Source organism: Ochotona princeps, chromosome 1 (assembly GCF_030435755.1).
Source record: "Ochotona princeps isolate mOchPri1 chromosome 1, mOchPri1.hap1, whole genome shotgun sequence".
Classification (NCBI taxonomy): Eukaryota; Metazoa; Chordata; class Mammalia; order Lagomorpha; family Ochotonidae; genus Ochotona; species Ochotona princeps.
Genome location: NC_080832.1, coordinates 26586704 through 26658792, shown reverse-complemented (window position 1 = coordinate 26658792; position 72089 = coordinate 26586704). Strand labels below are relative to the sequence as shown.

The window sequence follows — 72089 nt, the reverse complement described above, 5'->3', positions numbered from 1 at the left end:
GAATGAATGAGCTGTTACTACAAAGGACCACACATCCTTTCATGGTCAAACAGGCTCTGATCAAATACTGTCACTGGGTGACTTAACAAATGTTGCTTTCTAACAGTTTTGGAGTCTGCGAAGTCAGAGTTCAAATGGATCCAACACAGCATGTGGTGAGGGCCCTCCCCTTGCTCCACAGACTCCAGCTTCTCATTTGTCTCATATGATCAAGAGAAAATCATCTCTCTGGCATCTCCTCCTAGAAAAGCATGAGTCCTAGTGACCCAAGCCTGATCCTCGTGGCCTGGTGTCTCCCTAAAGCCCTCCCTCCTAACTCGACCACATTAGGATTTGTGATTTCAACCTAGGAGTTTTGGGCCCACAAACATTCAGTCTGTTAATAGCCAGATAAAAGAAAACTGACATGAAATATACATTACTCTGTCTAAAGTAATGAAAATGGTTCTTCTGTAATATATGTAAATGATTGCCAGTAGAAAGGATTATTATAGTTTCTGGTTTCATTGACCTGTAGGACATTAATCAAATGTGTAGCTAAATTAGTTTTCTTTCTTAAAATGACTGAAAGTATTTCCATTTCCCTTGTAATTGTTTGAAATTTTACCTTTTTTTGACTTCCTCAATCATGAATTGAATTTTAAATACATGCCCCCTTAAAGACACACACACATATCCCATAATGGGAGATGATTAACACCCACCAGAATGGCCAAAGTTAAAAATGTTGATATTGGCTTAATGAGTCAAGCTGCTGTCTAAGGATGCTTGTTAAAGATCTGACTACTCCCCTTGTGACCCAGCTCTCTGCAATGTGCCTGGAAAAGTAGCAGAAGAAGCCATAAGCGTTTGAACCCTAGTAACCAAGTGGGAGACTTAAAAGAAACTCTAGGCTCCTAGCTTTGACCTGACACAGTCCTGGCTATTGTAGCCATCTGAGAAGTGAGCCAGCAGATGGAGTCCACCCTGACTACAATATTAAATCTACATTAGAAGGAGGCAGCAATGCTCGCTTCGGCAGCACATACGCTACATTGGAAAGAAGGAGGCAGCAAACATGGAGATCAGTGAAGTGACTGCAAGGAGCCCCAGATGAGAAATCTTAGGATAAAGCAGTTGTGTTTAGTGGTAAAACCAATAGAATCTATTGATGGTTTGGATATACAATGCGATAGGAAGGGAGAAGGCAGCCATGTCCCCAACATTTCAGGCCAAGGCAGTTTTCAGAGAGGAACTGCAGTTGAGTGTAGGACACACTCAAGGAGCCCCGATGTCCTACTGAATGCTGTCTGTCTCTTTTGGACTGGAATTGCGGGTGTCTTAGATGCTGATTTCATCTGATAGACTTAGGCCTGTAGCTTCCTTTTCAAAGTCCAAATACCATGGGCCTCAGAATGTGAAGCAGAAACCTTAAAGGATTTATTGAAATGTTATGATTATATTTTATTGCACAACCAAGAACGTGACAACTCTCATTTTTCACAGAAATTTTATTATGTGAGCATGCCTATATGATTGTTGAAACATAAATGCAAGAGAAACAAGCAGAGTAAAACTAGGTACTATATAATGATTCTTAGGAGACAACTAAAGAATCAAACTTCTTACAGAATTTTATACATGTAAGTATTATTGGACACATATAATCCCTCTCCTCCCCGATCTCACTGCTATTAATTTACTCTCCTATCCTAAAAACAAAAAAGGAATAAGCAAAAATAAAAACTGAAAAGTATAATCAAAGACAGAGCTAAAAGCCATTGCTTTCTATCTTTAAATCTACAGTCACACCAAGGTTTTCTGACCACACGGAGGAGCAGTGAAAGTGATTCCCTAATCCTTGCTCTGCCTCTTATTTTCCTCCCTCACACATTTCTCGACAATTTTGAATCCATTTATTAATGCAAGTAAATATAATCAGATGTATAACTATATTCTCACATTTGAAGTGATTTACACGAAAGATTACACATACACAAATATTCTCCTATATTTATGTTTTTCTGAGAAAGACAACTTTAAGCACGGATAACAATCTTAAATACAGAAGACAACCTTAAACACAGGAAGAAGGCAGCTTTCTGTTTATGACACTGAGCGGTGGGCCACCAAGTCTTTACTCACAAGACAGAAGGCATTCAGGGAATCTCGGTGAGGCTAATCATCTCCCAAAGTGACCATACTCTCTGCTGCTGAAAAGATTGCACTCAATTTTAAGAAAAGAGCTGAATTCTCCCAAGGTAGGATCAAAGACAAAAACAGTTAAATAAAGGAAAATTACACTGGATAGGTTTCCTTCAAAATTTAGATGTGACTGTTGATAATAATATTAATCCAGTATTAATCCAGAGAGCCTAAGAAAGTTTTTTTTTTCAAATAGTATTTTTTTTTATTTTTAGAGATTCATTCAGTCCTGTTGGAAAGGCAGATTTACAGTGAGAAAGAGAGACAGAGAGAATGATCTTCTGTCTGCTGGTTCACTCCCTAAGTGGCCACAACAGCCAGAGCTGAGCTGACACAAAGCCAGGAGCCAGGAGACTTCCCCAGGTTGCCCATATGGGTGCAGGGTCCCAAGGCTTTGGGCTGTCCTCGACTGCTTTCCCAGACCACAAGCAGGGAGCTGAATGGGAATCAGAGCAGCCAGAACATGAACTGGCCCCCACATGGAAACCCTACGCTTTGCAAGGTGAGGATTTAGCCACTGAGCCATCTTGCTGGGTCCTCAGATACTTTTATTTGCATGAAACAGAATCTAAAACAGTTTTGGTGGATTAAATAGAAATATTTTATTATAGATATAAAGTTATATTTAAAATAGAAAAGCAAGAAAAATACTTGCTTCAGAATCCCGTTACTTAAATGCTGTTTTTTAAAAATACATTTTAGTATCTTATTAAATGCTACTGTTGCTTGATTCTGCAATTTCTATTTTGTTGTCTCAGACGAATGGAGATTGTTTTTAGGAATGTTAGGTTCACAAATGAAGGTTTATATATCCAAGAATGCTGCCTATTCTTTTTTTTATTATTGTAAGTTTTATCTATTTTACTTAAAAATTAAGAGCTACAGAGAGAGAGAGAGAGAGAGAGAGAGAGAGAGAGAGAGAGAGAGAGAGAAAGAGAGGGATCTTCCATCCTATGGTTCATTCCCCAGATGGTCTCAGTGGCCAGAGCTGGGCTGATCCAAAGCTGGAATCTAGAAGCTATTTCTGCGTCTCCCACTCAGGAGCAGGAGCCCATGGACATGGGCCATTCTCCACTGTTTTCCAAGGCTATAAGCAGGGAGCTGGATCAGAAGTGGAGCTACCAGGATTCAACCCAGCACTCACAATGGGATGCTGGTGCCATAGGCAGAGGACTAGCCAACAATGCTAATGTGCTGGCTTCTTCCTGACACAGCTAATCCTTTAGCTTCTAATTTTCAGGTCAGGGTGTGGGGGGTACTGGTTCTCAAATATATTTTACAAACTAAAAATTAAAAAAAAAGAATGGATAAGCAAAAAAGTCCCTCAAGCAAAACAGAAAATGCTGTAAGAAAACATGAAAGCAACCTAAGATCTTCGAGCACAAGTGGTGCTGTTCCCAGAGGAGACCTTTGGATTCTCATGTGGCAGGGCACTGCAGGCCGCTTCACAGGATGCCCACACATCTCTTTTTGCTTCTGTGACTTTGTCTATCTAATATGGGCTGATAGGTTTCAGCCACTACACAGAAGCTAGAGCGTGGTGTGAGAGTTGTGATTTCAATTACTCTTTGAGCTCCTTCATAAACCTTTTGTTCCTAGAGAGCAAAACAAAATCAGAAGATGAATGTTTTCAATAAAGTCACCAATTCTCTATCAGTATTGAAATTTGTAAAGTTATGCTGTCTTAGTAGCAGAGGGGCCATCCTCTGTCCCCAGGATCCTGGGCCAATGCAGGTGCCCACGTACCACCTGACTACTCCCTGAAGGGTGTCGACTGAACCAAGCTCTTTGACAAGAATCGAAACTATACAGTCAGACAAAAGGAGCAGATTTGCCGAAATAAGTGTCGATGTGCAATGTGTGTCCCAAGAGGCACGGAGCAGGATCCCTTAGTTCTGTCTAGTTCCCCTTTTCTGGTCACTGCACAGTTGGTGGCACTGTCACTTCCGGCTGCCCCTGAGATTGTGGGTTTTCTCCTGGTAGATGTCTCCCTTTCCCAGCTTTTTTTTTTTTTTTTTTTTTGCCTCTAAGTGTGTTTGAGTGGGGTTTCTGTTCCTTGTCACCAAAAGCACCCTGTCTTGGAAGGACATGGAAAAAGGAACCATTAACCACAGACCCCCAGCCAAGGAAGTGACAGTAGATTAGGGTATCCTGGACACACCGGTTTAAATATTCACGACTGTGACTCAAAAGCTTCTTTAGTATAAAGTATGTAAAGTCTATCAAGTGGTATTATGTCAGTTCAACTGAATTAAATAGCTACTGCAAATTTTAGGTATGCAAAGAAGACCAAATGCAGACAAGCTGAGTGACTGAAGGGGCACATTCACACACAACATGCATGCACACCTCTATATATGCATACACACATCCATATGCATGCAAATGTATACACAAACGCACTTATACATCTATACATACACACTTGTATAACTATATAAACATAAATACATCTTCACCTATAGACATGGACAAGTCTACACACATACATCTACTAACAGAGACACATGTACATCAGTGTATATACACATGTGTACCTTCATGATCATGCACCCACATGCACACACTCACAAACACATACATATTCTGATGATGCCAGCAACTACTTATCATGGTGAAAGTGAGAAAACAATTTTAAAAGATAAGGAGAAGTGAGAGGACATATACTACGGCCAAAATGTAAAGAAATAGAAGAAAAATACCTTTTAGCTATCTGAACTTACCTTTTTAAGCAAATTATTAATTATAAAAATGCGATATATTAGTTGATAGTGATTTTCCACTGATGTACCACTTTGGTCTTTCAAAGGGAAATTTGGAGCTTGGAGAATCACCAACAAAGATCCATTAATTCGGGTTATATTCACCACTGGAGGATCAATTTTTGCTGGAGAAAGAATACAAAATTTTGACAGATTGTTTAAGGATGTATTATCGTGCACAGACACACTATGCCTAATGATGGACCCTGACTAAATCAGAGATCTGGCAAAGCTCATAATGAAGAGACACTGGCAATTCCTGTGGCACAAGTTTCTGGGACGTTCCTTTAGGATCTGTTCTGTTTGCCGAAGACAGATGCTGCCTGATTTAGCTTTAAAATACTGACAGTCTCTGTGATTATTCTGGAAATTGCAGTATATGAAGTTATTTGCCAGGGGAAAATCTTAGAAAAAGACCAATACTATGTTCTTCAAGACATGAAATTTCACAGCAGTTTGAAACTCATTAGAAGACTTGACACTACAGCATTAATTTAGTAGATTTATGTCATGTAGTATTAACAACTGGAAGATTCAGAGCAGAGTTTGTGGCTGAGGAGTTTTGTTTCAAAACCATCAACCATTACTAACCTGGAAAGAGGACTACACAGTCGCTTAAATTGTTTTTTAAGGGGTTTTTAATTTAAGGGATGGAAGGACACAAATAAATATACCACACATACAGAGAGAAAATTAGAGGGAGGGACAGAAATAGCATGTTGGTCTGCTGATTTTCTTTCCAAAGCCTCAAATGGCCAAAATTTAGGTTTTTATTAGAGTCAGGAACTGAGAACACGACTAAAGTCTCCACCACTTGAGTCATCATCACCACCGCCAAGCATCTGCATTGGCAGGAAACTACTCAAGAGCTGGTGCCAGGAATCAAGCCCAGGTGCTCCAACATAATATCTAGTTTTCGCAGACACTAGACTGTACACTTGCCCTATGAGTTGTTCTAATTATTCCCATATTGCTAAGTATGGATTTCACCATTGCTTTCTTATATTCACTGTAATTTTTGTTTGTAGATTCATGTCTTATAATTCTTCAAAATTAGCTATTTTCTCTCTGTCTGTTCCTCCCACACACCTAGAAGAATCCTTCAAAATGTTTGTAGAAAAAGCAGAATTAAAAAATAAGCCACATAGACTATCCTAAAATCTGCTAAGTTCAGTAAAATTATGCTTCAACACTATGAACTGCTAAATACTAAAATGAAAATAGACACAAGACAGCTGAATAGTATCCTATAGCCATTTTAAGGTGTATAGAAGCTGGTTGAAATTGAAATGCCAATGCAGTAGTCACAGGATGTGGTTAAGAACTTGCATTTTCTAACATATTGGTTACTTAATACCATGTCAATTAACTCCATAATGTTTTAAATTGTTGTTGATGTTATGTTGGGGTTTTTAATTGGTCGGGACGATATTCTGCCAGCTCTGCTTTCAGACCAGAGATGATCTCCCCAAGAAGCCGTTGAATTTATCTGGACAATAAGATGCTGTACTCTATGCTTGGTATATGCTTGCAATGAAAGAATCTTGACTGAATTTGAACTGTAATACTGCAACAAGGTGGAGGAACCCACCATGGGGGGAGGGGGGCGGGGAGGGGTTAGGGGAATCCCAGAGCCTATTAAACAGTGTCACAAAATGAAATGTAATTAATTAAAAATAATTAGCTACAGCTTGGAGGCATCCACATCCTATAGGGGTGCTGGTTTGAGTCCTGGCTGCTCTGTTGCTAATCCAGCTCCCTATGAATTTGCCTGAGAAAGCAGCAGAAGCTGGCCTATATACTTGCCTCCCATGTAGAGGACCTGGATGAGGCTTTTGTCTCTTGCCTTTGGCCTGGTACAATCCTGCTTAACTGGGGGCATTTAAGGAATGAACCAACAGATGGAAAAATCTCTCTCTCACTGTCCCTCTGTAATTTTTCTTTCTAAATAAATAACTAAATTTCAAACATATTTTTAAAAATGTATGAATATGAGAGGGTCTTTAAAAGGTTCATGGAAAATGCATATTATTAGAGATCTATGTACCTGTATAGATTCATAGTTTTGTTTTTGAATTTCAACTCATTACTTATTAAAATTTATTTTTTCATTTTCCATGTGTGTGAACTTCTCTTATCAGACCTGTCTTCTAGCTCAGCAGTTTACTTTCATTTCTGTCTAATCTGATCTGTACCATATTGAATATTTTTGTTGTTTGACCCATAGCTAATCTGTCCTCTGTTTAGTTTTGTTCCAGGAAATACAGCCACAGTGATCTTTTCAATACATAAGTCTGGGCATAAGGGCCTGTGATGAAAATGACTGGAGGTAGTTATACTACTTGCACAGAGTATTCTTGTGCTTGGCCTGTCTTTCTGGGCCGACTTCACTTCACGCTGCCTCCTGCCTGTTCTCACTACACCCACTCTCTGGTGCTTGTTCGGCTTCCTCTTGCCCAGGCAGCCTTGAGCCTTGTCTCCCCTTTATGTGGAACGCTCTATTCTACCCTTGGTTTGGTCAGCTCCAGAATCACTTCCCTAGGGATGCTTTTCTTGACCTCCCTGATTGGTTCTGTCCTTGCCTAGGTTCTCAAAGCCTTGTGCATTTCCTCTGTGTTCCTCATAGAAAGATATTGTTTTATCCCTGTTTGTGAATTTTGTTAATATTTGCCTTTCTCATTCAACAGAAACAGGCATTTTTACATCTGTTGTGATGGCTGTATTTCTTCTGAAATCTAGCACGATGTCTGAAACATGGTTAATGCCTTATTAGCACTTGATAAATGAAAAAGGGGCAAAATGTTTCTGTAATCTGACTGCAGTGCATCCCATTACAAAATTGGCTGTGGACATTTAGCCTTATAGTTAGCATGCTGTTAAGACTGTTCATTTCTATGTTGGATTATTTGGAGTTGATTGCCAGCTCTAGCTCTTGACTCCAGGTTCTTGATAACAAAAACCCAGGAAAGTAGCAGGGAATGTCTCAAATGATCAGGTTCTGCCACCTGCATGGGAGACCTGGACTGAGTTTACAGCTTCCTGTTTGGCCTGGCTCAGCCCTGGTTTGTTGAATCAAGTTGAAGAGTGGACCAACAGATAGGAGCTCGCTATTTGTCTCTTTTTCAAATTAACAATTAAAAATAAGAAAAGACAAGGGAAGATGAGAACACAAAAGAAAAGGCAGGAAAATAAGGGAAAATAAAAGGAAAGAAAAGAAGGGAAAAAGAAAAGAAAAGGAGACCTATCCAAAACTCTACAAATGTATTTTTAATTCAAAAAGTTCTGAATTCAGTAATGTTAGAAACTTTATCAAGCATTTTAAGTGATTGGGTCCTGCTTTGCTTTGTTTTTAAACCTTGATTTGTGTCCCAGTGTACCAGGAATCATAACTTCTTAACCAAAAATAACATCTTACTGCTTAGAAAAAGGACCCACGGCAGCCAACACGCAATGTTGGCTTATTAGCTTGAGTCACAGACTCTGGGAACATGCTGTCCTAATTGTGTTTTTCTAAACAGGATTTTCAGAAAACCTCAGGAGAGGTTGTAGGAGACTGTAAAGCTAGAGGGGAAGGAGACAGATGAAGGCTAGGGTTCCTAATGTTGACTGTTAAATAGGCAGCGTTTCTATTTTTCTTTATTACGAGGTCCTGGTATAAAAACGATTATCAACATGGTCCAAGGCTTTAAGTGAAGTTAGCCATACAGAAAAAGCAAACCACTCTAACCTAATTCTTAACTGTCTTAACTTGTTTTTACAATTATTTATTCATGTATTTTAAAACCCAGATTGGGGGCGGGGAGAATACTCTCATCTCTCGATTCACTCGTCATACTTTGCCACAGCTGGAGCTGAGTCAGACTGAAGTCAGGATTCCATAATTCAATCCAGATGTCTCACAAGGGAGGCAGAACCAAACCAGTTAAGCCATGCTGCTGCCTCGCAGGATATGCATTGGAACAAAGCTGGAATTGAGACCAGGTACTCTACCTTGTGGCAATGTTACTGCAGATGACATCTTAACTGTAGTTCAAATTCTGCTCTCACTATTCCAATGCAAACAGAACAAATCATCTTAGCCACTGTTTTTGGCTATCCTTATCCAACTAACCTAATGGGCAAGAGGAGGCTTTGTTTGATGAATAAGTTTTAACTTGATCCCATTTCAAGCCTTCATGTAACAAACCACTCTGGAAATCCTCTTCATATGTGAATACCAGCTCAGTCATACAACCTTCTGCTAATTGGAAAGCCAGAGACAAAAAGGGAGTTTTCTGAATCCCATTACATTTAGCATTGTGTATATGAGCCAATTTAATTGGATCTAATTGGGAGTGCATCAGTTAGAAGAGGTATATGGATGAACCCCTAGTTTTAAGATACAGAATGTGACTATTTCTGTGTCTATCCGAATATACCCACTGAAAATGGTATCTTTTTAAAAAAAAAATCTAGGTGAGAGTGGGCATTGTGGCATGGTAGGTTAATTTGGAGTGCCAATTTGGGTCCTAGATACCCTGCTAATGCATAATGCACCTGGGGAGTCTGCCAACGTTGGTCTAAGTACGTGAGTTCCTGCTATCTGCATGGGAGATCTGAATGGAGCGCCCCGTTGCCAACCTTTTTTGACTCACCCTTGAATGTTATAGGTATTTGGAGAGTAAACCAATAGATAAAAGCCAGTTTCTCTCTCTCTCTCTCTCTCTCGTCTTTCTTTCCTCTCTTCCTCTCTCTCTTATTATTTTGCCTTTCAAGTAAGTAAATAAATCTTAAAAAAAAAAAAAAACCTAAATGAATATGGAGTTGCAAGGGACTGAGAAGATCCAAAACAAACTTGAAAAAGCAATAAAGTAGGAGGTATCACAGCTCCCAGTTTCAAATCTTACTATCAAAAAAATATAAAATGGCATCAAGAGACTGTTCTACTGGCCCAATGATAAATATTGGCACAAAAGATAGATAACTATAGTATAGAATGGAGTCTCGAGGTTAACTGCACTTCTAAGGCAAACTGATTTTCAACACAATTTCCACACTCAGTGGCAACATATTATTAGTCTTGATGCCAGAAAAACTGGATAACCACACATGGCAGGGGTGGAGGGTAAGAGAGACGCGAAGGCATGGAACTCTTACTTCAACCTTACAACCTGAACTTAAAATGGATTGAAGATTGAAACATAAGAGCTAAAACTACAAAACACTTAGAAGAAATAATATAAGCCTGTACAAGGAAGTACAGCGTAAATCTTGGACATGTCACCAAAAACACAAACAACAACATACATGAACTGAGCTTCATCAAAGTTAAAAACTTTTGTGCTTTAAATAGCCTCATCCAAAAAATGAAAAGACTTCTCACTAAAAGGAGAAAATAATTGAAAATTATCAGGTAGATTAGGGACCAATATCCATAATGCATGAGGAATTCTCACACCTCAAAATAAAAAGATAAATAATCCCACTTTAAAAAAAGGCACATGGCAGGTATTTGATCTAATGATTAAGACATAGGTTAGATGTTTGCATATTATTTGTGAGAGCCCCGAGGTGTTCCTGGTTTAAACTTCCAACGGTGATGATAAAGTGTTTTATTTCTTTTTCTGATACCCAGGTCAATGACCTCTATTGAATTGATACCCAGGTCAATGACCTCTATTGGTTTGGAGCAGTGCAATCCAACCATTGAAGGTATCTGGGTAGTGGTTCGGATGAAAACCATCTCTCCCTCTCCTTCCCTTTTCTCTGTCTCTCTTTCTCTCTCATTTACTTCCCCCATTCCCTGCTTCAATGCCTCTCTCTCTCTCTCTCTCTCTCTCTCTCTCTCTCTCTAATCTATCTATATCTATTTTTATTTTCCTCTGTCTACTTTCTCTCCACCTCTGACATTTTTAACATTACTTTTTAAAAGCTCTATTTATTTTTATCAAAAAGGCAGATTTACAGAGAGAAGTAGAGACAGAGAAAGATATTTTGTCTGTTGGTTTACTCCCCAAGTAGCTGAAATGCCCAGGGTTAAGCTGATCTGAAGCCAGGATCAAGGAAATTCTTCTGGGCCTCCCACGTGGGTATAACATCCCAGGACTGTGGGCCACCCTCTCCTGCTTTCTCCAGTCCACAAGCAGGGAGCTGGAAGGGAAGTGAAGCAGTGGGGACAAAACCCATATGGGGTCTGGGCTCATGCAAAGTGAGGATTTAATTATTGAGCCATTGTGCTCGTCCACCTCTCAAAATTTTTAAAAACATATGAAAGGTAGATTTTCAGAGAGAAGGAGAGACAGGAAGAGAAGGATCTACCATGTATTGCCACTCTCCAAGTGGTTACAATGTCCCAAGTTGGGCTGACCTGATCTGAAGCCAGGAGTTTCTTCCAGGTTTCCCGCATGGATGCAGGAGCCCAGTGACTTGGGTCATCCTCCACTGCTTTCCCAGATATATCAGCAAGGAGCTGGATGGGAAGTGGATCAGCAGAGATACGAAGCAGAGCTTATATGGGATGCCAGCACTTGAAGGTGGAAGATTAGCCAGCTAAGCTACCATGTCAGCCCCTCAAATTACTTTAAAAGACAGGCATAGACTCTGAGTAAAGAATTATCTAAGGATATACCAATGGCAAATAAACAAATAAGATGGTGCTCTATATGATTAATAGACTAATGCAAATCAAAGCCATAAGAACTACTATTTAATAATAAAAATAATTAATAAATGTTACAAAAAAGTGGAAAAATCAGAATTCTTATCCACTGCTGGAAAGAACGTAAAATGCAATAGACACTTTGAAAACTACTGAGTGTCCCCTAACTATTTAAATTAAATATAATGTTATCATGAGACCTAGAAAATCCACCTGTAGGTGTATACCCAATAGAAACACATTCCTACACAAAACTTGTGCAGAAACATTTATTGAAATTATTCATAATAATCCAAAAACAGAAATGACAAAAATACCCATCAACTAAGGAATGGATAAATAAAATTTGCTGTGCTAGTATAATGGAATATTATTTAACCATAAAAGGTAACAAAGTGTTGATTTACTCTGTAACAGTGAATTTTAAAAATGGCACTAAGTGAAAACAATTAAAGGGTCATATATTTTATAATTCTGTTCATGTGAAATGTCCAGAAGAGGGAACTCTATAGTGATAGAAAGTAGAGTAGTGGTTTTTAGGACTAGGGAGCTGAGGTACTGAAGTAATAGAAAAGCAGTAGTTTTAGGGCTAATGGTTTCTCCTTGAGGTGACAAAAAATGTTCTAAAATGGACTCTGATGATATGCATACATATCTGTGAATATACTGAAATCACTGAATTGTGCAGATATGGGTGAATTTTAAGGTGTGTAAAAGCTCATGTTCTCCATGCCCTTACTTATCCTGTGGATTTATAAGCAAAATCATCATGTGGAAGAGCTGGAATCTGTATAGAGCCTCAACAATATGAAATTGCTCTCACCCACACCATGGTTAGACTGCTACTGCTTCCCAGTAACAGAGGTCAGCACTTCACCCCCACTACTACAGTGTCATCCTCCAGGGGCTCTCATCAGCAACTTAGTTGTAATTAGATTTTTGTTGTTGTTCCTTTCCAATAGGAAAGTGAGGGGAAAATCACTGGAGTAGACACTCATCAGGTTTCAGATTTTCAATCATTGTTTCAATGCTTTCATTAGAAGATGACCTTCAAGTACACAAACCCAGATAAAGGTAGTGAATGTCTTATTCATGAACATGGTACCCCATGCCATATTACTTATAGCAAATAAAGTAAGGTAATCCGGTAGAAATTAAGCAAGGTGTCATTTTTATAGGAATGTTCAGGCTTTTCAAATATCTCATCCCTGAGAAACCTATGGCTTTATTTGAAAGTAAAATGGATAATTGAAAACTCAGTTTGACAGGCAACACATTATGGAGGTGGTATGTGAACAGAAATGTGTTTTAAGACTATGAACAATACATGTTGCTGTTTCTTGGACAGACAGAGCTCACTGGTGTAGGACACAAGTACTGAAAGTGAGGGTAAGAAATTCTCACTATCATATCCAGTGAACAACTCAAGGAATATTTTGTTTTCTCAGTGCTTGAACTTAAGTGCTTCTGATTAAAAAAAAAAAAAGGCCATTTCAAAACATTGGAAATTGAAGATGCCTCCTGACCATTTGGAGCTCTTTATTCCATTGAACCATTGAGGGGAAAATGAAGTTGTAGTGATGGTTTCTGACTATCCTGGGGAAATAAAATTGTTGCAACTACAACAAGGATCAGCTAGAAAGATGCTTTGTGTCCTCTGGTGTATTTCTTACAACTTCTGCATTCAGTCACCAAAATTGGTATCAGATTATATCAAAACAACACAGGGAAAGCCAAAAGGACTCAAGTTGCTTGTGGATAAGGAACTCAAGGACTGGCCGAAAGGAGAGTGAATGCTGAGTAATGTGGGAAGAAGTGTCAGATAACTTACCACAGCTTCATGATAGCGGCAATGATGAAGACTGCGATAAATGCATATCTTTCTTTCCTAGTCTGTTAGGTACATCCTTACATTTATACTTTATTTTTCTCTATTTTTTATACAAGGCTTATTGGCCATAGTCAATCTTATCATTTATATCTTAGATGACATTTTTCTACAATTCTAAGCTAGAATATGAATAAACATTCAGAAATTGACATAGAGAAAGCACTTTTGGTCTCCCTCTGGAGGAAGCTATTAGAAGCCTTAATTTCCTCAGTAGAACATTCTTTTTAGCATAGGTTTCTTGGGGGAAATTCATTCTCCTGTTTGAAAAGGGATTAGGTATTGCAGCCTCTTTTCGGCTGTCTGAAAATGCTTGGTAGAGGGAAGGCCCTGCAAGAAGATGCAGTCATATTTGAATCCTAACCCAGGTAGTGCTGGCCAACAGAGGATAATAATAGAAGCAAACTCCTTAGAGCAGTTGTGGGAGGCAAATGAGATGCTGGGTGGACCTCAGCCAGCACAGAGCCTGGTGACCAGCCACACTGGGGCGGGGCTGTCATGGGTAAGAAGAGCAAAGGCAAGATAAATCTGTGGCACTCACTTTCCCACAAGGGCATGAAGCGTGGCGAATTGCTCCAATCTGACAACTTTCCGGGCCAGACTGTGCTCACCCTCCCGTAATAAAGCTCCTGTAGGTCCGAGGTCTCATTGGTCAGGTCACAAGAGAGTTCTTGGATGCCCCAACAATCCTCCTTGTTTTTCCATCCATATTGTCCATATCTGTAGGAAGCAAAAGGCAAAGATCTGACTTTAATTCCTCCAGCCTATTGGGTTTCTAACTTTTTCATTTTGTCTTCGTTAGGTTGAAGCCTACTTTCTAAATCTCATATCAGTACTACTGGGCAAGTCCAGGCTGCTCTTAACTATCTTTAAATGCACTCCTTTCTGTTAACCCAAGCACTGTCTTGCTTAAAAAAAAACACTCAACCCTGACATCTTCTGCATCCCTCACTTAAGGATTTTTATACTTTACTGCCTGTGACTTCCATTGGTTAGTACTTGCTTTCCAAGTCCTTAGTGTTTTTGAGGGTTCATCTCCTTGTGGTTTTTCCCTACTCCTCATGGGTTTGGTGTTGAGTAACAGGGCTGATGCTGAGAGGTTGCTACTGCTTTGCTTTCCCAACACACAGGTTTGGTCCTGTCATTGAAAACTGAGTGGAAGTTGTAGTGAGGAGTCAACAGCAAGCAAGTAAATAGAGTTTGGGAGACAGGAAGGATGGTGAGTTGAAGAGGCAAGACAGGTTGACTCAGCCTGTGGTCAGGAGATGGTGTAACAGCTCAAAGGTAAATTAATGGCTTCACTTCCTCACTAGTATGCCAATCATGGTACATGCAATCAGGCGATGGTTTGGACACAGGAGGAACTTGAAGCCAAATGGGAAGATTTCCCCAAATCTTTATGTGGAAAAACTTGAAATCTCACTTTCTAGCCATATAATGGGAAGGCTGATGATATCTGTGTTATGTAACCTATGTGATTACTGCAGTTCCTTTGTATCAAAAACTGAATAGAATATGAAAACAAATAATATAGAAAAAAATGTAATTGGGCCTGGTACAATGACTCAGTGGCTAAATCCTTCGCTTGCATATGCTGGATCCCATATCAGTACTGGTTCATGCTTAGGCTGCTCCACTTTCCATCCAGCTCCCTGCTTATGGGTTGGGAAAGCTGGAGAGGATGGCCCAAAGCCTTGGGACCCTGCACCCACATGGGAGACCTGGAAGAAGCGCCTGGCTCCTGGCTTCGGATCAGCTGAGCTCTGGCCGTGGTGGCCCACTTGGGGAGCGAACCAGTGGTTGCAAGATCTTTCTCTCTTTCTCTCCTTTTCTCTGGAAATTGGCCCTTCCAATAAAAAAAAATAAATCTTTAAAAACTGAGTAGAATATGGAAACAAATAGTTTAGAATATAATTGAAGACATAAATGCATTTTTAAAATTTCTAGTTTAACACACATCTTTATCCGATGTTTTGAAAATCTAAATAAAAGACACAAAAAGTATCTCATGTTGCATATGTATCTAAAAAAACCCTCTGAGTATGGAAAAATATTATCATTTTAAATCAGGAGTGCCTATTTCCAGGCATTAATCCAGAAAAGTCATCGATCCTATCTGTTTTGGCAAGTGCCCAGCAGCAGTAAGTAGCCTGCAGATCACAAGAGAGGAGAGAACCGTGGCATGTTTGTTTGCGTCCAAACTTGTCCAAGGCTTCATTCAATCCTGAGAAGAATTTTCAAATAGCAAACCTACTCCGAACAATAACTTCAATGAAAAGTGTACTGTGCACACTCACTTCTATATTTGCCACTGCACTGTGCTACATTATCAATAGTTCTTTCTTAGCTGGGTATGGTTCTAGGCCAAACAAGTTGTTTCCAGCATTTATTCAGCAAAATTGGGTGGTGCCCTCTTACCTATGTGGAATATATTCCAAGATCTTCTGTAGATGCATGAAACCTGGGTTAGCATTTAATCCTGCACTTTTTCCTAAGTATACATACCTAAGAGAGTTTGTAAGTTAGGCAATAACTGATAACATAATAGCACAATCATAACAATAGATTATGATAAATGTCTTGTCAATGTGTTTTCTCACTCTCTCAAAATCATATTTTGCTCACTGTTCTTTGTACCTGTGACATTGCATGTGCAATGGGAATATGTATATAAGATGTGATGAAATTAGATGTAGCTGTGGTGACTCAGTGTTGGGATACTGTGGAAGAGTTACTTGCACACAAGTGCTGCTGTATTGCAGCAGTGCAGTTGATAACAATACGGTTGCTCAGTGAGGGACAAGTAACAACTCACATAGTGTAAACTATTCAGAACAGAGGGATGATTTACATTTTGGGCAGGTAGGAACAGAACCATGTGGGACTTCATCATGCTACTCAGTGTTCTGAGTAATTTCAAATTTAGGAATCGCTTATTTTTGGAAATATCTACTGAACATGTTTAGACCATGGGTAAGTGCAAGCTGCTGTGTGGAGGGCCCACTGTATGCTAGGTACTATTGTAGAGCCTAAGTTGGGTGTGTGAGAGTTCAGTGGTTAGCCCTTAGGCAGGAAGTGGCTACCAGCCCCACTGATTGCAAACAGGCTTGCATTTGGAATCCCTGGGAAGTTTTCAGGCGAGACAAGTCACTTCTATTCCTGCCTTTGCTTGTTTTCAGCACCTCTGAAATAGAAAAATGCTCATATCCTTGTCCTCTTGCACATTAGAACATGTTACTCCATAGCTTTGTCTGCTGTGGAAACATGCTCAGCTTACGTACATTTTGTACTGCACAAAGTAGACACTGCTGTTGTCAGGACAAGCGCTCCCAGGCTGCCAGTGTAGAATGTTGTGGAAATTTTGGGACTGAAATTGGACATTCTGAGGTTTCTGAGGTTTGTGGACTGGCTGAGATTCTAAAATAAGAAGAGAAGGGAAGACATGGAACATTACTGTGGGCACCATTGTTATCAATACGAGTTTTCATTGTAGCAGTTGTTCTCAGCACAGGTAGTGGTGGTGGAGTCTCCAATTCAACATTTTGAATGTTGCATGCAATGACTTTAGTGCATGGTAAAGTTTCAGAACAACATGTGCCACGCTATGTGCCAGGAGAGGGAAGAACCGAACCTGGCATGCCTGGCTTGCGCTTTCTTCCTTGAATCATGTAGCACATAAGAATTGACTCTCAGGGATTCATGAATCTCATGGAGGTAAGAGACCTAAGGCAACATTTTCTTCTTGAGTCCAAGGTTTCTGACAAAGGATGAGAAATTGGGCAGAGGTAGAAACTAGGAAGCAAATTCTGTTTTCTCCCATAACCTCATCATTATCTGTCATGCCCTGTCCTTACTTTGGCTCCAGGGTTGGTCTGCTTTCTTGCTCCTCCATGCCAGGAAGAATGCCTTCCTAGGAGCTCTGCGTTGACCTTCCCTTTGTGTGGAGTAGGCTTCCCTGAGTTTTCACATAGCTCCTTTCTCCCCTTCTTTTAAGTCTTTACTCAATTATCATCCTTGTCAACATGGAAGAAAATACTCCCATGCCCTTGATCTTAGCTCTGAAATGTCAAGATTCGTTATTTTCTAATGATTGGGTCCCATTTCCACAGGTTGTTATTACCATTCTTACCTCCAAAACAGTATAAATATTGCTATCTGGATTTGGTTTGTTCTTATTTTTTACATTTTTGGACTTCTTTCAGGGCATCCAAGGGTTATGTGTCCTGTCCATCAAATGAGAAAGTTCTATTGTTTAGGTGAATTTTATTCACCAACAGCACTATCCAATCAATCACAGATAACACATTAAATTTCTGGAAGCTCAGGATACGATAAGGCACAATTCCCGGAGCAAATACCCTTTATCTCTTCTGTCTATGGACTCCTTCTCTCTTTTGTGTAATAACATTGCTACCTCCACCTAGAGTAATGGCAACTCACTCTGCAGCAGGTACTGGGGGTTTCCTCTGCATTATCTTATTGAATTTATTCAGCTCTCCTATGAGAAAGAGGCATTGTGGTTTCCTTCTGAGAGACTAAAAGTCTAAGCCTTGGAGAGATGTTGGAGAAAATGATGGACATGACTTTGAATCTAGGCTGTCAGATTGCAGAACGTAGTTCTTAACTATCATGTGTGACCAATTGCAGCCCCTGAAGAGAGGAACTAATGGGAGATACAGAACAAGGTGGAGATTGAGAATTTCCTTTCTCCTCCCCCTGTTAACCTCCTTTAGTTGATGTTCATTGAATATTGATCAAATATGAATAGTAATATGACAGACAGTGTGCTCAAAGCTTTACAACTGATATAAATCCCAAACCGTCAAATAAGGTAGCTATGTTTACTACTGCATTTGACAGAAGAGGCAACTGGGAATTATAGAAGTTGTATATCTTGCTCAAGATTACAGGCATGGTAAGATGCAGAGTCAGAGTTGAGAATTCCTGTCATATTCTGCTCGGTGCATCTTTGTGGACACACAGGACCAAAGGCATGGTCTATCTGAATCCACATGTTGCTGCAGGTTGGAAGTCTGACATTTGCTGGGCATCTAGAGTCCTGGGAAGTCGCAGGGGGCTCTTAGCCTGAGAGGCATCCATCTTTAACTTGGGACTGTGACAGCCTGCTTAGAAGTGTGTTGTTGCTAAAACAAGCTCTACATGATTGAAAAGTTCTCCCAGGATATCAGGAACAAATTCTTTTATGTTCATTTTGGTCCCTCAATTGTGTGAGGCATTGCTCTAAGCCCTGGACTTCTATTAACTCCTCTTCACAATGACCCATAATCCCCAGCCTATAGACTAGTAAGTGGAGGCATGAGAGTGTAAAGACAATTGCCCAGATTTCCTAGACAGTAAGTGGCATAATTGAAATGCAGACTCTGACAGCCTGGTTTGTATTTAAGTACCAGTAAACATGATGTTAAAGTGTGCCTTAAAGGCAAACACAGTGCTACAGAGAGTAGTGGGTGCACATCTGCCCAGCTCACATGAAGATTCTCGTACTCATAGGAGTATCTCCTTCCTAGGAGGCTCCCATTAAGGGGATGCAGAGCTATGCAGGCTGCAGGTAGAAACTGACCCCATGCCTGCTCTGATTCTTTACAGACCAAAGAAACTTGAAGATTTTACCAATCCCAGAAAAGCACCAGATTCACTTAGAACAGTCCCTTGGCCTGACACAAATGACAATATTGAGTGTCATTAAAAAGTCATTAAGCACTTACCTGCTACACCAGTCAGGAACAAGTGGATGAGGACACCCAGGGAGCACTGCTTAGGCATCATGGTTCCAAGTGTGACTGTCTAGTCTGGAAGCCAAGATTTTCTTCAAAGTGAAGATGGTTCAGAAGAGGAAACTGAAAAATCCACAGCCCTCTCCTGGGTTCTTCGCCTTTGGTTAAGTGGTTCCTTGAAGCAAATTTGTTACTTCATTCAAAGAAGGAACTTCATGGAAAACAGAATTAAAGATATTAATTCAGGTGCAAAAAAATGTTTTTAAATAAAACGATGACAACAAACTAATTTTTTAGTTTGTGGTTATTGTGGCACCATGAGTTAGGCCACTGACTGTGATGCTGGCACATTGTTTTTGGAAATTGGGAAGTTGATTCTATCCCAGATGCTCTGCTTCTGATCCAGCACCTTATTAATGTGCCTGGGAAGGCAGCAGAAGGTGGTCCAAGCACCTGAGTCTCTGCCACCCACGTGGGAGACTCAGGTGGAATTTCAGGCTCCTGACTTCAGCCTGGCACAGACCTGTATATTACACACTTTAAGGAGTGAACCAGAGGATAGATTTGTTTCTGCCTCTGTCTCTCCCTATCTCTCTGTTACTGTGCCTTTCCAAAAACAAAAACAAACATAAAAAGAGAAAGAAAGAAAAAGGAACTCAAGTATAGTTTTTTTTCATAGTTTACAGAAATTTTGAAGATCCGTATTTTAGGAGTATTACAAAAGTATAAGAACCACTCCCAAAAGTGTTTGCTGCAGTCACTGCTATTTGGAAGCTTGTTATCGCTTGGGCTGTGTTAGCTGTGGGAAAGCAAAATGACTGTGCAACTTGCAAGCAGGTGAGTGGATGAAACAACTCAGGAAACTTTAGGGTAATTTGGCCCAGTAGGCGGAGAGGCTGCAGGTGATTAAGACAGGGTGATTTGGAGTGTCATGCTTGGCAGCTCCAGTTTTGAGAACACCTGGCAGCAGTTCAAAGCATGTGGAGCTTCTTGTTTCGCCTTCCTTTCCAGCATTTTTGGTAGCTCATCAATGAACACCCCCAGCAGTGTCTCATATCCTCTGGTATCCCCTGACTCTGCACAGAACTCCCCTCTCCATGGTGCCTTGGGCTCCACCTGATGCTTCTTCCTTCTTCATTCCCACTGCCTCTCTCCAGCAATTGAATTTTGAGCCTGTCAAGTGAAACAATGGTTTACAAGGAGGAATGTGAGAGAGAATCATTGTAGGCTGTGGGAGATCTTTTCTCAATTGAATCAGGCCATCTCTTCTTGGCCTGGGTTTTATTATGTCTTTTTTTTCTTTTGCTATTTTTGTAAACTTACAGTTTTAGGAACAGGCAAATCATACTTTAAAGCATTAGAAATATATATATGTGTGTGTATATATATATATATATATATATATGTTAAAAGAGACATTTAGGTCAGAATAAGAAGTGCTTTCTGACCCCATTTTTTTTCTTGTATAGCCTCTTCTAGGTTCTTGGTGAGAAAATCCCTTTAGTGAGAAAGAGCAGTGGCTGCTGATTTCGCCTATCCATCTGTCCATCCATCCAACATCATTTAACTAACATTTGTCACCCTTATCATAAACCAGATGTTGTTCTCAGTGGCAAAGACTTAGCAGCAAGACAGATAGACATTTCTTCTGCCTTTCTGGAACTTACTTCTAAGAGGACAAAGAGATAAAGTGCCATGGCACTGTTATAACCTGTCCATCTTTTTCATATTTAAAAAATATTTATTCATTTATTTGAAAGAGTTACAGAGAGGAACAGAGAGAAATCTCACAACTGCTCACTCCTCAGATGGCTATAATGGCCGGCCTTGGGCCAGGCTGGAGCCAGGCTCCTTAAGGGTCTCCCATGTAGGAGGCAGGGGCCCAAGTACTTAACTCATCCTCCACTAGCTTTCCACGCCATTAGCAGAGAATTGGATTGGAAGTTGAATAGCCAGGATATAAACTGGTGCTGGTGTTGCTGGTGGGCAGTTTAAACCATTGCAGTACCATGGTGGTAAACTCTTTCTTTAAAAAAGTGATTTAGGGCCTGGAGCGGTGGCCTACAGCTAAAGTCCTCACCTTGAACACACCGGGATCTCATATGAGCGTCAGTTCTAATACTCCGCTTCCCATCCAGCACCCTGCTTGTGACCTGGGAAAGCAGTCAAGGCCGGCTCAAAGCCTTGGGACCCTGCACCCATGTGGGAGACCTGGAAGAAGTTCTTGGCTCCTGGTTTCAGATTGGTGCAGCTCCAGCCATTGTAGTCACTTGGGGAGTGAATCAGCGGATGGAAGATCTTCCTCTCTGTCTCTCCTCTTCTCTGTATATCTGCCTTTCCAACAAAAATAAAACAAATCTTTTTTAAAGACGATTTATAATTGTTTAGGAAATTTCAGAAAATAATTAATTAGAAATTTCAGAAAGTAAAATTGAGATATCTGCTGGGTTACTAGTGTTTTAGAACAAATCATGTGAAATTGGGGAGAAACGAGAAGAGTATCCATTATTTAAAGGCTGAACACTATAAAGATGTCCGTTTTGTGTTATTTTAAATTTCAGAAACCTCACTGGTCCTGACACCATGCAGTGAGCTCTTAAATTGTGTAATAGCATAACCCAGGTAAAAGCCAGCACCTCTAAAAATGCCTTGAGGCAGATGCAAGCGTAAGACAGAATTTTATTTTACCACTAATTTGGAAGCAGAGGAATTTGTGCCTAACTATCTCTAATGAACTGCCATGTGGCTCGGAAAAAGGAAATTCCAGTTGATGAAGGACTCTGTCATGATCCAGTCATGTACCGCTGACCTCAGCCTCATTCTCTTCTACCCTCTCCGATCCTCCTTCCCCCAACCCTGAGTTCACCTGCACCCTGACAGTGGCTGCCTCCAATGGGTCGGTCGGCTCACCACCTGACTAATCCCCAGGCAAATTTGGCTCCAGCCAACCAAGAATTTATCTAAGTAAGCAGTTATCATTTTTAGGTGTAATTTGGGATTTTTGTTTTGATTTTTATGGTTTTAGTACATATTGGAGAAGTACAGATGAAGTGGTATAATGCCTGGGATGTGCTTTAAAAAACACCAGCAGTTCAGGAAGCCGGTAAGTGGCCATAGCTGACAATTGTTGAAACAGGAATTGGTTACCTGCAGGCCAATTGCATATATTTAATTTTTCATGACATAAGACAAAAGATGTTGAAAGCTTTCTCTAGGAGCAAGCTTCGGGTGCAGTGGGAGAGACCTGCCTAGGACACCTACATTCCATGTCAGAGTGCCTCGGTTTGAGTCTCAGCTCTGCTTCCAGGGCCAGCTTCCTGCTAGTGCACATCCTGGAAGCAACAGGTGATGGTTCAAGTCCTCGAATCCCTGCCAGCTGTGCGGGAGATGCTGCTGAAATCCTCGAATCCCTGCCAGCTGTGCGGGAGAGATGCTGCTCCTCCTAGGTTGTTGGGCATTTGGAGAGTCAGCTGTGGACAGGTACTCATACTCAGGAATGCTCTCTTTATTTCGTGTGTGTGTGTGTGTGTGTATGATCCTCTGTCTCACCATTTTTTTTTTCAAACAGAAAAATAAAAAGTTTTTCTGGGGTTGGTGTTGTGGTATAATACTGACATCCCATATGAGTACCTGTCTGAGTCCTGGCTACTCCACTGCTAACTCACTTTCCTGTTACACACCTAAGAAAACAGCAGAGGAAGGTTCAAGTCCTTGGACCCTGAACTCATGTGGGAGACCCAGAAGAAGCTCGTGGCTTTGGCTTGGCCCACTCCTGGCCATGGTAGCCGCTCAGGGAGTGAATCAGTGGATGCAAGATCTCTCTCTCCCCAACTCTGCCTTTCAATTAAATAAAATAAATTAAAAAAATTTTTTTTGAAAGCTTGATCTACAAGAGGCCGTTTAAAAAAAACTCCCTTTGATCATTACAACATCTTTTTAGGGGTAATAATACTCATATGATGTAACAATTATGATGTCCTGGTTTCTTTACATGTATTGTTGTGGCAAGCCTTTTAAATGAGTAGTGCTTGGTGTCCTTAACTGATAATAGCAAGAGACTGTGGCACAGACTTGACCAAACATTTATATCCAGTGGTGACAAAGTGAGTTGTGGCATCAGAGTCTGAGGGATATTATAAATGTCACATTACTCTTTGACTTATTTTTAAAGAAGGTTTATTCATCTGAAAGGTAGTGTGACAGAGAAAAAGTAGGGAGAGGAGGGAAAGGAAGGGGAGGAAAGAAAATCCTCTATCCCTGGTCCATTTTATAATTGGCCTTCATTAGTTGGGGCTTGTCTGGCCTGAAGCCAGGAACCCAGAACTCCATCCGGATCTTTTCCAGGGTATCAGGGGTTCCAGCACTTGGGCCATCTTCTGCTGCTTTCTCAGGTGCACTCACTAGTTGGGAGCTGATTCAAACTGGCACTCTGATATGGGATGCTGATGTCACATGGGGCCACTTTAACCACCAGCACCATAACGCAGACTCCTTCATGTTAAAGGATTCATCAAGGGACAGAATGATGTCAAAGAACACTAGGCTGATCACTCCTCTGATTATGTTCTCAAGCAAACGCTCCCTGGGCATCTTCTGGGCACCAGTACTATGCTTGATGCAGAGATGAGTGAGCGAGCAGAGCCAGCCCTCTGGGAGTCAATGTCCATTCCTTCAGCTGACCCTCAGAAGCAAAAGGCCCAGTAACCTGTGTTCTCCTTCAGAGATGTGTTTACAGTCTGCAATTCAGCATCAGAGAAATGATCTTTATCTGAAGGAGGAGTCTGAAACAGGCAATCCCCCCATTCCACGGTTTACTGAGCAGCTGAGCATCTTCTACAGCTTCACCACAGGGTGATGTGGGGCGCTAGCAGTGGGGACACTGGTTGGGATGCCAGGTATCAGAGAGCCCAGAGTTTAATTCCTAACTCTGCCCTCCGATTCCAGCTTCTTGCTAATGTAGATCCTGTGAGATAGCAGTGCTGGGTCAAACAGTTGGGTTCTTATCTCCCACACAAGAGAACAGGATTGAGTTCTGAGCTGCCAGTTTAGCTCTGAGCAGCCCTTGCCCTGGCAGGCATTTGAGAGATCCATCTGTGTATGGGAGCTCCCTCTCTGTGTCTCCCTGCCAAGTGCATTAAACTCTTTTTTCCCAAGTTTCATCATGAATGATAATTTGAGCACCACCCATCTCTCCCTAAGACATACGTATAGCAATAATATAGGTAATAATATAGCAAAAATATACTGGGAAACAGCATGTTCTTGTTTTCCAAAATTTATTTTATTTTTTACTAGAAAACTAGATATACAGAGAGGAGGAGAGGCAGAGAAGATCTTCTGTCCATTGATTCACTCCCCACATGGCCACAACGGCAGGAGCTGAGCCTATCCGAAGCCAGGAGCCCGGAGCATCCTCTCTGTCTCTCACATGGGTGCAGTGTCCTAAGACCTTGGGCTGTTCTCGACTGTTTTCCTAGGCGACAAGTAGGGAGCTGGATGGGAAGTGGGACCACTAGGATTAGAACTGGCACCCATATGGGATCCTGGCACATGCAAGGCAAGGACTTTAGCTGCTAGGTTACCACACCAGGTTTCCCACCCCAGGCTGGAGGCAGGCCTGGCTGGATAGGCAGTGGCACGTACTGGCATGAGTGTGGGCTAGATAGTAGGGTTGGTCAGGCTGAGCTAGGCTCCAGTACCCATTGATGTGCACTAGAGCCAAATGGAAGGCAAGAGGACTGGACCAGTCTGCTGCACACAGGCATGAGCCGGAACTGGGGCTGGTAGCAGGCCTGGTGGGGGTTACTAGGGGTTGCTCTTACTTGGCTGCAGTCCCCACTGGTGTGCATGATAGCAGAGGGTGTGATGAGCAGGGATGGCCTGGACCACAACATCCATTGGTTTGTGTATGAGATGAGGCTGGGAATAGAACTGACCAGACAACTGCAATCACCAGGATGTGTGTGTAGGCTGATGTGTGAGTGATAGACTGAGTTGGACCTCTCACTGATTGGCATATACAAAAGTCAGATCTGGATTTACCTCTAGTGAGGTTTCTTTGGGGACTCCCCAACTGAACCCACTGGACTCAGAACTCCAACCACAGGAAAATCACAGTATCTGGTCTGACCCTGAAGTGCATATGTCAGAATTGGGTCTTCATGGTGTTTGAAGCCTATGCAGTGGATGGCTTGCCAGATGCACACGGGGAACATGACAGCCAGTTCATTGAGACCTGCAGAGAATTTCTAGTACCATGTAGGACAGAAAAAACTGGACAGCTCTCCTGGCCAAGCCTTGACAGCAAGTATCTGGGCTAATGTTGACTCTCAGGTAGACTATATCGCCTAACAGATCTTGAAAAGATTTCCACAATCTTTTAGCAATGGCATCAACAGCATCTCAGGACTATCAAAACCACTTAGGCAGTACCCATGGGGCATGCTCCACATCGGGGATCCTGGGATGACATCAGGTGGGCTTCCCTAGTATTAATAATACATTTGGGCTGCTGGAAGTGGTTCTCTCCCCTTCTCTTCCCACTTCCCCCAGATACAGAAAGAAAAGACGAGATTGGAGGCAGTTGTCTCTTCCACTGTTTCCCCATTTGTCAGCCCTCCCCACCCTAGCTGGTGGTCTGCATGGGCATACATCTCTCTTAACTATGTAAACATCATCAAAAATAAAACAAATTTGTTATCAAAATATTTATTTTTATTAGAAATGCAGATTAGATTTGTGGAGAGAAGGAGAGACAGAAAAATTTTCCATCTGCCAGTTCATTCCCCAAGTGGTCACAATGGCTGGAGCTGAGCTGATCCAAAGCCAGGAGCCTAGAGCTTCTTCAGGGTCTCCTATGCAGATGCAGGGTCCCAAGGCTTTGACCTATCTTCTACTGCTTTGCCAGACCACAAGCAGGGAGCTGGATGGGAAGTGGAGCAGCTGGGATATGAACTGGTGCTCATGTGGGAACCTGGTGATTTCAAGGTGAGGATCCAGCCATTGAGCCATGTCGCCAGGCCCAGCAAGCTTTTTTCTATTTGCTGGTTCCTCAATAACCTCACTGGGAAATATGTTGACCTTTAAATTGTTCCGCATTCTGAAAATAATTGCATACAGTTCAAAATAGTTTGTGGGCTTGTATTCAGAAAAAGGGAACTTGGTTATTCAAACACAGTCACAGTGATTAATCTGATCAGAAGTAACTTTCGTTAATACTTTGGGCTGTGAACAATAATATATTTTTAAAAATCTCAATTCACTCATTTAATTAACTTTTCATGCCATTTATTTAAATTTTCTGTTACAAAGGATGCTGTTGATTTACCTCTGCCTGCGCTTGACCAAGTACTCTGACTAGATTGAAACCCTTGCTAGTGTTACCAGTTGTGCCATGAATGAGCTTATTCACGTGTTCAGGAAAGAGCTTCACAGGAAAACTAGAATCCAACTAGATTTCACCTTCTCTGCTACAATCACTTGAGTCCTTGTTGTGGCCATGGCTTGCTGACCTATCTCCCATACCTCTGTCCTGGCCTCTCCATCAGACACATGATCCTTTCAAACATCACATTGGAGCCTTTCAAAACAATTATTCATTCTCATTTATTAGAAAGAGAGAAACCAGAGGGAGAGATCTTCCATCCTCTGATTTACTCCCCATATAGCAGCAACAGTCAGCACCCAGGCCTCCCATGTGGATTTTACTTCTGAGTCACCATCGTTGCCTCCTAGGATGTATTTTAGCAGGAAGCAGAGGAAAGGCTCAACCTCCGGCACAACCACATGAATTGTAGGTGTCCCAAGTGCTGTCTTACTACTGCACCAAATACCACCCTAAATCTACCTAGTCTTTTGCCCAGTTCCCTCCAATAGCCATTTAGAAGGAAAGTGAACAATTCTTACAGTCTCCTGTGTGCTCCTATATAATCTGTCACTTCTGAATTCTCTGAGAACTCTTCTGCTAAGTGGTGGTACCTCAGCCTGGATGGCCTTTATCCTGTTTCGGAACATTCCAGGAGTATATGCCCAGCCCTAGAAGAGCTCCCTGGGTGGGATGGCAAAGCTCTTTCTGAGAATCTAGACTGCCTATCTCCCCATCCCTGCTTAGATGTCATCTTCTCAGTGTGTTCCTCCATGGCACCCAACGGCAGTGTTTTTCACCACTAGCCCTCTCTCCCCGTCTACTGGATTCTTCCCTGTCACCTTTCTGTCACTTGTCCGTCTTTTGTTTTCTCCTTCACTAGAACAGAAGCTCTGGAGGGTCAAGCACATGGTGTGTTCTGTTCGATGCTTCATCCTGGCCCTTGGGAGGACACAGCACTATGGCACATAGGAAGTACTTAGCACACAGTGAGAAGGGATGTGATATCCACACTTGGTCAGAATAACAAGAGGGAAGCTTCAAGAACAGGATATGCTTCTTTACTTTTGATGACCTGGAGGGCAAGTTGTAGGATCCTAGTAGTTCAGTCAGATATTCATCAGTACCATTGACTTTTGCAACATGGGGTAGTGACAGAGTCCACGTTCTTCCACTGGACGAGTACATTCAGGGCCTGGGAATGATCTACTTCTTCAGGGCTGGCAAGGGGTGTGGCTAGTAAGGGCCACACAGCCCTGGGGTTTGTTTAGTAAATTTCCAGTTTTGATTCTTTAGAGGCAATTGTTCCATATAGATATTCTACATCATCTTGGATCAGTTTCTGTAAATTACACTTTGTTTAGAAGAGTATTCATTTTGTTTGTGCTTTTACATCCTTTTACATAGAATCAAGCAGATATTCCCTCACAGCTGGTGCATTCTCCTGTTATAATGGCTTCCCTTTTAGAATTTACTATTTTCAGTAATAATATTTTCTCCTTTATCTTCTGATTTTATTCTTAAGCAACTAGCTAGTTAGTAATCCTTAAATTTTTTTCCAAGGTACCAGAATTTGGAATTAGTTCTGTATATTTTAACTTGCTCATCTCTTGTTTTTATCTTTTAAAATTTTGCCTTCTCAAGATTGGCAACAATTGTTGCCAATTGTTGTTGAACAATTGTTCAACAATCTGTTGAATATCAAAACCACTTGAGCAGGACCCTCAGAGCATGCCCCACATTTGGGACCCTGGGATGGGTTGGAGGCTGCATGGGGCTTCTCCCTTTATCTCTCCCCTTACCCCAGATACAGGAAAAAAAAAAGAGAGCGACAGAATGTGGATACAATGGTCCTACCACTTTTCCTGACCCTTAGTGCCCTATTCAACTACGTAAAATTTATAAAAACAGTAACTTAAAAATTTTTGCCTTCTAATTTCCTTCTATTAAGGTACCAGATTATTTTTAAAATAAAAATTCCTTGAGTTTGATTTTTACCTCATAGGTTTTAGTTTTATATTTAATATGAATTTTTATTCCAGGAATTGATGCTCCACCATGAACTCTGATATGATATTGTTACCATTTTTTTTTCCTTTAGCTGGTCTGCATTGGAGATTTCTCTGTGGGGACTCTATCTTTTAAGGATAATATTAAAAGCTGGATTTCCACTTGAAAGGGCTGCTTAATTTGAATTTAACCATTGATTTTTCATGATTTTTGGAGGAGAAAAAAATCAAAACAAGACAAGACAAAAAGATGTAGACTTTTGAACCGTGCTCACTTTGGAAATCCCCTCTTAATTTGTTTGGCTTCAGGGACTGGGAGATGTCATTGAAGCACAATGATACAAAAGAACAACAACATATAACTGTGTAGTGTTCATCATTCAACAACAGGTGCTGACCTGCTAGACATCATTTTCAAATTCTCATGAACCACAGAGTAAACCAATTTTGCCAATCAAAATAGTAAGCTTTTGCTTTTTGTCATCTTCCTATAGTATTATGAGGAACTTATAGGCATAAGTAACTTATTAGATTGTGTCTCCAGTAGTACTTAAGGTCATTTCTGGGTGTAACTGTTAGATTGTCCAAGTTAAATAAAGCATGACACACCTTCATTTTGTTCAAAGACATGTGGGAGGAAATCAGACACATTAGATCACAGTGGGAAAAAATGGACTTAGTTGGGCAAGATGTGGCCCACAATCAAATCCCTCACCATACAAGTGTCTGATCAGCAGTCCTTTACAAAGGGGTCCTCATCTTGTACTGAGAGGTATGTGAGATGCTGCATGTCATCCCCTTCAAATGTTTCCACAAACCTACAGTACTCACTGAATTCACTTGATTCCTGGGGTCTTCTCCCAAATGGAGACTGCACTATAGCAATTCAGAGGGTCCCCACCTTCTTCCCCTTCACATTGTGTTCCTGCTTTTGGACTGGCTTAGCCCCATCAATTGCAGGCATTTGAGGGGTGACTAGAAGATGCAAGGTCTCTTTGTCTGTTTCTCTATCTCTCTTTAAAATAAATAAAATAAAAATAATAAAATAAAATGAAGTAAGTTGATTAACATACTGGTGTCCTACGTTAGAGTACTTGGGTTTGACTGACGTCTACCTCCACACTTGACTCCAGCTACCTGTTAGTACAGACCCTGAGAGGCAGTAGTGCTGACTGGAGTAGCTCAATTCCCGCCATACACACAGGGGACTTGGATTGAGTGCCTGGCTTGCAGTTTTGGCCTTGGCTAGCCCTCGCCATCACATGCATCTAGGGAGTGAAGCTGATAATTGGATCTCTCTGCCTCTCCTTTCTCTCAAAAAATTTAAAAAGCTTATAAGATAGTATCCTCATTTGCATTAAAACCATAGATTGTGCATCTCAGGATTCTGCAGTTACTGTCCACTCATTTGGAAATTTCTTCCCAACTTCCTCTGCCTGCACCTATCACTCAATTTCTGTCAAAATGCCCTTGCCCGGGGGGCTGACATGACCCCAGTCTTTGGGAGGTTCACACCTTCTGCCAATCACATGGTCTGTTCAGGTTGAGCCTGGCGTTTCTTCCCCCGAATCCCATCAGTTGGTTTGTAATGGAGAATCCAGTGCTTTCTGCTGTTGTTTCATTTCCATATCTGTGGCAGCTTATTGTTTTTAAAGTACTAGTCATAGGCCGGGTGCCATAAGATGATCTTGTAATCACACTGTAGGCCGAACATTCCCATTAGTCTTGCTTCATAGTAAACTCAAGCAGAGATTTCACAATCGTACTCAAGTGACTTGTTAAAGTAACAGACTGGACTCTAACTCAATTGTTCTGACTTTAGATCTCTTATTTATTAACCACTACCCTATACATGTTCAGGACCAGGGACCACTATGACATGATTGGCTCATATTCAGTACATACTGAATAAATATGTACACACTGTCTTGGAGCATATCATCATTTGAAATTGATCCATCTTTGTGGGTTGGGATTTTCAGTCCCCAGCCCAGGGTGGGTTATTAAGTCTCACATTCATTCTACCCATGTCTATATCCTACTGGTCTTGGCCTCTTGAGACAAGTGCAAATGAACTTGCCACTCAGTATAGATTCCCTCTCCTTCCTAGAACTTCTAGTTTGAAGTCTCCTAATCATGTTCCTTAGTTTGAGAAAAAATGGCTTTGCACTGACTTGCCATGTAACAAGGTAGAAACTATTCTCCATTTCCAGGCTTTAGCTCTCTCACTTATAAAGATGGGTTGGAACAAAAGAAAAATCATGGGTTGGGGTAGGTATTTTGCTTAGCATTCAAGATGCCACTTAAGCTGCTTGCATCACCTAAGTGCCTGAGTTTAAGTCCCTGCTCTGCTCCTGATTCTGGCTTCGTGTTAGGGTGCATATTTAGAGACAGCTGGGGATAGATCATGTATTGGGGTAACTGCCACCCATGTGGGAAACCTGGATTGTGCTCACAGATGCTAGCTTTGGCTTGGTCGGGTCCAAGCTGTTTCGAACATTTGGGAAGTGAACCAGCTAATATAAGAGCTTTCTCTCTTTTACTCTGTCTCTTTCCTACACTATCAAAAACGTTTAACATGGGGTTGTGAGGGAGGAGGGCATCAGTGAGGGGACAAATGGAAAGCTCTCATCATGGCAGTTAGCACAGCAAATGTTGGTTGTTATCTTCTTGATTCTATATTATAGAGATTTTTAGACAATGTCAAAGCATCTTTCAAATCTAATCATCTCCATTTCAAAAAGTCCTCAACGCAATTTCCATAATCCTTTTTCTCTCTCATTGGCATAAATGGTCATCAGGTGCCCAACTCTGATTTTGTCTTTCCTTCTCTGCTTCCCTCCTTCATCCTTCCCTTTAGTGTTCAGCTTTCAAAATGTTTCCACTTGGATCGCCTTTAACACAAGCATCCAAGAAAACATTGTCCATCCTAAGTTCTCTCTACCACAAGGCATGAGAAAAATCAAATCAGGCTGCTGAGCTTAACTTGCTGAGCCAGTCAATTAATTAATTAACTAATTAATTAATTCTATCCCTAAGAGCAACTCCCATAGAAAGTGGTGAGATGAGTTCTAGATTCAGAATTCACAGGCATAGAGGAATTATTAGGTAATATTAATGAATTAAACTAATGACGATGCAAAGGAAGTTGGCAAGTATCTAGGCCGTTCACTTATTTTCCAAATAATTTATTTCTCTATTGGAAAGGCAAAGTGGCAGACAGGGAGACAGAGACAGAAAGAGACTCTTTCATCTGCTGGTTTATTTCCCAAATACCTGCAACAGGTCAGGCTGAACTTGGGAGCCAGGAATTCCATCCAGGTCTCTCATGTAGGTAACAACAATCCAAGAACTTTAGCAAACATTTGCTGCCTCCCAGGCACACTAGCAGGAAGCTGGATCGGAAGCAGAGCAGTGGGACTTGAAGTGGAACTCTATATATGGGATGCAAACATCCCAAGTGGAAGTTTAAGTAACTGCAGCACAACGTATGCCCCTTTATTCATACTCTTACTAGGTGTAAGAACCAGTTCCTACATGGACAGTAAATTTAGGCAGTTTAACTTGGCATAAAATGACATGGTAAGTCTGATATCTGATAACCAACAATAATATGGTAAAAAAAAAAAGTCAAGTTGAAGAAATAGAGTTATCAGAAAGCAAATATCCTTGTTAGTTATTAAAAGTTGGAACATGGAGAGCTGAAAGGCACTCCTGATTCCAGCTTCCTGTTAATCACATCCGAGGAGGCAACAGGTGGGTTTCTGTTGTCCATGTGGGAAAACCAGATTGAATTACTAGCTTTTGGTTGCTGTGGCTATCGGCAAAGATGATCAGTGAAATCAGAGATGTCTCTTGTTCTCTCACTGCCTTTAAAAATAAGGTTTTTTAAAAAAGATTTATTATTATTGGAAAGCCGGATATACAGAGAGGAGGAGAGACAGAGAGGAAGATCTTCCATCCGATGTTTCACTCCCCAAGTGAACCGCAACAGGCCGGTACGCACCGATCCGAAGCCGGGAACCAGGAACCTCTTCCGGGTCTCCCACGCGGGTGTAGGGTCCCAATGCATTGGGCCGTCCTCGACTGCTTTCCCAGGCCACAAGCAGGGAGCTGGATGGGAAGTGGAGCACCCGGGATTAGAACTGGCGCCCACATGGGTTCCTGGGGCGTTCAAGGTGAGGACTTTAGCCACTAGGCTATGCCACTGGGCCCCAAAAATAAGTTTTAAAAAAGGCAATGAGAAGGCATGGTCATGCTTCTCTATAGATAATACAGCTGTGTTATATTAAAGAGAGAAGGTTAGATAATATAGCTGTATCCTGTGAATATCAATCAACTAAAAGTAAAAACCATGAGAAAAAAAATGATGATTATTTGGCAGGATGCAAAGAAAATTCCCTTGTCACAGGGAATTTGGCAATATTCAAAATTACGTGTCTACCATTGAAGGTAGCAGTGTCACTTCTGAGAATCAACAGTACAAGTCTGCGCTGCTCTAGCAGAATACAAGACTGGGTACTTTACAAAGAACTGTATTTTCTCATAGCTTTTGGAGGCTGGGAAGTCTTAAGATCTGGGCATCAGAATCCTGTGTCTCATGAGCATCTGCTAGCGGAGGGACCAGAGAGCAAGCTAGCTGAACCCTACATGAAGCTCCTTTCTGTAACAGCCTTAATCCCATTACTGACGAAGGACCCCCTCATAGCCTGCTAACCCTTAAAGGCTTTGCAATTTAATACTGTCACATTGGCAACAGCTGCATTTTGGAGAGTGAATATTCAAATCACAGCACATATGGAAAGACATTTATATAAGAGTATTTATTGCAGCCTTGTTTGCAATAGAGAAAGAGTAGAAAACTCAACACTTCCATTTACACGAAGAATGTTGAATAACCCATGGTCTGTCTCAGAACCTTATCCAGGACATAGTAAATGAAAACACCAATGGGCAAGATTGAAGTCATAGTGTGCTTCCTTTCTAGTGGAAGATAATACAGAATGGGCATGTATTATTTGTATCTGCATGAGAAAATGCTACCTGTATACAAAGATAAATACATATAAAAGTGGTTACCTAAGACAGGAATCAAGTGGTTGGCATGAGGGAACTAAGACTTCTCCACCCTAATCTTTATATAATCATTTTGATTTTTTTCAGTTTGATTTTTGAACTGTCTTAATGAAGACGGAAAAATTTTTTGTACATATAACCGGCTAGAAACTCGGTGTTTATTCCTATCACCGATACAAAACATAAAATAAAAAAGGAACTTTATAAGAAATCGACATAAACCATAAACTTGATGAGCAATGTAAAACTTGAATAGAGAAAATTCCCCACTCTTACAGAACATTCAACTTGAGAAAGCACTGGTTATCCCTAAACATTGTATCAGGTCAGTACATTGCCAATAAAAATCCCAAAAGGATGTCACAACTTGGAGTGAAACAAAATAGTTATTGTTTACTTGAAAAAAGTTAAGTGCTAAGAAATTTGAGCAGTAAGCACTGCAAATACTTAGCAGAGCCACAAACATGTACCCATGCATTAAGGCAGGGTGAACAATGAACTATGCCAGCAGTACTAGCAACTTGGCAAAAGTGACCCTTGAATTCACACAGGAAAGTTGTATGAGCTAATAAATAGTGCTGGAATAGCTAACTTGTCAAGGGAAAAATATGTTACTTTGTGTCCCTTAAAGCATGTCCAAGTCCTAACACTTGGGGCCTGCAGATGCAATTTTGCTTGGAACATCATCTTTAGTTCTTGCAAGAGATGGTTTCCAGGATCCCTCTCAAGATACTAATGTGCATGGGTGCCTGAGTCCCTTATATGAAACGGGGTACTGTGGGCACATGACTTAACATACATCTCTAGATTACTTGTAGTACCTCATACAATGTAAAAGCTAAATGTTAGTAGTTGTTATATTGAATTAAAGATTAATCACAAGAAAAATAATGCAGCCATGTTCAGCACAGATGCAATTTGCTTTCAAGTAGTTTTATTCTTACTTGAATCTGGGTTATGGTGTTATGGTGTCCAAGGATACACGCCCTGCAGAGACAGTTGGCTAATTGCTGTGTCTTAGCAAAAGCCACCAAATCCAGAAGACATGGGCGTACTGGATTAGAGTGAGCATTCGTCCCATGATTTGGACAGAGAGAAACTCAAAGAAAGGCACATGACCAAAGAGACAGCTACAAATCAAGGAATGCCAAGGATTTGCAGCCAGGCCCAGGAGCCAGATACAAGCTGTTCCAGATAAATCTGGCCATGCCCAAATCTTGGTGTCTAATACATTTTTGCTATTTGAAGCTACCAAGGTTTGTCACAATTTTACGGCAGCTGTAGGAACTAAAGATAACACAGCTAAATTCCTAACTCACTCTTAGTAAGAGACAAAATCTGGATAGGAAAAGAATTACATGTGAAAGGAAACATTGTTCCCCAAAAGTGGATGAAAATTATTATCTTCTTGAGGTAGAATAGTTTTAAAGAATGTAAGAAAATGGATAAAAAAGATTTAATAAACATCTTAAACATTGACATATTCTAAAATTAACGTGTGACCTGTGACATATAAAGGATACATTCATGAAGAATGACATAAGCAGAACACAAAGAAAACGAAGAAGGGCAGGATCTGTCAAGACTTGGAGGAAAGGTAATAATCTAATATGGGAAATATGCACAACTTTACCAGTGAATAAAGAAATGCAAATGAAAGCCTCAAAATATTTCCGTGTAAGACTGGTAGGTTAAAGTCTGGTATCAGTCAGGGTTAGCTAGGGGAGACACGCAGCTCCTTTTTTCACCTGTTCTGACACCTCTGGTGCCATCCTTTTGGTTAGCAGTAACTATGACTCCAGCCCTGGTATTCTAGTCATTTCCATGGCTCATCCATGTCTCCGTTTTTCCTAATTCATGCACTTCTTTTGTGTTTTTGGTTGTTCTGCCAAAGGAAAATTCCGCACATGTAGTGACATGTCCTGGTGTCATCACCTTGTATCTCAAAAAAAAAATCTCAAAACAAATGAGCACAGCAGGTACACTGCAGACAGCAACGGGATGAATCAGCACCTCATTCTGAAAACAAATACTGGAGAAAAAACTACTCTGGTCAACTATGAAAGACTTCCTAAAGGTTTAAATACATCAAAACAAAAATAGGTTTTAAAATATTTTATTTAAAAATCTCTAGATGATAGCTTCCACAAAAATATATACAACTTTTTACATCTCCTATTAGTTTGAATTTGAAACCTAATTTGAAAAGCTCTAGACATGTCTTCTAAAATTAGGTGTCTGAATCCTATATACATAAATGTACATAAACAAATCCCACACGGAGGCACGGAGAGGAAAAGCATCCACTGTGTCTTCCAGTGGTGAGAAAGGACCCTGGCTTATCACCCGATCCTGGGACACAGGGGGCCTGAGAGCTTTCACAAGTTAGTGCAAACCCGTCTACGCAGGAAGCTTTGCAAGCCACAGCAGTATTTTTTAAAGGGGTTTTTGTAGTTTTCAGACCATTTGTTGACAGTGCAAAATAGCATTTTTACATTTTCATCTAAATCCAAACACTCCATTTGTTTAACACCAGCTAAGACACGATTTCTGAGAACATGATTTTTTTTTTCCAGGAAATCAAAGCAGAAACCACCACCCAGGAATGGTTCAATTTCTCCCTCTGGTGCATCTTCGCTGGTGTTAGGAGAACTCTTTGGAATCTGTTGTCAGTCTGTAGCCAATCAGGGACTCCTTGGGGTCCTCACCCACGAGCAGATCCACCATCACATGCGGTTTATCGTAGCCGAACGAGCTGGGGGTGTTTCTCAGCAGTGGTGTCTCCTCTGCTTGTGGCTTTGCTTCCGTAGCATTGTTGGGGGAGAATTCTGAGTTGGACAGGCTCTCCGACTCCACTACACCACTGTCAGAACCATTCTGCGAGGGGCAGGAGTTGGAGGTGGTGCTGCAAATTTCCGACAGGTTGCTGCTTGAATGGAAAGAGCTCTTTCTCTGTGTTGGAGTCAGGGGCCTGGCAGGGACCACGTCAGAAGCAATTTCTTCGGTAATAACCGTTACTCCAGAAAGTTCCTCTGTGTGCTCTGCTGGCGCCAGACTCTCTGCCTTGTGTGTGCCTGGATCCTCATCTGGAGACAACTGCTCCTCACAGATGACCTTCTCACCTTCGGGGACCAACGGCTGGCTGGAGGTGATGAGTGACACGTTTTTGGATTCGGGTTTTGTCTCACTGGAGGCATTTTTGACCACAGAGAGCTGAGGGGGGAAGAAACGGTTAAACTTCAGTGGATCGCTAGAAGGCAAATTTAGGATAACATCATAGAAGCATGTAGCTGCCTTTTGACTTCTTTTTAACGAAAAGTATTCTATTGAGAGTAAAAACAAATCTTTAGGATTTTTAAAAAGTCAGCCAGGATCTCACCAGTAAGCATTGCTTTTTCTATATTATTTGCCGCAGGTACACGTGTTATATTTGCAACGGGAGCACTGTTGCTTATTTTTATATCTTATTTTCATTATCTGCCATCATTATTATAATTCCCTGTGGCTCATCTTATTTCTTTGCACTGATGATTTTTTTTAACAGATGTCAACATGTTTTGAGTTTTACTAGTTACAGACCGTGCCGAATATTGCATGCCTTCATAACAACGCCTTTTCTAGAATGGACTTCCTGGAAAGCAAGGAGGAGAAAGCACCATGACGCTGTGTGCTCAGGGACTCATCTCGCCAGGGCTCCCTTCACTCCTCTTGGCACTGCCAACAGTTACTGTCAGCTTTCCTTCTCTAGTGAGTGCAGAACTGCAGATGGCAAGGTGGCTTCGTGCGCGCTTCCTAGTAAAGCTAAGGAGCAAACTTCATATCGGAGCTCTTTCTCTGTGTTGGAGTCAGGGGCCTGGCAGGGACCACGTCAGAAGCAATTTCTTCGGTAATAACCGAAGCAAATTTCACTGAGCCCTTTAAACCTTGTAGGTAGTATTCTGGTCCTGGCGGATTCAAATAGCTATCATTCTATCAAAAAGACTTTAGAAGGTCAGATAGTCTCATTTTGGGCCATTTTTTTTCCCCTTCTTTAGAACGACCATCATGAACTATTTCTGTTTCTAAAGTTCTTGCTGAGCCTCAGTACACACTGTCCCTTAGCACCTAAAGAAACTCCAGGCTGTCCATCAAGCTTGTGCTGGCATGCTGCTTCTGGAAGAATGCCCACAAGCCCCCAGTGCCCAAAGTCCTTCCTGGCTGCAGCAAGTCTCCATGCCTGCCTTTCTCTCAAGGCACTCTTCCCTCACTGCACACTGATCACTTCTTGTCAGGAGCCATGTACTATAGCCACACTGAAGCCATTTTGAATATAGACCTATGGGACAGTGGAAAAGCCCCGGTTGGCTAGATGCTTGGGAAAGAGGTTATGAAACTAATCACACGCTTAGCTTCAATTGTTTCTAACAACTGTTTTAGAATGTGATTTATGCTGTACTTACTGACATCTTGTTACTGATTACCTATGCTATTGTTGATATGTTGGTTACTATTGTTGATATGGTGGTTGCTCAAGAACAATCGGTCTTGAGACCATGGCCTGCGTTCCAGTTTCTCCTTCCCTCCCTGAGCCTTATTTACTGAAGAATACAAAAACCCTCAGTTGAAATCAATAAACTGACAGCTTGATCAGACCTACTGTCTTGCTGTCCATTCTTTGTGTCTCTTGTCCAGTCATTCTCTCCTAGGTGGCTGCGACCCCGTTGACTGTCCTACTAGAAGGGACAACTTCTTCCCATTAGACTTTAAGCTCCTCACCAGCCTTGTCTGGTTTTGCCCTAAGAAGTAAGAAAGCTCCTGGTACACAGTAAGAACTATGCGTTTTGGATATATGCAAGACTGATCTATGGCAGGTGGAATGCTGCTGGATATCGCTACATTTCAAAATCAAAATGTAAGACCCTGCCCCCCAAAGGTTCACCTTAACATTTAAAAATGTGCTCCCATAACCACAGAAAAACATTGAAGCACATTACCAAGGACTTAGGTAACATTATGTTTTTCCTCTTAAATGGATTTATCTTCTTCATGTGACAGCACACACACACCAGGATCAGTACAACAAAGAGCAGGACAGCAGCAACAACTGGAATCCAGATAACATCTAAAAAAGGAAAAAAAAAATCACAACTGAGATTTAAGACAAAATACTGCTATTATTTCTATCAAGAACTCTTAGCCTTAACAACAGATGTGCAGGTTACTTAACTAATATGGTTAGAATGCTAATTAACACTAAAACAGACACAGGCAATCTGAATGGGAAGAGAGATAAAGAAACATGGGAAGAAAAGAAAGAAAAAAGGGAGGAGAAAGAAAGAAAGAAAGAAAGAAAGAAAGAAAGAAAAAAAGAAAAAAAGAAAAAAAGAAAAAGAAAAACAGGTATTTGTAATAGAATACCTTCTCGGTTTCCTAGCTCTGTGGTTCTAGAATGCCTTGGGACTTTGCTGTCATGACTATCCCAAAGTAGTTAAAACAGCTTTTGCACAAGAATTTCCTTAGAGTCAGAAACACAGAGTGCTTCCAGAGTTATGCTTTCCTTCCATTTCAGAAAGCAAAGGAGGACCCAGCGTGATGGCTCAACTGGCTAATCTTCCCCTTGCAAGCACCAAGACCCCAAATTAGCCTCCCGGTTCATGTTCTAGCTGTTCCATTTCCATTGAGCTCCCTGTCTGTGGTCTGGGAAAGCAGTAGAGGATATCCCTGGGCCTTGGGATTCTGTACCCAGGTGCAAGACCAGGAAGCAGCTCCTGGCTCCTGGCTTTGGATAGGCTCAGCACTAGTGACTGTGGCCATTGGGAGTAAATCAGCGGATGGAATATTTTTCTTTTTGTCTCTCCTTCTCTCTGTCAACCTTCTTTTTCAGTAAGAATAAATAAATCTTAAAAAAAAAGAAGCAAAAGAATTCACTTTTTTAATTATTCATTTGCAATACAATCAACAATTGCAAAAAACATGTAAATAACCTAGATGTCCATTGAAGGAGGACTGGATAAAGAAACAGTGGCACATCTTCTGTATGGAATACTACTCAGCTATTAAAAAGAATGAAATTTTACCATGTGCAACCAAATGGTCAATGGGAGACTATTATGCTAGGTGAAATGAGCCAGTCTCAAAAGGACAAATATTATATATTCATTCTTTTTTTTTTTTTGAGATTCTAGAACTAGTTCATCTCTTTATTTTTTTCTTTTTTAAAATTCATTTTATTATTATTATTATTATTATTTTATAGTACAGTTTCATATTCCCTTATCCCCTCCCCAACTCCCTCCCTCCCCAGTTCCTCTATATCATTACTAACATATAGTTCTTCATACTCAGTCATATGTCCATCATTGCGGGCATGGACAATGGCAGAGAGTCCAGAATCCTATCGTCAAGATATAGTAAACAGTTTCATTGTAAGTCCATCTTTGTCTGGAAGTAGAAATGCATACCACACTACATCCTCACATCTGCATGTTAGTCTCCATTTCACAGCTACTGTACATTCCCTTAAATGAAAAGTCATGTTTCAAATCAACAATAGAAAGAAAAGAGGAAATTTACAATGCCATGAAGTTAAATGACATGTTACTAGATATGATAGTCTACATTACACAACTACTGTACATCCCCTTAAATGAAAATTCGTGATACAAAATCAACAAATAGAAACTTACAATGCCTGAAGTTAAATGACATGTTACTAGATATGACAGTCTCCATTACACAGCTACTATACATCCCCTTAAATGAAGAGCCACAAAACAAAATCAACATCAGGGAGAAAAAAGAAATTAACAACACCAAGAAGTTAAATAAATGACTAATGTGTAGCTGAAGAAATGAAAATCAAGAACCTTCTTGAAGAAAATGATGCTACTGTATGATATACGAGTCATTGAATGATTTAATCAGAAGGAAGTGTTTTGAAGAAACTAACAGAAAACAACAAAACCCATGTGATACAGTTTCCGCTAATCTTTGTTGAAGTGTGTCTCCTCCAGACAATAAGCAGATGGGTTTTGTTTTATAATCCAGTGTTCTACTCTATGATGTTTGATTAAGCTTAAGCCATTTACATTCAGAGTTTAATATACATGGGTGTGACATTGGTCCTGTCATTTTAGGAATGGGTTGTTCATTGGTTTAGCCTTCTGTTGTCATTTTACTGGGATGTTCTTCCTGTTTGCCTTTGGTTTTGGTAGGTGCTATTTCTCTTCTCTGCCAAGAGAACACTCTCTTTTTTTTAAAGATTTATTCATTTTATTACAGCCAGATATACACAGAGGAGGAGAGACAGACAGGAAAATCTTCCGTCCGATGATTCACTCCCCAAGTGAGCCGCAACGGCCAATGCGCGCCGATCCGAAGCCGGGAACCTGGAACCTCTTCCAGGTCTCCCACGCGGGTGCAGTGCCCCAATGCATTGGGCCGTCCTCAACTGCTTTCCCAGGCCACAAGCAGGGAGCTGGATGGGAAGTGGAGCTTCCGGGATTAGAACCGGCGCCCATATGGGATCCCGGGGCTTTCAAGGCGAGGACTGTAGCAGCTAGGCCACGCCGCCGGGCCCAAGAGAACATCTTGAAGTATCATTTGTAGGGCAGGTTTGGAAGAGGCAAATTCTTTTAACTTTTCTTTACTGTGGAAGAATTTTATTTCATTTTCAAAGACAAAAGAAAGCTTTGCTGGATATGTTATCCTGGGCCGAAAATTTTTTTCTTTTAGAACCTGGATTATGTCACTACATTCTCTTCTTGCCTATAGAGTTTCCTGTGAGAGATCTCCTGTGAGCTTAATTGGCATTCCTTTATATGTCAATTGATTTTTTTTCATGTGCACATTTAAGGATCTTTTCCTTATGTTCAATTGAAGAGAGCTTGATGATCATGTGTCTTGGTGAAGATTGTTTTTGATCAAGCCTGTTGGGAGTTCTGTGCCCCTCCTGGAACTTGTTTCCCAATTCTTCCTCTAGATTAGGGAAATTTTCCTTTATTATTTCATTAAATACATTTGCAAACTCAGCTTCTCTTTCTGCACCTTCTGGGACTCCCATAACTCTTAGATTTGGCCTCTTAATAGTGTTTTTCAATTCTTGAATACTTTTTTTGGCCTGATCCAGCTCTGCTTCCAGCTTATTTGCTTCCCTCTGGTGACAGGAAATACCTTTCAATTCTGAGATTCTTTCTTCTGCTTGCTTCATTCTATTTTGGAGACTCTCCACTGTACTCTTAATTTGCTCTACTGTGTTCTTAATTTCTGATATACCAGCCTTGATTTGCTTTATTGCTTCCTTAAATTCTTTGAACTCTTGCATGAGCTTCTCATTGTTGATCAGAATCTTTAAAATGAGTCTTATGGATTCTGTGTGCCCCATTTTCTCGATGTCTTCCTCAGTTAACTCTGAGATTGGCATAGGGTTTTGCTCCCTTGCAGGAGAGTTTTCGGCAATATTCATTGTGCCTTTGTTTCTTCTTTTGCTCTTGATCATTGTACTTCTGGTTAGCAGAGTCTTCTCCTTGGGGCAGGTTTCTAAGCTGTGTCACCCACAGGGCTACAATGCAATTTTACTTATTGCAGTTGGTACGCAACTTTTCTTGCAGCCACTTGTGCCACAACCTCCAGCAAGTTCCAGGTCTGGGTTCTTATGTCAGATTTCCACTGTGGTCTCCACAGCCCCAGCTCTTGGCTCACCACTCACTACCTCCTGTGATACCGTGCTGAGGCTGCACCGTTGTTTCTGCAACCTTTCTCCCACTTCTGGTTGGAGCAGGTCCCAGGATTAGAGAGACACCAGGTGTCCTATATAATTAGGTTGTTGGTGGCACTGATCTTGCTGGAACCTGTTGGACATTAGGTCTGGGTGCCACATGGACCTATTTTGACCCGTACGATGACACAGTCAGTATTATTTTCCTGCGGGACCAGTGCAGTCTCAGACCTCAGCAAGTTCTCGTGAGATCAGCACATGCGCAGTTCACTGTTGTCCCCTGCAGTCCCAAAGCTATTGCCACAGTGCCCAAAATGGCACCTGCCGTACAACCACTAAGGTTCTTGATTTGCTTGTCGTCAGATCCGAGGGCTATCCCAGACCTGCCCTGAGTGGAACCCATAGAATGCCACGTCGTTGCAGTTCACCCAGACAGAAATGAGCTCACTCCTAGCTCAGCGCATGCTCAGTCCTCTCCCTCGCCTTTTCCTCTGTATGCAAAATGGCGCCCAATTCAGCTCTAGGGGGCTGACTGGACTGTGAAATCCACTGTTCTCGCACTGCCCATCTGAGATCTGCTGCTCTGTCTCTGCTCCTGGTCAAATCAAACGGACCAGCAGAACGGACATTTCTTTGTCTGGGTTCACCACCCGAGCTCCCAGTGAAAGTCCCTTCCCACCTGGTTGCTGGTGGAGTTCCTGCTGCTGTGGAGTTCAGATCGCCGTGCTGGAATATCAGTCTCTGCAACACCACACCGTTGTGTCCACTGCTTTCCTGTGTCTGTCAGTCTCCAGGTGCCCCTCTGCTGTTGTTCTGTCCTTTCCTATTTCCTGAAATATGTCCTCTCTGCTTCATCCTGGTTAAATGTTTTTCCATCTGTATAAACGTGTCCTTACCCTATTCCGCCATCTTGATTCTCGTATATATTCATTCTAACATAAGACAATCTCCATTGAGAATGCAAAATAAAAATGAAGGTAAGGGCCTGGTATGACAGCCTGGCAGTTAAAGTCCTCGCCTTGAACACACTGGTTAAAGTCCTTGGCTTGAGTGCACCAGGATCCCATGGAGCACCAGTTCTAATCCCAGCAGCCCTTCTTCCCATCCAGTTCCCTGCTTGTAGCCGAGCAAAGCAGTAGAGGATGGCCCAAGACCTTGGGACCCTGCACTTGCATGCGAGACTCTGAAGAGTCTCCTGGCTCCTGGCTTTGGATTGGCTCAGCTCCAGCCACCGTGGCCGCTTGGGGAGTGAATCAATGGACGGAAAATCTTCCCCTCTCTCTCTCCTCCTCTCTGTATATCTGCCTTCCAATACAAATAAATAAATCTAAACAAATAAACAAACAAAAACATATACTTGTAATCTCACAAATGAAGGATGTAATGGAGATGAGAGTACCAGGAATCAAAGAAGATTCTACAGCTGAAAAAAAGTAGATCCCCCAATGAAACTGCTAAATATACCTAGACAACAGAATTTTACACCTTCTACCGTTGCCTATGCCAAGAGTGTCATGACCCATGTAAAGAGTAGAAAGTTGAAGTTAAGACTATACCTGATAGACTATTTTAGTATAAAACCCAGGGGACAATGGAGAATATTGTAAATGTCCCTTTTAAAACTGTTTTTGGTATATCTCATGGGTTTTGATATTTTTGCTTTTATTTTCATTTTCCAAAAAAAGTTTTTTTCCCTTATTAATTTCTTCAGTGACACATAGGTGTAATACACTATATCATGTCCCGATGTGAAGAAGCAAGGCAGGATACAACTCTACTTTGAAATCAAAGATGGACTCCCAGTGAAACTGTTAAATATAGCTTTATAATAGGATGCTGGACTCTGCCATTGTTGATATCTACAATGCCAGGATACACTAAAATAGCAGAGTGATGGACTCAGGACTATTTATGAAGGACTATATTATTGAAATAATATAGGGGAAATCAGTGCAGGAGGGGGTGGGATTTGAAAAAAGAGGCGGGAAAATCCCAGAGCTTATGGAACTGTATCATAAAATAAAAAAAAAAAATTCAAAATAAAAAAAAAGATAAATCTTGAAAAAGAGAGACAGAGAGAGGTGAAAGAATTTTAAAATCTCTGTCTTGAGGGGTGGGTATTGTGGTGCCCTGGGTTGGGCTGCTGCCTGAAATGTCCATATTCCATCCATGGGATGCTACTTCAAACTCTGACTTCTCTACTTGTGCTGTAGCTTCCTGCTAATGCAGCCAGAAGGCAGCAAGGCCTCTGGCTCCTGCCATCCACATGGGAGTTCTGCATGTATCTTGGCTCCTGGCTTTGGTCTGGAAGCTCAGGGGACCAAAACCAGTAGATGAAAGATTTCTTGTTTTCATTCTTTATCTTGCTCTCTGCCTTTCAAAGAAATACATAAACTTTTTAAACAATCAGAAATTCAAAATTTAGAATTAAAACACTTTGCCCCATTCCTGAGAATTTTCAGTGACACTGATTTATTTCAAGATTACAAATACTTATACAGATGCACAGGTGTGCACACCTACACACACGCACAGATGAATGCTATACAGGAATAAAGTCCCCTTGACTGCAGGTGAGAACGTAAGAATCATGTAAAACAGGGAAGGACTTACGTCAGAGTGCACACTTCTATAATTACCACTGTATATTTTGTTCTCATTCTCATCTAGATTTTCACAGCACAGTCTTCAGTATGACTTTGCCTCAGCTCTTTCCTTCCAATGAGCAGTACCCACACGTTACGAGGGCCTTCTGTCTCCATCATGGCACGGCAGTGCCTCTAATGCCTATTCCAAAATTATTTCTTTCGGGTAGAAGCTGTGGACATTTCTACTTAGTGAACGTTTATTAACGCTCACTACAATACAGGAAAAAAAAAAACCCTTACTCATTACAATAGTAAAAGAGAAAATGGAAGTGTAGCAGATTTAAGACAGCATAGGGAGACAGGCAAGGAGCACTGTTAGCTAGCCATGCTGGTGCCACCAAGTGGCCATGACAGAGCCCTGCTTTGGGATTCACACACAGAACAAAAGCTAAGGCATGTGTATTATTTTAAATGTTGTGCATCACGTAGGGTTTTATTTTCCAAACAGCATAATTCAACTAAGCACACTGCATTAATTTAAGTCAACTACTGCAAGCTTTCACATAATGGCTGAAAAGTTATTAGTATCAACTTTTAGGTGTATTAACTGATAGACAGTGAAAACCTGTAAATTATCTTAAAGGTCCAAAAGCTGGAACATATGCAGTAAAAATAATGCATTTCACATATTGAAATAATCTACACATTCAAAATCTTAATAAATTGTGTGAAATTAATGGGAAATGTTTATAATATATTCTTAGAGCAGTACACAAAATTATACGCATGTAAAATTAGAACCATGGCTCTATGGGAAAATTAAAGAGAAAGAGGACAGAATCAGGCCGTGGCTAGGCGTTTGGGACAGAGTTTAAGGTGCTGCTTGGAATGCCTGGGAGCGGCTGAGTCAAGTCCAGGCTGCTGCGCTCCTGATCCATTTTCCAGCCAATGCACATCTCGGGAGGCAGCAGGTGATGGTTCATGTATTTGCAATCCTGCCACCCACATGGGAAACTGGGCTGAATTCAGGGCTTTTGGCTTGGGCCTGGGGCAGCCCAGTGGCACAGGCATTTGGGGAGTGAGCCAGCTGATAAGATGGAAGATTTGCGCTCTCTCTCTCTCATTGCTCATTTTTCTGTCTCCATCTTTCAAATAAAAAATCCCACGAAACTAGATAATGAGTTATTAACATTTCATTTTTGGATGGTCGAAACATATTATTTTGCTTTATTCTGGCTTTTTTACATTTCAAATTGTCTCTATTGAACATTTAATTGCCCACTTGAGGATGCCAGTTCTAAAGTAAATGTATCCTTCCAAAAAAAAAAAAAAAAGATACAGGCAGTGATTTTAAAATGTTATAAAAGCTATCACTAATCCAGTATCCAAAAGAATTAGTGTTTGTTCATGAAGATAGCATGTTGCAAGCTTGATGTAACAAAATGAATTCAGGCTTACAATGCAGACACTACTCACACCGCTCTGCGTGTTTATTACACTATTTCTTTTTCTGGGTCCAAGGCTATTGAGTGACTTTCCACCTTGGTTGGTTTGTGTTTGTTAATGCCTGAGAAACTTCTTTTTAATGTTGAACTTCTCTTGAAAAATAGGACATCTGAATATGTTTTTAATTTTTATTTAAACTGCAAATAAATCCATCTCTTTTCATATTGCTCTCTTTTAGTGGTCATTCTCTGGATCTAGAGAAACAAATGGCAAGAACTTACCTTTTACACTGTCATTGATGATGGTAACACACACTTCCTTTGACCTCTCAGTTGTAACACGCCACCTAGGAGAGACGCCTTCGATTGAAATGCAATACTCAGAATTCAGCGAGGACACTGGAATACTTAACTGGCACTCAACGCAATCGCAACCGTCACCCACTGGTTTTTTATCTGTGCTCTGTATGGGGAAAAAAAAGGCAATGAAAATGCATGCCTTCTTTCAATCCGAAAAAGAAATCATATTTATCCCCGTCAAACATCTTCAGAAGATAGGTGTGATGAATACTGGACATGTTTGACCACAACTTTGCTGTCAGACAAGAAGTTAACGTGCTGTTTCAACACAGGAGGATGTGTGTCAATTAAAATGTTTCTTAGCGGAACTCTGGAGCTTAAAACCTTGAGCAGCAGGGATGTTCACTGTTAGTTACCTGCATTTTTTTTTTTGCATACTATTAAGCCAACAGATGGCAACATCGTGGAGAAAGGATGGAATAGAAAGAATAACTCTCAACACTAGTGTCAGAATAACATGTTCATGGTTATAGCATTAACTCTTAAAATAAATGATTTAACTTATAGTTTCTTATCATTTGCCATCACTACCACAAGGAAGAGGAAAATTCAAATAACCTTAACTCACCAGCAGAGAAAAGGAAATATAAAGGATACAATGCTAGATTAGGGCCACACTGTTGAATGAGGTCGATAAAACTTCAAATGTATTCCCTTGGTCTCTGAGTAACTAATTCCACACCAGTTCCCCCTTAGGACATTTCAACATATTTTTTCTTGCCAAAATCAATGATCCACAAGAACTGCCTGAATATTTATAAGCATTCTACTTTCATTATACTACATAAAGAAACAACTCAAGCCAGCTACAGACTAATTTTCATTTTGAAGAAAGATAAAAGAGAACTGCATACCTTACTCCCATTCACTCTTATATACATATAATAATCAAATGAGTAACAAGTATCGTCTTCATCACATATGGGTCCCTTCACTTCTCCATTGTGCACAACCAGAGGATGAGTTATATTAGTAATGATTTTGTCTTCTATCCTTGTAACATTCAGTGTAGGTGGTCCAATCTTTCCTGGGGGAGGGGGTGATTTTTTAATTAGTGCTGCTTTTGGAATTTCACAGTATATTTCACGTTGTTATAAAAAAAAATCAACAAATGAAACTACTTTTTTTTGTTTCTGTTGTTTCAAAGCAGAGCCACCCTTTAACCACTTCACAAAGATCTAGAAGCTATTCCAAGTATCCTTATTAAAGAAAACTTTAACAAATCTCAGGCAAGAAATACCCTCATCTTCAAGTTTAATTTCTAGTTCTACAGAAGTCTACAGCAATACAACAGCTGCCTCCTGATCCTATGAACAAAGGTACTGTTTAAATTCCTCCAAATGCTGCTTCGGCATTATGACCATCCTTAGCTTCAGTGATTAAAAGCAAATATATACATTAGTCATGTACACATGCTTTCAAATTTCAAATTCATACTTCCTCACCTTCTACTCACCTTGCTCACACAAAATAAATTCACTTGACTCCACAAATGCAGATTCCTCTTGTCCAATCCTAGCTTTAACTCTGGCCCAGAGAGGATATGATGGATCATCGACTTGGTGAAAAATATTACAATAATGATGAGAGATATTATTGCAGGCATCTTTCCACATGGCACTCCTAAAATAAAGAGGAATAAATAAAACAAGCAGCTTTTATTACCATATAAGCCTGAACCATGTCAGTTGGTGCTTTGTTCCTCACTCACAGCACAGAGCTGGTAGGAACATAATTCAAAAGAATAAGTAGGAAGCCCTACTCATCTGCTAGAAATATGGCTCATCTTAAATCAACTGAAGTGAGGGTCACGAGCCTCCATCAGTTGAAAGTATGAGTATCATTTAGATTGTCCCAACACTAAGGTACTAATAGGCTCCTGCTTACTGGACGCCTTTCCAACAGAGAGTCGTTTAACATATAGCTTGTAATACATTCATCTATTTTATGACAATAAATTATTAAATAATATATTTTATGATTTATGACATGCCTAAGATTTTCATAAGTTTTTCAATATTTGTAGACAACATGGGACATTTTTCAAATTGTTATAAAAAAAAATCCATGAGGGGCCAGTGTGATGGCTCAATTGGCTAATTCTCCGTCTGTAAATGTTGGAAGCTCATACAGGCACGGGTTTGTGTCCTGGCTGCTCCACTTCCCATTCAGTTCTCTGCTTGTGGCCTGGCAAAGCAGAGGAAGATGACCCAAAGCCCTGGGATCCTGTACCCCACTGGACATCTGGAACAGGTTCCTGGCTCCTAACTGGCTCAGCTCCAGCTGTTGTAGCCATTTGGGGAATGAACCAGTGGATGGAAGATCTTTCTGCTTTTCCTTCTCTGTAAATCTTCCTTTCCAAAAGAATGAATAGAAAGTTGTCTTAAAATAATCCACGTAGGGCCCAGTGCAATAGCCTAGCGGCTAAAATCCTCGCTTTGCACACCTGGGATCCCATATGGGTGCCGGTTCTAATCCCGGCAGCTCCACTTCCCATCCAGCTCCCTGCTTGTGGCCTGGGAAAGCAGTCGAGGACAGCCCAAGGCTTTGGAACCCTGCACCCGTGTGGGAGACCCGGAAGAGGCTCCTGGATTAGGATTGGCTCAGCAACAACCGTTGCAGCTGCTTGGGGAGTGAATCATCTGACGGATCCTCCTCTCTGTCTCTCCTCCTCTCTGTATATCCGCCCTTTTAATAAAAATTTAAAAATCTTTAAAAAAAATCAATGTAAAGGCAGCTCTATGCAGCTCAAACCTGTGTTGTTCAAAGGTCAACTGAAATATAAATCCCTTCACAATGAAGATGTTCCATTCAAAATTTAGAACCTCCACAAACCAAATCTAAATTGTTAAAATTTGCTTTTTAAACAACTTTAGATCCATTCAGATAGATATTACTTAATTATACACTCAAACACATTTCAGAGACACCTAACAGCTGTCAGAAAACTACACACACACAAACACACACACAGGAATACTACATCGTAACTATCAGCTGCGGCTGCCATGTCTTTGATTCTAATACATTAGTATTAGAATTAGTGGTACTTCCCTGCTTGAATACAAAGAGAGGCAGGATGTGTTTTGCAGGAACTCATTGCATCTGGGGCGGTTCAGGAAGTTCATCACACGGGAAGGAAGAATGATTAAAGGACAGCCCAGAGTGCAGGACTGTGCAAGAGCTCAGATACACACAAGGATGAAAGAACAGAACTCACTCGTAGGTTTTCACTTGCACATTAAACACAGGTGTTGCTGATGTGTTCCGGTACTTCCAGTACAGGATGGGGTTCAGGTTATAGGACTTAATTATAAGATTGGTTGGCACAGGCACTGTAAGAGATTCAAAAATAAAATAGGCATTAGTTAAGAAATGATTATTAACACTACAAAGCCTTCTTATAAGATGCTATGTTACTCCAATATGTGTCTGTGGAAACATCAAATTCAAAAAAAACACAGATGTTGGATTGTTTAAATTAAGAGTAGATTCCTAAAAATTTATTTCATTGAAAATATACAGATATGCTCCGATTTCAGATTATGGAAATATCCTTGTGACATAAGGGAAACAAACACATTGAATAGCCTAAATTTGAAATGCTCACTTCCAAAAGTACTTCAGAATTTGGAATTTTTCAGATATTGGAATATTTGGGCATAGTTGAATGCTCCCAATCTGAAAATATGAAATCTAAAATTTTTCAAAGTCTGAATCTTTTTGAACATTTCCTCAAAAAGTTTTAGTTTTCTGAGCATTTCAGATTCCGTATTTCTAGATTAAGAATGCTTACCCTGTATTGGCATGATACAATGAATTCCCATAATGTTTAGAAGTTTTTATAAATAAATGCAATGACTACTGTAACAATAATTTTCAATTCACTTAATCACTAGAATCTTTCATATTTGAATTCATAATTCTACCCAATGTCTAAAGAAGTGGCTATCCCAGTAATACGTAATGCCATTCTTACATATCAGCAGGCTCTCACCTCAATATCCAGTATTGATACATCCCAAATGTGTTTTTGATAGCACAGGGCTGGATGCCTAAAAGCTAACTGAAAGAGCTTTTGACCACTTCAGTCGCATCAGCATTTTGCTGTTTGAGGTGCTATACTTTTTTTGTTGTTTTAGTTTTTTACAGAACACTCTTACTGCCTTTGCTCTTTGAAGCTATTTTGGAATAGTATTTCTCAATTATACTTGGAAAAAATCACAAAGGAACTGGCAGAAGTCATTTTAACACCTTCTAGTCAGACACTTCAAAAAATCATAATCTTATATCAGATGTAGCCGTTTTCCTCTGCTCACGCATCACTCTTTGTAAAACTGAACACACACACATCTCACCCCTTCCCTTGGCTTCTTCATGAATGAACAAAAAGGTATAGACAGGTAGTCACAAATTTAGTCAATTCTGCCTAACTGGAAAACTTCACCAAACATAATTTACTAACACAAAAACAAATAAGTACAAGCAGACAGATTAATGAAAATGTAGCCAAGTGCAGCGGCTTTCAACACAGCTTATCACCACCCTCAAAAAACCATGAGAGCCAGAATTCTATGGTTCTTTTCCCTTCAAAATCTTAGATGATAAAGTTTACGGGTTTACAGCAAGTAGATATGCCTTACTGGGAAAATCCTCCCTCTGCTGAACATTAAAGAGTGCGGGTACTTTCCTGATTATATTAACATCAAATACTTAAGATGCCAGCTTCCTGCTGAAGGAAACTACTATATTTTTCTAAAAAGTAAATTTCCAACAGTCAAGAACACACTGTTTCAAAGAACATCCGTGGAGAGAACATCAGAACTTCTCTGATTTTGGTAGACTTCTAGCGCCATTTTTTTTTCCTGGTAATTTTTCCTTTATAGCAGAGATTCTTCGTAAGGGAGATGTTGTCCTCCAGGATACACTAGACAATACCTGCAGGTATTTCTGGGTCTCACCATGTGGAGGTGGCAGAACTGACATCGACAGTATAGTGGCCAGGGATTCCTGCTAACTAGCCTATCATGGACAGGCTAATACTCTAGAACAAAGAGTCTCAAATGGCAAGAGAAACCCAGATTTGCTTATTCATAATTTTCAGGTGTGTGTGTGTGTATACATCTTTTTTTAGGAGGAAACACTAATTTAGACCAATATTATATGTCTGATGCCCTCCAAACGTGATTTGGTTATTGCCAAAATATCTATATTCCATAGCACTTATCAAAGTGCTGGGGAATACTTTACATTTAAAGGTTAAGACCACAGAGCTTGGTAGGGATGGAGATGTCTCCTAGATTCAAATATTTTAAACCTTACCAAAGAGACTTATCTATGGTCAACAATTATACAGCTATGCTTTGCTATAGATGGTTCCTGAAACACTGCTGACGGCTGTTGGCACCTGTTATCTTTGGCTCTAACTAGCTTCCTTACACGGGAGCTGCAAAGTCTGGTCTGGTGCAACAGCCCTGGCTTTCTTCTCTGATTTTAGTAGACTTCCCACAGCCATACACAGCTGCGAATACTAGGATTCCCTCAAATTACCTCTCCCCACACACACCCCTTGCCTGATTCCTGCTGTGGTATGGCTGCACTTCAATTTCCTGGAAGAATCTTGTTCTCCCCCCAAATACTACAACTTAAAGTTTAGGTGGAAATAAAAGCTCCTTCCCACTCTACAGCTCAATTCAACAACAATAGCAAATAACACTCATATAAATGCTCAAAACCTTGAAACTAAGTAAGGGTCATACTTGATAAGAAAACTCAAACTGAACCTGAACTTGCCTCAGCAGCCATGTCTTAGTTCTCCCATCCTCTGCCTCTGGAGGGGCTGAGAATTTTCAAACTATCAGGTCCTGGTTTCTTTTTGTTTGACAACCCTTCCCACCAATAATCTGCCTGGGTTTCATGTTTTCGACAGGAAGCAAGAAAGCAGAGCCTTTCACAGGGAGCTTGGACCCTTGGCAGCTCATCACTTTTTGCATGCTGTAATACAATGTTCCAAGGAAGGTGTTACATTTTCTGCTACTGTATCACAAGGCAATTATACAGAAAGCATGTCACTTTCCTCATGCCCTATTTTTAACTTATTCTCATCAGAAATGACTTTATAACTGTACCTATTAATGCTAAATTTGTTTGAGGAAAGGCGGACAAAAGTCAATCAACACACCAGAATACCAGATAAAAACACACTGGTGGGCCCGGCGGCGTGGCCTAGCAGCTAAAGTCCTCGCCTTGAGAGCCCCGGGATCCCATATGGGCGCCGGTTCTAATCCCGGCAGCTCCACTTCCCATCTAGCTCCCTGCTTGTGGCCTAGGAAAGCAGTTGAGGACGGCCCAAAGCTTTGGGACCCTGCACCTGCGTGGGAGACCTGGAAGAGGTTCCTGGATCCCGGCATCGGATCGGCGCGTACCGGCCCGTTGCGGCTCACTTGGGGAGTGAAACATCGGATGGAAGATCTTCCTCTCTGTCTCTCCTCCTCTCTGTATATCCGGCTTTCCAATAATAATAATAAAATCTTTAAAAAAAAACACACTGGTAATTTGGAGGCAGCTCTTGAATCATATATTATAAAACCACAAGATTAGATTAGATTAGATGCTGGAAGCATTTAGCTGGTTGTTGATAGGAATCCATCCATGTTTCCCATAATTTGAGTCAAAGCCACCCATGCTTAGGGCAAGGACAAAAATCACAGCTTTCAGAGCAATCAAGAATGACCAGGGCCTTTCCTGCAGTGACGACCACCCCACGTGGACACGCCTCTCGCCAAGGATCTCCTGCATCCCTCTCCAGAGGAGGAGAAGAGAAAACGCAAGAAGAAATGCCTGGTGCAGAGCCCCAATTCTTACTTCATGGATGTCAAGTGCCCAGGACGCTACAAAATCACCACTGTTTTTAGCCACGCACAAATGGTCGTTTTGTGTGTTGGCTGCTCCACTGTCCTCTGCTAGCCCATGGGAGATAAAGTGAGGCTTACAGAAGGATGCTCCTTCCAAAGGAAGCAGCACTAAGGCACCCTGAATCAAGATCAGAGGGAGATCGTCCCAATAAACATAAACACACTTTGGATACAAAAAAAGAATGACCAGGGTAGGAGAAAGAGGCTTCGGTGGATCACAGCAGATAGCGATTACAGGATTAAAAGAAAAACTTTTGAATATTTACACTAGAAGATGTAACTTATGTAACTTGTGGTTTTAAAGTTACCAGAAGGAAAACCATACCGTGACTAGATGTCTGCCTGATCTTGGTTGTCTTTGCCAAAATCACATGTTCAAGAGACATGAGTAATTTTCCTAGAAGTTTCACAATTTTGTAACTTGAAGTTTCAATGGCTGCATATCCGGAGGAAAACAATTCAGAATTACCAGAAACTTATCATATATTTACATTGTGTAAGTAAACACATATGGAGCAGTAGCAAAAGAAAATTATGATCAGCTACACTTAGATTTTGTTAGGATGACTGGGTGAAATAAAATAATTTTAAAGGTTTCCCAATCTATTGAAAATGCTCAGCTGCACACTCCTAGGCATCTCAGTTGCTTCTGGAAATGGGTTCAGAATTACGTGGTGCATCTTACTTGCACAACAAAAGCCTAACTCACAAACCTCCTTCAGATCTCTCAGCCAAGGATTTAATATATCCACTCAGAGGAGAGCAGAATCAGCCTTTCCCAATACTCTAAAGACAACAAGAAGAGTTTTGGTGAGAGTCAAGTGTCTCCTCAGAACATTGATAAACCAAGAAAAAAAGGATATGAAAAAAAGAACAAGGGAGAGGACAGACAAGATGGCTGACGCACAGCATGTGGTGGGGCACCAGGATGTCACATAGGACCAAACAGCAGCCTCCAGGACAGCTTTGCCATAACTGCTGCTGGTGTCAGGTGGAAGGGGACCATCTACAGACACCTGCAGTTTACAATATGGAGACAGAGGTAATTTGCTCTACGTGGGTGGCAGCAATTAGGGCTATTAGCTAGGCTCCACCCCATAACTGTGCCACCTTTGACGTACAAAGATCGTACAGCTACAGTGAGTGGAACTATGGTAGGCTCAAAGCCAAGGGTTCAATGAGGTCTCTTTCTTCCTCAAAGTTCCAAAGCTGGGTCACGACCCCCTAGTGTCCCCCACAGTCTTCAGGACTGAACCTGGTTTAGCATTCTCTCTCTCTTCAGGCCCTCCCTCCCCCTGTGCCTCCTCCCCCTTAAAAGGTAGAACCCAGAAGTATTGGGATATATGTGAATGGAATTCTCTCTCACAACTGGGAATGCTGTGGCCTTAGACTGAACTTTCAACTAATTACCCTGCTGGCAGAATCTTTAACTCAAGCCACCTCCAAGTTGAGGTGGATCCAATAAATACAAATGTGCTCAGCCACTTTTTGTGACCCGAAACCCAGGATTTTAGTCTTGTTCCTATTGGTCTAATTTCATTGAGGCTGGCACAAAATCTGATTGGACCAGACTAGTTCCTGAGAGAAGTAATCCCTCAAGACCTTTTAAACTAGTTCATTCCGAGTTGAGAAATTTTTCAGGAACTGGAAAAACAAAAAAATAGAGCTTTGAAGTTTACAAAGATAGAATAAAGGTGTTAGAATATATTAGTTTTCAGTCTATTTTAAATTTCACATATATATATAGATAGTTTTAGTTTTTAAAAAGCTAGCACTTTCTCATATGTAACTAAATCAATTTGGCATTTAAAAATACATTTATTGAATTAGCAGTGCATATTATTAAACAATAATCATTGACATATATTTAAACTTAGTAAAGAACATGCCATGTGTTCAACTTTTTAATTATTTCAGAAAATCATCCTAGGTATTATTATACATATTTCACCACTGAGAAAACAAGGCTTAGAGAAGTTATGTAAAGACTTAACAATATGCGAAGTTTTACTTCTTTTAAATAAGAAATACTGCTTATGGGCTTTGTGATTAAAAGACTTTTACCTATTTATTTGAAAGTCAGAATTGCATAGAAAGAGGAAAGATTTCTTCTGTCTGCTGGTTCACTCCTTCGATGGCTGCAATGGCTACGGCTGGCTAGAGGCCTGGAGCATCTTCCAGGTAGCCCACGTAGGTGGCAGTGATACCATCTTTCATTACTTTCCCAGGCCATTAGCAAGGAGCTGGATTGGAAGTGGAGCAGCTGGGACTCTAACTAGCACCCATATGGAATGCTAGTGTCACAGGCAGCAGCCTTAACCAGTGAGGTCAAAATGTCAGCCCCTTTTTGTGATTTATTTTTAAAGATTTATTTTGATGTGGCTGATATGAAATGATGTCAATCCAAAAAATAGTAAAAAAAAAAAAAAAAGTAATTTTCTTTGATGGTTTAATCATATTATGTCCCGTTAATAGGATTATTTTCTTTTTAAAAAATGATGTGTTCAAATTGTATGAAAGGCCCTTTCTTTGATGATGATGGTCATGGTTTTTATTTGCCAATTTGTTATGATAATATTTTTGTTGATTAGATAGGTATTAGAAAACAAACTAACCTTCCACTTAAGGGATATAAAATATATTGTCATGACGCATTATCATTTTAAGTTTTGCCAGGCAAGACTTAACAACATTTTGTCAAGAATCTATCTTTATTTATGTGTTAAGCTGCTTTATAATTTTACTTTGTATGTTGCTTCTATTATTTTTGGTATTTGAGGTATAATAATAACATATGTTAAAAAAAAATTTATTTTATTTTTATTGGAAAGACAGATCCACAGAGAACAGATACAGAAAGACCTTCTGTCTGCTGGTTTAACCTCTAGGTGGCCACAATGAGCAGAGCTAGGCTGATCCGAAGCCAGGAGTCAGAAGCCTTCCCCAGGTCTCCCATGTAGGTGCAGCATTCCAAGGCTTTGTGTCATTTTCCTCTGCGTTCCCAATCCACAAGCAGGGAGCTGGATGAGAAATGGAGCTCCTAGGATACAAACCTTCACTCATATGTGATCCCAGCAGATGCAAGGCAAGGATTTAGAAACTAGGCTATTGCATCAGACCCTTTTGTGATCTTTTCAGTATGAGGTAAATAACCTCCATAAATAAGGGGCAAATGATTCTTTTTTTTTTTTTCTCTTTTTCTTCTTTTTTAAACAAACAGATAAACACCCATTCATGTATTTGAAAGGCAGTGCATTAGAGAAGGGACCGATGGAGACAAGGCCAGAAAGATCTTCCACCTGTTACTTCACTCTCCAAATGGCCTCCACAAACAAGTCGGGGCCAGTGGGGAGGCAGGAGCCAGGAATTCCACACAGGTTCCCACTGTGGGTGCCAGGGGTCCAAGCACACTGACCATAGCCTGCTGCATTCCCAGGAGCATTAGCAGGAAGCTGGATCAGAAGTGGAGCAGCCGTGACTGCAAAGTGCTCTTGGATATGGGCTGAAGGTGTTACAAGCCGCAACCAAATACTGTGCCACAAGGCTACCCTGAGACGCCTGCTTTCTGATGCCGTCGTCAGCATCTGTTTCAAGCAATGTCGTGGTTCTTATATACTTGCAGAATTTTGTGATGGCCACTGCAAGATTACAACAATTTCCTTAAAAGGAAACACATCTGGTATTTTACTAGGCAATGAAACAATGAATCAAATAAGACTAAATGCATTATCGTGAAGTACTGCAAAGTACTTAAGAAACTTGGAATCTCTGATATAAAAACAGCATTCAAAGAAAACAATAACAAATGCAAACTCCACCCTGGCTGGGGAGAGGGGAGAGTCTGCTGAACTGAGAGAGTGGACAGAAGTACCGCTGACACAGCACAGCGGCCTGTCCAGTGCCCTATGTCTGGAGGCAGGCCCACCCAGCTCCTCAGCTGCATAGTGTGTCTGTGAAGTGGAAGACACAGTCACTAGGGGATTCAGGTTCCCTTAAATACGCACATACTACTTTTATATGTAAACATGCTGTCACAAGTCACATGTAGACTTCATTTAACAAAAATTCACGAAGGCCTATAAATGTAATGCAACACATTCCCAAACATTTGCATCTTCTACTTCCTGTTTCCCTGATTCTACTGGTCCCATGCCTTAAGATGAACTTCCTGCAACAGAGTGTCGACATGAGGTGTTCCGACCAAATGGGAGACTGGGAAGCTAAGCGAGAGAGGAAAGGTGGTACTTAAAGAGTCTTTCTGCCCTGTTCCCCAGAACTTGCAGCTTCCATGAACACTAAAAAGCACAGGGAATACAACAAAATCGAGGGAAACATGGTGAAAACTCCAGAGGAATGTATATGAATGCCCTCACCAGCCTCATGCAAAATGTGTATTATGCACAAACCACACATGAATTTCAAAACTTTGGGGCACCAACATAAACAGATTTTTTATATTCATTTTCTCACAGACCTTTTGCACTTGTGTTATATTGAAAATACACTGAAAAAGAAAACAAAAGGGAACTCATGGAGATTGTTGTTCATAGAATGGTGAGGTACGCAAGCCCTCTGCAGACCTTCCCACGGGAGGGAGGCAGGCAAACCCACACCCAGGGCAGGCTTCCAGGACATGCCAACTACGGTTATTAAGAGGGTAGGGGGAACTCAGGAGGGTCCTGACGTCTGAAGGCAAGGCAAGAGAGCCAGCTTAGAGAACCAGAAGCCTGAGTCATCATTCTCTGCCCCCAAGCAGCCTTAACTTGAAAATTGAGTCACCCTTCTCTCAACCCACACACAGAGTCCAGCTGCCTATGCCAGGTAAATACTCCTTCTGACTCCTTCTGCATGTCAGCCACCGTGCCTTCTTCCCCAGATTCCAGCAGCAGCCTCCTCCCCGGCCTCCTTTGTTTGCACCTAACTCCTTCCTCTAACTAGCCTACAAGATGACTGGTCTTTCTAAATGGCATATTGCATCTTCCAATAAAATCGTTCATTTTTGTGAAAGGATCCAGCTGCCTAATGACTTGCCCAAGGCACTATGGGCACAGTCCTTTGCTTGGATGGGGGTGGGGGACTGCATCTGTCTTCTTTCAGAACACCACTCCTCTCAGCCCCTGCGACAATGGGTTGTGCTTGTGAGCTGGCACCTGAACCAAGCTGGGTAAATCAGAGCCTTACTATGTTTAATTAGAGCCATATGATGTTTAACACAGGCTTGGGCTCTCTGAACTAACACATTTGACATTTTTGCTTAAGTTTGCAGGAGCTGTGCCTCTTGAGCTTACTGTTGTACACAAGGCACTTCTCGCCTTCCTCTGCAGCTAGTCTAGCTTTCCTTGAACCCTCACACACAATGATAAAATGCTTAAAAACTCCACTAATTCAACACCCTGCACACAGAGATCTCTCTGCATCAGAGTACCAAGGTTGCACCCCCAGAGATCTCTCTGCATCAGAGTACCAAGGTTGCAGATCATGCCCTTACTAAAGTCTTTCTAGATATCCAGCCCCTAATCACCACAGATCCTAGCACCCCACACTGCATTCCAGTAGCCTGTGCCCAAGTTCAACCTCTTATCATATTGCATTGCAGTTGCTCATGTGGATGACTAACCTGCCCTACAGCACGGCAACTAGTAGAGTGGTTAAGAACTTAGGACTCTGGAGGCAAACTTCTGGCTCCCAACCCAACAGCTGGTTGGCCAGACTTCTCAGAACCTTCAACTCTCATAAACAGAGACACATAAGGTGCTGAACTGCCAGGGCTGTTGTGACAATCATTCTCTGACAACAAGGTCTACTAGTGCTTACAACTCCTAGCTGCTGGGCTTCTTGGAAGTAGGCACTTAGTCATCACGACAGACTGCTTCCCAGCACTTTGCAAACCAAGGAAGGGCTGGATATGAATGGGATACAGTTAACAGAAGCTAACGTAAAGAGTCACGACACGGAAGCTTCAGGCCACATTTTGCCCAGGATTAAAGAGCCTGGGCCTCGCTGGTGGCTTCTAACCGGGAGATGCCACACAAGATGAGGAGTGTGCATGTGCAAAGACAGACACTGATTTCTCTCCCACACCCTTACTCCCAGCTTTGGAAAAGCTACCAGGGGCCTCCGTTTCTAGGGCACGTCGCCAAGGAGGCAGCTTAAGATAGTCTGGAAATTCAAGCATTGCAGCACTGGTAGACCTCGGGCCAGAGCGCCAGCTACTGCTTCCCACCCCCCTTTACAACTCCGGGCCCACGCCCCGGCTGGCGATACACACCAGGAGCGGAGCGCACCGAGGCCAAAGGCGGACGAGAAAATCACAGCACTTCGGAGCCCTTTCACCGATCGCCCCGAGGGCCGTGTGGTGCTGGGCTGCCAATGGCGCACAGAGGCCAGATGTGTCAGCGTCGGGACCCCAGCGGCCGCCCCGGCGCAAGGCGGGGCTCCCCGGCTGGGGCGCGGCTCCCACGCTCCCCTCTCGTCTCCACCCGGCCGCGGGCGACAGTACCTGAGGACGGCTCCGGAAGCGAGGTGTTCCGCTCACCGCTGCTCCCGACCACCAAGAGGAGGACTAGGATGCCTGGGAGAGCCATTCAGGCTAAAGACGGACGCCCGGGCTGCCCGGAGCGGACCGCGGAGTCCCGTGGCGCGGCCCTTGGACCTGGGACTGCGCGTCACTTCCGCGACCGGGGAACCAAACTTGAAAGGGAGGCGGAACTAGACGGGGGCGGGTCCAGCACGGGGAGGCCGGGCGTGGGCGGGGAGGCCAGGAGAGAAGGGATCGGGTGAACCCGATGATGACTTGGGGTCCCGGGATACGCGGAGAACGTGGGCGCAAAGGTTATGTTCTTTCGGCTTGACCCCGGACTTTGAGAACTTTGCCAAAACCACAGCGCAGCTGAGCGCCCTGGAGACAGACTTCAGAACAGGAACAGTCCTCCAAGGCCATTTATCCCCACATTTTTTTTTCCCCTTCAGGAAGCTGAGGCTTCGCTAGTGTGCTCTAGCCAGCAGAGCCAGTAACGTGGACAGGAAGGGAGTCTGGGGATGAAGCACCGACAAGGGGCCAGTGATGGTAGAAGTCTCTGCGGAGTCTCCCTCTATTGCTCCTTCACCTCTCCTTAAATACTCTTCCCTCTACATCCTCATTTAGCAGGATATTGGAGATAGATGAGTCCAGTTAGTCTGGGTGTTTTTAGTCACAAGCCCAGTTCCTGTTCCTGCCCAGGCTAACGAGCACTAATCAACTCCTTAGCCCACAACACTAGTGAATCCATTTTTGAGCCACATCTTATATGAAAAGGGCTTGCCCAAGAACTACTTTATTCTTCCTTCTCAGCAATTAAATGTCAAATAGCGATTCTTGAGGTAGCTCTGAATGAGATCTGCACGCTTGACTCTCTGACCAGGTTTATCATTCTGGATCTCTATTATTGCACACCAGCCGTGGTGGGGCCTTGCCCTTCCAAAGGTACCTGATGCTGTGCTCACACATGCATATGGCTAATTACCTTCAGTCAGCTCTCTGCTTCTCTCCTCTTGTGCAGAGGTTAACTGCAAACCGCCCTCCCTCCTCACCCTGACCTTTTTTCCCTACCTGTGACACTTTCCACCTTCTGCCCTATAACACCATGTATATTCATGTCTATGTTCTCTCCCTTGTAGAATGTTCATTATGTACAGCTGAAACCTTTGCTATTCTATTAGTAACTTGATAGAGAATGCACCATTCCATTAGCACTATGAAAAAAACTGAAGGAGAAAACCTTATGAAGATGCTACAGAAGCTAGAATTATCAGCTACGTGATTTTTTAAAAAAAGATTTATTTGTTTTTACTGGAAAGGCAGATTTACAGAGAGAAGGAGAGGCAGAAAGCTCCTCCATCTGCTGATTCACTTCTCAAATGGCTGCAACAACCATTTAGAAGCCAGGAGCCAGGAGCTTCCTCTAGGTCTTCCATGCGGGTGCAGTGTGTCAAGGCTTTGGGCCGCCCTCTACTGCATTCCTGAGCCACAAGCAGGGAGCTGGATGGGAAGTGAAGCAGAGGGACACAAACTGGTGTCCATATGGGATCCTGGCACATGCAAGGCAAGTAGTTAGCCACTAGGCTACTGTGCCAGGGTCTACATGACCTTTGAATTGGAGGAAGACAGACATGGTCCCTGCCCTCAGGGAGCGTACAGTGTCCTGAGACAGCGAGGCATTATATGAGATACTATAGAAATAGTACCGTAATTGTGGGGATTGCTCCCATACAGAGCAACACAGTGAAAGTGGGCCTACATGGGGATGAAACTGAGTCTAAGTTTCAGTGTAATTCTGAAGGAAGCAACACTAAGCAAGATGTGTGTGTATCACATAATCGTAAAAAAAGAGTGATGAAATGTATTTTAGAGCCCAATATATAAATCGTAGAGTCCAATGTATACAATGTAGCAATTGAACAGTACCCTTTCATCAGTATTTTCCAAGATTCCCTAACTGGAATATTCAAGTATATATTGGCTCCCCATATTAGCCTCTGGTGAATTTTTAAAAGCAGGAAAACCAATATGGGGTGAGAGAGAATCCCAAAGCCAAATGCATATCTGCTTAGGGTAAGGCTGCATTTTGACAGCCACACAGACCTGGAGAAAGTTCCCAGTCAGTGAAACAGTATAACAAATTACAAATCTGAGACAATGAGAACAAAAGCTTGTTGGGAATTTCAGCTATGCATAATATATATTTCATGTGTACTTCATATCTATAATTTGTAATATGTGCATAGTTCTTTATAATGTTTGTTTTTCATGAGCTTTTCAAACATTCTTGCTATATAAGGTTTTCAATTTTTTTGCATCAAAATAAATTTACCTTTGATTCCAGGAAAGGAATCAAAGGAGAGGACAGAATAACAGCAGAGGGGTACCTGGAGACTGATAGACATAGGAAAGCAGCTCATGCAGTGGTGTGGTGCTGCAGTAACTGATAACCCAGCAGCATTCAGCGAGTGGTAATCTGAATCACACAGGCAGCCAGAACTCCACCAGCAACCATGTGGGAAAGAACATTCACCAGGAGTTCAGGAGGAGAACCAAAATAACTGCTCCTCTTGCTGGTCTGTTTGATTTGACCAGGAGCAGAGACAGAACAGCAGATCCCAGATGGGCAGTGAAGGAACAGGGTGGGTTTCGCAGCCCAATCACCTCTTAGAGGATATCGGGCACCATTTTGTTTAAGCAGGTAAAGGCTATGGGGCAGGACTGCATATGCACTGAGCTGGGAGTGAACTCATTCCTGATTCAGTGAACTGCAACAACGTGGCATTCTACAGGTTCCACCCAAGATAGGCCCAAGTAGCCCTCAGACCTGATGCCCAGCAGATCAAGAACTCTAGTAGTAGCATATCAGGAACCATTTGGTACAGTGTGGCAAAGAATTTAAGACTGCAGGAACAACAATAAGCTGCACATGCACTGAGCTCAGCTAGAACTCACTGAGCTCAGTGCATTGCACTGGTCCCATGGGAAAATAATATCGACTATAGCATTGAACAGGTCAAAATAGGTCTGTATGTCCTTCACACGTAACAGCCAACAGGTTCTGGCAAGATCAGCGCCACCAACAACCTAGCTGTATAGGACACATGGTGTTTCCCTAATGCTGGGACCTGCTCCAACTAAAAGTGGGTGAAAGATTGTACAGACAATGGTGCAGCCTCAACACAGTATCATAGGATGTGGAGAGTGGTGAGCTAGGACCTAGGGCTATGGGGACCATCGTGGAAATCTAACATCAGAACGCAGACCTGGAACTCGCTGGAGGGAGTGGCACAAGTGACTGCACACAAACAGCCGTGTACCAACTGCAATAAGTAAAATTGAACTGCAGACCTGTGGATGACAGAGCTTAAAAACTTGCCCCAAGAAGAAGAATATGATAACCAGAAGTACAATCACCAAGAGCAAAAGAAGGGACAGAGGCACAATGAATATTATCAAAGACTCCCCTGCAAAGCAGCAAAACCCTTTGCCAACCTCAGAGTTCACCGAGGAAGACACAGAATTCAAAACACTTGTTATAAAATTTCTTATCATCAATGAGAAGCACGTAAAGCAGGGATTCAAGGAATTCAAGGAATATGTCACACTGGAAATGAGTTAAATGAAAGCTGCTGTATCAGAAATGAAGAATATAATGAAGCAAATTAAAAGTGTGGTGGAGAGTCTCCAAAATAGAATTAAGGCGGCACAAGAAAGAATCTCAGAATTGGAAGATATTTCCTGTCACCGGGGAAAACACTCAAAAAGCTGGAAGCAGAGTTGGATCAGGCAAAAAAAAAAAGTATTCAAGAACTTAATGAAACTATTAAAAGGTCAAATGTAAGAGTTATGGGAGTTGCAGAAGGCACAGAAAGAGAAGCTGAGTTTGCAAATGTATTTAATGAAATAATAAGGGAAAATCTCTCCAATTCTCAGATAAAATTGGGAAACAACATCCAGGAGGGGCACAAAACTCCCAATAGGGTTGATCAAAAGTGATTTTCACCAAGACACATGATCATCAAGCACTCTTCAATTGAACATAAGGAAAAGATCCTTAAATGTGCACGTGAAAAAAATAAGTTGACAGAGCCGAGGGCTGCGGGAGAGGACGTCTAGCTCGGATCCCGAACCCAGTCCGCCATGTGCCCATGGCTCATGGCGGGCTGGGCCCGGACATGCCTGGGTGCGGCCTGCTTCCTTCTGGGGTGAGTACGCCGAGGGGGGAGGCCTCCGTGACTGGGCATGTCCGGGACCCACCCAACACCCTCACTGGGTGGTGGGTGAACGGGATTGGGGAGGGGCGCAACCTCGGGCCTGCAGGATTTAACCTCCGGCTGCCAGAGGCGAGCCGAGGGCTGCGGGAGAGGACGTCTAGCTCGGATCCCGAACCCAGTCCGCCATGTGCCCATGGCTCATGGCGGGCTGGGCCCGGACATGCCTGGGTGCGGCCTGCTTCCTTCTGGGGTGAGTACGCCGAGGGGGGAGGCCTCCGTGACTGGGCATGTCCGGGACCCACCCAACACCCTCACTGGGTGGTGGGTGAACGGGATTGGGGAGGGGCGCAACCTCGGGCCTGCAGGATTTAACTTCCGGCTGCCAGAGGCGAGCCGAGGGCTGCGGGAGAGGACGTCTAGCTCGGATCCCGAACCCAGTCCGCCATGTGCCCATGGCTCATGGCGGGCTGGGCCCGGACATGCCTGGGTGCGGCCTGCTTCCTTCTGGGGTGAGTACGCCGAGGGGGGAGGCCTCCGTGACTGGGCATGTCCGGGACCCACCCAACACCCTCACTGGGTGGTGGGTGAACGGGATTGGGGAGGGGCGCAACCTCGGGCCTGCAGGATTTAACTTCCGGCTGCCAGAGGCGAGCCGAGGGCTGCGGGAGAGGACGTCTAGCTCGGATCCCGAACCCAGTCCGCCATGTGCCCATGGCTCATGGCGGGCTGGGCCCGGGCGGCCAGTGCGCCATTTGGCGCCAGGCTGTGCCTACTGGCCGCCCGGCCGGGGAGCTCTGGGGTATTGGACATCTGAATCGCTGCTGAGATAGCTCTAGAGTGACCCCACCGTTTCTGGGATCTGAGTCAATCCTAAAGATTCCCAATGCCAGTAACTCTTCCTTTGAAGAACTTCCAATCCCTTAATAATGCTGAGCTTTGAACACCTATCAAGTAAAAGATAAGCTCCGGCTTGTGTAGCAGGCTGGCACCTAATGGTCCTCGGAGCAACCACGTGCAGGTGCGTGATTTACAGCTAGGAACGGTCCGAATCTGGGAAGCCACAGCTGGGATGAGGTTCCCACCAAGGGGTGTATGTGCTGGAATGGGGGCTGCGTTCTATCTAGGAAACAGTTGCAGTCACCCGAGGCACTAGTGTGGGCTGGGATTGGATGCACCAGGCCGGTTCAGATCCCAGCACCATCTGGTGTTATGGAGAAACAGGGTAGATGTGGGACTGACTAGGCTGGGTCTCAATCCCCTTCTGAGCCATGTGTGAGCTGTATGTGGGTATGGACGAGCCATGGCTGGGCTGAAACATCCAACAACAAGAGTCAGAATGGGGTGAAAGCCAGCCAGGAAAAGCCACTGTTCCTGCTAGGACAGGAGGTGAACTGAGTAGGGTTGGCTCAAGAACCCCCTGGCAAGCGCAAAATCTGGCATTGGGAGGGGTTCTGATGGAGGAGCCTGGGCAACTCCTCTGGCAGGACACAGTCCCTGCAGGTAAGCGCGAGAAGCATGATTGGAAACAGCCCAGAATAGGCCATGGAAAGTTTCCCACTGGCATGCATTCGGCATGGGTCAGGAGCAGGCCAGGCTGAATCAGTTCATGTCATCCTCTGGCAAATCCGATCACCAGAACAGAGTGTGGAATGGGCCGGGTTTGGTTGCGACAAAACCAGTACACATTCTGGAACGCCAGGGCGTGGTTGCCTGTACTGGATATGAATGCAACACCCATCCAGCACACGTGAGATCCAGGAAGGGAGGGGCAGAGCTGGCGGGGGGGTTAAGGGGCTGGTCCCCTCGCTGGACAACCACTCCCACTGGAGAGTGTTGGCTGGGATAGAGACAGACACGACTAAGCAAGGCTACAACACCTGTGCGCTGCATGTGGACAAGATCAGGGCCACAGCATCAGCTGGCAGAAGCTGGCACTGGGGACTAATTCTGTCGAGTCAAATCACAGGACCACCTAAAGAGTGCATAAACCGGGACAGAGAGACCTGGGAGGGAAAAAGTGGGTTCCCCCTTCTTGGGTCACTATTCCCGTGGGAGGGCATGAAAACTAGGACGGGGGCTGGGATGGCTAGACAGAGGCACTCAACAACATCTGTGAGGGCTGGATGGTTGAGTCGATTAGATAGAACTAAGCTTTAATACCCATTGACAAGTACCAGAGCCAAATGGGATGGGGGACAGACTGGTCTTCTGCTACACAAATTGGCAAACCAGGGTAGGGGGCAGGCTTGGTGGGGGTTATTGTGGGTCGCCCCGACTAGGCTGCAGCTCCCACTGGTTGATGTAAGGGCCGAACCAGACTGGACTGCAACACCCATTGGTTCCAGTGCAACTCGGGACTGAAAACAGAACCAACACAGCAATTGCAACCACCAGCTGATCAGGGTGATGGACTGTGCCTGCAGGCCCCGGTCTCCCAAGGATTAACTCCACAGCTTAGCTTGTTTCTCAGAGCATAACAGGATTGGTAATTTTGGCCTGATACATATAGCCACTGGCTTAACCGCAAGTTCCTGCTTCCTATTGTCAAGTTATCTGCCAAGGGATTGGATAAAACTCAAGGGATTTAGGGTGGCCACTAGAGGATTGGATAAACACTGGGAGGAACTGAAGGGATTTAGGGTGGCCACTACTGGGAGGAGCTAAGCAGAGTATAAAAGAAAGTCTGGAGTTGCAATCAATCATTCTGTCATCGATCGGCATTCGGTGTACTGCGTGTTGCCTTGTCTTGTCTCTCTGCGTTGTCTGCGTTGCAACCCTAGTCCCTCCGCTCGGCTCGGATTACGTGGCGACGAGGGTGTTCCCAACATCTGGAGGTTCCCACCGAGATTGAGAAAGAGAGGATACGACGAAGGGTCGTCCCAAGAGTCTGGCCAGCTGATTCAGGTAAGTGGGACGTATTGTAAGTCTCTCCTAAACTGGTAGGAGAGGGAGGTTCATTTTGAAATATAGTCAGGTTTTGGATTTATTTTGAAATAGAGTTAGGTTTTAGACTTATTTTGAAATATAACTAGGTTTTGGATTTATTTTTTAAGTTTTCGATTTATTTTGAAGTATAGTCAGGTTTTAGATTTATTTTGAAGTATAGTTAGGTCTTGGTGTTTAATTTATCCGGTGAAAAGGACGATAAAATGGGTTCTGCCTTCTCCCGGGATAAATTGGCCACCGAGCTTGAAGAACTTCTACGTCAACTGGGGATGCCAGTTAAATTTAAAATGATTAGAAATTTTGTTAAAGCCATTCAATCTAGCAGTCCTTGGTTTATTGTTTCAGGCAACTTCAATATTCCCGATTGGGAACAGGTTAAGGCCAATTTACAATCCTGTTTACAAAAAGACCCAGATAATTTCCCCATTGTTAACTTTTCTTTGTGGCGCTTAGTCCGTGATTCATTATTTACTGATAAAGTGAAAGTTGAGAGACAGTTAAGAGAAGTACAGACTACTTTTGAAGCAATCCAGGGGTGGGAAGTTCTACGGTCCTTGGAAGCCTGGAACGAGGTGGCCTCGAGTGAAACCACCCCGAGTGAGACCTCTTCTTTAGAGGAGAGTGAGGTCTCTTCTTTAGAGGAGAGTGAAGCCTCTTCTTCAGATGAGAACGAGGCCTCTTCCTCGGAAGAGAGTGAGGACAAACGAGATGAGGAGGCTTTCTTAAAGCGGAAAATTAAGGATAAGGAGAAGGTTTTCTTAAGGCGGAAAATTAAGGATAAAGAGAAGGTTTTCTTAAAGCGGGAAATTAGGGACATTAAAAGAAAGTTAAAGAAAGCAGGAATAGGTGCATGTTCCTCTGGCAAACTGTCCAGTTCCAGACCACCACCTTATGCCCCTAATTTTGTGACCCCTACCGCTCCTCCTGAGGAGGAAGCCACAGGCCATTCACCCAATAATTACCCCACGCGGCCATGGAGTGACGGCCTCACTGATCAGCCGGTGGGTGGGGTTCGATGCTTCCCTGTAATAGAGGTCCCAGTTCGAGGGGGTCCCCCTCGCCGGGAGCATCAGCCCCTTCAATTTAAAGACCTCAAAAATGTAAAGCAGGCTGTTAAAGATTATGGTGCCCAGGCACCCTTTACTCTTGCACTCATAGAATCCTTTTTGAGTTTGAATCTTACTCCTAGTGATTGGATGCAATTGTGCCGCTCTGCTCTCGATGGTGGTGACTTTCTCCTATGGAAAGGGGATTTTCAAGATAGGTGCAGATTTTTTGCTGAGCAGAACGCGGCTGGGGGACACGCAGATCGAAGCCTTGAAATGCTTACTGGCACTGGACCTTTTGAGGGCATCCAACAACAAGTTAATTATGACCTAGGAGTTTATGCACAGATAGCAAATGCAGCCCTTGGAGCCTGGAAGGCCTTGCCTAATGCTAATACAGGAGACCAGCTTTCCAAGGTCTTGCAAGGCCCTACAGAACCTTTTCAAGAATTTGTGGACCGTATTATGCAGGTTGCTACTAAGATCTTTGGTAACGTGGAACCAGCAATGCCAGTAATTAAGCATATAGCCTTTGAGAATGCTAATAAATATTGCCAGAATGCTCTCAGGTTCCACAGAGATAAGTCCCTGCATGATTATCTCAAAATCTGCAGACATATTGACTCCACCCATGCCCTTGGGCAAGTGATAGCAGCCGCTGTTCAACACCCTCAGCCCCACCCTAGGGCGCCTCCCAAAACCTGTTTCAGATGTGGACAGCCTGGACATTTTAAAAAACAGTGCCCCAAACTTCCGCGACAAGGAAGATCACCCCCAAGATCCTTGCAGGCCCCAGATCTTTGTCCAAGATGCCATAAAGGCTATCATTGGAGCAGTGATTGTAGGTCCAGATATGATGCCCAAGGCAATCCCCTATCGGGAAACGGGGTCAGGGGCCCGCTCCGGGCCCCCCAACCTCAGGTGTACGGAGCCCAGCAGACACCTGTAACTTCCGGAACAGCGCAGACTCCTTCCAGAGTCCCTCTCCCACGGCGAGGAGCACCGACATTTCAACCCTCCTCAGAGCAACACCAGGTAGCGCAGGACTGGACCTCTGTGCCACCTCTGGAGAGGTATTGACCCCGCTCCTGGGACCCCAACGGATAAAAACAGGAGTCAGGGGCCCCTTACCTAAGAATACCTTGGGCCTGATCCTAGGAAGAAGTAGTGCTACTATGCATGGAATCAGAGTACTACCAGGAGTGATAGATGAGGATACTCCAGCAGAAATAGAAGTCATGGCAGAATCAGCCAAAGGCACTATAATCATTCCACCAGGAGCTAGATTTGCCCAGCTGATCTTGATCCCCAAAGTTCCAACTGACAACCCCATTCTTAAGAGAGATAGACAAGGAGGATTTGGACATTCTGGCCCCTTGGCATGTTGGGTCTCCGACATGCAAACCCGACCCACCTTACAGTTAGAGATAGAAGGGAGAAAATTCACAGGTTTACTTGATACCGGGGCTGACAGTACAGTTATATCCCAGGCACAGTGGCCAAGTTCCTGGCCATTAGAGGCCACCCCAACCGTTCTCCAAGGGATAGGAACTTCTCAGCCACAGAAAAGTGCCAGGTTGTTAAGGTGGAAGGATCAAGAAGGGCATTCAGGAGTTTTCCAGCCGTATGTCTTACCACATATTCCTATCAATCTGTGGGGACGAGATTTGTTGAGTGCCATGAATGTTGTATTGACCTCTCAGCCTGTGCCAAATATGCTTAATAGACAGGGATACTTTCCTGGAAAAGGTTTGGGCAGACATCTTCAAGGTGACCCCCAACCAGTCTGTGACAGGGTTAAAAATTAGAGGCTGCAATTGAATTGGTAAAGGAACAGCTTGAGAGAAATTAAAAGAAGCCCATTGTTTACAGGCCTTTGCCTATATTTTAATATAACTCACAAAACAGGCATTCCTTATAATCCTCAGGGTCAAGCCATTGTCGAACGTGCCCTGGAAAGTTCAGCTTGCTCAGCTGACCCTTCAACTCCTGTATGTCTGTGAAGTCAGTTTAAAGATAACTGGGGAATGCTCATCTTTCATTCGCCTTTTATGTAGCTCCTACAGAGCGCCATTGGCTTCGCCCTGCTAATGAGAATAAAGGCCAAGTAAAATGGAAAGATCTGGCCACAAATAAATGGCGAGGACCAGATCCAGTACTAACGTGGGGGCGAGGCTCTGTTTGTGTTTTTCCCCAGGATGAAGAAACACCTAGATGGGTTCCCGAGAGACTTACACGGCAAATCTCCTTGGCTCCAACTCAACATGATCCCACTCCTAATGATGTTCTTGCAGGATAGGAGACCTTGCAGCAGTGGTGCAACTTCCTGGTATCCTGCCCATGGGAAACGCAGATCTCCAGCTGCTCCCCGATTTACCATCATATATGTGTTACCCCTGTTAAATGGCATTTAACTGGCAGCATGGATGTTTTAGGAACAAAGCGGAATCTTGGCCATGGGGCTGATGGTCGTAGCCATGATTGCAGTACTGTTTAGTCTTCTTTGCCGCCTATGCAGGCAACAAGCCTGGGAGCAGGTCATTATTTGACAAACCATGATGGTTTTAGCTGTGGAAAATCCTAGCGCTCAAGTTTGGCTGAACATGGTGTGATGGGCAGCCAGAGACGGGTAAGATCTGGCAGCGCTGATGACCAACCTAAGACAGGGATTCCCCAGGTGGGGCTCCCCATGACGGGTAAGGCGTCAACTGACTGCTGGACAACCTAAGACAGGCGTCCATTAAAAAAAAAAAACAAAAAAAGGGGGACATGCAGGCCCCGGTCTCCCAAGGATTAACTCCACAGCTTAGCTTGTTTCTCAGAGCATAACAGGATTGGTAATTTTGGCCTGATACATATAGCCACTGGCTTAACCGCAAGTTCCTGCTTCCTATTGTCAAGTTATCTGCCAAGGGATTGGATAAAACTCAAGGGATTTAGGGTGGCCACTAGAGGATTGGATAAACACTGGGAGGAACTGAAGGGATTTAGGGTGGCCACTACTGGGAGGAGCTAAGCAGAGTATAAAAGAAAGTCTGGAGTTGCAATCAATCATTCTGTCATCGATCGGCATTCGGTGTACTGCGTGTTGCCTTGTCTTGTCTCTCTGCGTTGTCTGCGTTGCAACCCTAGTCCCTCCGCTCGGCTCGGATTACGTGGCGACGCGGGCGTTGCCAACATGTGCCGGGCCCTGTGCTTGCTAGAACATACAAGAATCTGGTCTGGGAATACCTCAAAGTATCTTTGGAGATCTCCCCACTTGAACTGCTGGACTCAGAATTCTAACCAAGAAAAGACAGAAGACAGAATAGGACAATCATTCATCTCAGCTACATGTTGGCAGCGAAATATGGGACAAATGGAGACTTCATGATGGACAATATCAATCAGTGGACCACCTCATCGAGCGAAACTGGCAGTGACTCATAACTGGAGAACTATTAACTCCACTTGAGCACATATCTCAGAGCATGCCCCACATATGGGACTTGGGGTGGGCGGGAAACCGGGTGGGGCTTCTCCCTCAATACCCCCTTTTACCTCAGATACATGATGGAAACAAAAAATAAATAAATAAATAAATAAATAAATAAATAAATAAATAAATAAATAAATAAATAAAAAAAATAAGTTGACATATAAAGAAATGCCAATTAAGCTCACAGGAGACCTCTCACAGGAAACTCTACAGACAAGAAGAGAATGGA

At 42.5% G+C, this 72089-nt stretch overlaps 2 protein-coding genes and 1 pseudogene across 2 annotated transcripts; 1 reads left to right on the top strand and 2 right to left on the bottom strand.

The window, feature by feature from the left end:
- Nucleotides 1–3629: 3629 nt before the first annotated feature.
- Nucleotides 3630–19457, bottom strand: IL22RA2 (interleukin 22 receptor subunit alpha 2). Its single transcript, XM_004587337.2, has 5 exons — nt 19198–19457; nt 16753–16888; nt 14013–14191; nt 4908–5071; nt 3630–3779 (listed from the first exon to the last, which is right to left on the bottom strand). The coding sequence occupies exons 1-5, from the start codon at nt 19256–19258 to the stop codon at nt 3630–3632; spliced, it is 690 nt and encodes a 229-aa protein (XP_004587394.2). The 5' UTR covers nt 19259–19457.
- A 16297-nt stretch (nt 19458–35754) lies between these two features.
- Nucleotides 35755–60276, bottom strand: IFNGR1 (interferon gamma receptor 1). Its single transcript, XM_058671152.1, has 7 exons — nt 60156–60276; nt 49963–50077; nt 48199–48365; nt 47597–47769; nt 46665–46845; nt 38628–38755; nt 35755–36867 (listed from the first exon to the last, which is right to left on the bottom strand). The coding sequence occupies exons 1-7, from the start codon at nt 60238–60240 to the stop codon at nt 36298–36300; spliced, it is 1419 nt and encodes a 472-aa protein (XP_058527135.1). The 5' UTR covers nt 60241–60276; the 3' UTR covers nt 35755–36297.
- Nucleotides 53496–53768, top strand: LOC105941947 (small ribosomal subunit protein eS27-like; annotated as a pseudogene).
- Nucleotides 60277–72089: the final 11813 nt, after the last annotated feature.

Coding starts and splice junctions, on each gene's coding strand:
- IL22RA2 (XM_004587337.2), bottom strand. CDS start 19,258: ATGATGCCTAAGCAGTGCTCCCTGGGTGTCCTCATCCACTTGTTCCTG. Junction 16,889..19,197: donor GTTCCTGACTGGTGTAGCAG/GTAAGTGCTTAA, acceptor TTCTTATTTTAG/AATCTCAGCCAGTCCACAAA. Junction 3,780..4,907: donor TTAATAATTTGCTTAAAAAG/GTAAGTTCAGAT, acceptor TTTGCTCTCTAG/GAACAAAAGGTTTATGAAGG.
- IFNGR1 (XM_058671152.1), bottom strand. CDS start 60,240: ATGGCTCTCCCAGGCATCCTAGTCCTCCTCTTGGTGGTCGGGAGCAGC. Junction 50,078..60,155: donor GCTTCCGGAGCCGTCCTCAG/GTACTGTCGCCC, acceptor AATCTCTTACAG/TGCCTGTGCCAACCAATCTT. Junction 47,770..48,198: donor ATTTATTTTGTGTGAGCAAG/GTGAGTAGAAGG, acceptor CCCCTCCCCCAG/GAAAGATTGGACCACCTACA.